This window comes from Xenopus laevis, chromosome 5L (genome assembly GCF_017654675.1).
Source record: "Xenopus laevis strain J_2021 chromosome 5L, Xenopus_laevis_v10.1, whole genome shotgun sequence".
Classification (NCBI taxonomy): Eukaryota; Metazoa; Chordata; class Amphibia; order Anura; family Pipidae; genus Xenopus; species Xenopus laevis.
Genome location: NC_054379.1, coordinates 115,986,584 through 116,047,531, shown reverse-complemented (window position 1 = coordinate 116,047,531; position 60,948 = coordinate 115,986,584). Strand labels below are relative to the sequence as shown.

General features: G+C 37.8%; 2 protein-coding genes across 2 annotated transcripts in view; one reads left to right on the top strand and one right to left on the bottom strand.

Annotated features, from left to right (window-relative positions):
- Nucleotides 1-7,661: 7,661 nt before the first annotated feature.
- On the bottom strand, nucleotides 7,662-31,067 carry zmat3.L (zinc finger matrin-type 3 L homeolog). Its single transcript, NM_001096320.1, is given in 7 exon segments — nucleotides 7,662-7,844; nucleotides 14,571-14,786; nucleotides 17,438-17,535; nucleotides 19,071-19,237; nucleotides 21,121-21,237; nucleotides 24,798-25,169; nucleotides 31,010-31,067. Coding segments are annotated over 5 exon segments (789 nt in total). The 5' UTR covers nucleotides 24,996-25,169; nucleotides 31,010-31,067; the 3' UTR covers nucleotides 7,662-7,844; nucleotides 14,571-14,577.
- A 14,676-nt stretch (nucleotides 31,068-45,743) lies between these two features.
- pik3ca.L (phosphatidylinositol-4,5-bisphosphate 3-kinase catalytic subunit alpha L homeolog) overlaps nucleotides 45,744-60,948 on the top strand; it is a 39,977-nt gene continuing 24,772 nt past the window's right edge. The window contains exons 1-2 of the mRNA XM_041563324.1: nucleotides 45,744-45,911; nucleotides 56,830-57,264. Of these exons, the coding sequence (XP_041419258.1) occupies nucleotides 56,913-57,264 (352 nt within the window). The 5' untranslated portion in view covers nucleotides 45,744-45,911; nucleotides 56,830-56,912. The remainder of the gene's footprint in view (nucleotides 45,912-56,829; nucleotides 57,265-60,948) is intronic.

Genomic DNA, 60,948 nt, shown 5'->3' with positions numbered 1-60,948 from the left:
CTCATCAGGGATCCTCTTTATCTAATAGCCACCAAAGCCATTAGTACCCAAACCCTATACTTAGAGATACAGCATTAAGCATATACAGGTGGCAAGGAAAAGATCGTCAATAAGACAGATTTTTACCTACCCTCCATGCCACTTGCTATAATCCACTTCTGACACCAGATTGTTGGGGTAACCGGCTATGGACGCCCAGGGGTCCCTAAGACAGCGCGTCCGTACGTTCCTCAGATCCGGGAGCTTGTACAGAGAGATACTAGCAAGCAGTGAGACTCATAACAAGTTCAGTTTATTGGTAGTGTTACAACAGCTTATACTGAGTACAAAGACAAAGAACATTTTTACATATAGGAAGCATATGATCTGTAGCATAGGAGTAAGACATCTTGTGACAGGATACATATCTTATCAATAAGTAGTAACAGTTGCAGAAAAGAAACAACATGTTATGCTCAGAACAGCACGTACATTAATTGTGTAGCATTGTGTAACATAAAGGTAACCCTTCAGTCCCCAGATTGTGAAGAAGCCTTCCAGACTCACGGAGGCCCCGGTCCTCACTTATGCAGACCCTCAGAAACTGTATGTCCTGCATGTTGATGCCAGTTATGAAGGACTGGGGGGCATCCTTCACCAGGAATACCCAGGAGGATTGACGCTGGTTGCATATGTCAGCAGAAGTCTTAACCCAGCTGAAAATAATTAACTGGTTCACAAATTAGAGTTCCTGGCGTTGAAATGGGTAGTTACTGAAAGATTGCATGACTATCTCTATGGGGTTACGTTTGAAGTGAGGATAGACAATAACCCGTTAACTTATATCTTAACCACTGCTAAGTTGGATGCAGCCGGGCATCGGTGGTTGGCCGTCCTATCCAATTATCAGTTCTCTCTGAAGTACAAGCCACGTCCTAAAAATGTGGTTGCTGATGAGCTATCTAGACGTCCTGGCCTACCCCCTTATCTGGAAGAGGATGAATGGGAAGAGATTTCCAGCTTATCGGTGGCTGCTCACTGTGCTATGGCTGCTATGCAGAATGGTCAAATAGCTTTTTACGAATTGCGGTTAGTGGATTCCCTGGGGGGGGGGAAGAAGACTGCATTCAGTCCATGTATGCTTACCCTACAGCGTTTTGAGTACCAGAGAGTTTTCAACTGAGCACTGGTGATATGATTCGGGAACAAAAGAGAGACCCGGTGGGACGTCATGTCATAAAGGCTGTCGCTAGGAGAAATCCTGAGCGTATGAGAAAGACTATACCTAAGGAAAGTCGGATATATCTGAAGGAATGGGAAAAGTTGAAGTTTATTGATGGAAGCCTCAACAGGATTCAGCTGTTTCATGACCATCTGGAAAGGAGGCAGTTGGTGCTACCCCAAACCTACTGGTGAACTGTTTTGAGGAGCTTTCATGACCAACATTGCCATTTGGGGGTGGAAAAGACTAATGGTCTGATACGTGGTCGGTTTTTCTGGCTGCCACTGTGGCTACGGTATTATGGGAGAAGTTCTTTGTTCATTATGGTTTACTCAATTGGCTTCACTCTGATCAGGGACGAGTCTTCAGAGGTCGGTTGATCAAGGAACTGATAGACCTATTGAATGTGGCTAATGTGCTGGGTACCCTTTCGACCTTTGCTATTTTAAATTTTAATTTGTCGTAGTGAGTTTTTTTTTGTTCTAGTCTAACGAATTTTTTTGTCTCATTTGTGGTTCCACACCACATAGCTCATATACACAATTGTGGTGTCAGTTTATTATAGCGCTACACTGGTATTGATACAATATTGATCCGGATATTTGCTGTGAGTTTAGTGAAATGTACACTGCAATTAGGCTACCATTTTCCCTGATATTTGTCCTGTATAACTCATGTGGTACAATAATTATCCCATACAGTATTTTGTTAGTAATATACATGAAATTGCCAATTAATTTGTCCTGTCTGAATTTATCCTACAACGTTTTCTGTGTTGGGTTAATGCATGGTATTGGCAATTCACCATTGGTTCACCATTAATTTAACTATATGTAACAGAATGGCCAAATCTAATCAAATTTTCAAGTGATCTTCATTTTTTATTTTTTGTAGTTTTTTTTTAAAAAAACATTTGCCTTCTACTTCTGACTCTGCAGCTTTTAAATGGGGTCCCAGACCCCATCTAAAAAACAAATGTTCTGTAAGGGTACACATTTATTGTTATTACTGTTTTTTATTACTTCTCTTTCTATTCAGTCCCTCTCCTATTCATATTTTTACTCAAAACAATACATGGCTGCTAGGGTAGTTTGGGCCCTAGCAACCAGATTACTAGAATTGCAAACGGGAGAATAAAATACGAAATAACTAAAAAATCTCAAATAATAAAAAATGAAAACCAACTGCAAACTGCCTCAGAATATCACTATTTACATCATACTAAAAGTTAATTTAAAGGTAAACAACTCCTTTACATATGAATGCATTCTAACCCTAATGTTCCTGCTTCTCATTAGATATAATGTGTCACATCAGTACCCACTGCTTGCTTACTGTCTGTGTATCCACTGGATCCTTTAAATCAGCTGGAGTTAGGCAATCATTTAGACCAGTGCTTTCCAAACCCCCCCACCCCCTTGTGTGCCCCCACATGAAAGTCTGTCTGATGTGTCTGTTTACCATGTGTAAGATTGTGTGTTACAATAACCTGGGTGAAGGCTGGCTGCAGTGGTTGCAGAAGAGGCAGGAGGGTCCCACGATGTTGAAGGAGTCCATCTTCCGCAGAATCTGGTGAATAGGGGCTGTGTGGGGGGAATCGCAGCAGCAGGCACATGCTACACATGCGCCTGCTGCTGCCTATGGGGCCACTGCCCGATCGCACCCGAGGCCCGCTCATTTCCCCCTCCTGCTCATTGCCTAGGGGCACAGGAATGAGCATTAAGTGCAGGACCGGCTTTGTTAGCCACTCCGCTTCCCAGGGAGAAATGCTGCAGAACGTAGAATCTACATTCTGTGGCATTTCAGCACCCTTAGCCACAGAACATAGATTCTATGTTCTGTGGCATTTTAAATTCAGGCTTTTTGTTGCTCCAGTGTATATTTGTTTTTTTGCAACAGACATTAAATGAGATCACATTATGGTCACTATTGCCCAGGGGTTCAATAAATGTTCTGGGTCATTAGAGATAACTAGATCCAGCAAAGCATTTTGTCTAGTTGGCTACTCAACAACCTGTGCCACAAAATTGTCATGTAACAGGTTTGCTGGACTCTCTACAATTAGTGAAGAGCTCCACCCATAAGGCTTCTGTCCCATAAGTTTCCAACAACACCTCCTCCTTTATATTAGCTTTTAAAACAATTGCCCCTGTCCCTCCCAAACAAAGTATAGTCACTGATATTAATTGCCCAGTCATGCGACTCATTCAGCCACGTTTCGGCCACACCAATCATATCTTACTTCCTCTCCAGCACCAGCACCTCCAGCTCTCCCATTTTACCAGTCAGACTCCTTGCATTTGCAAACATACATTTAATACTGGTAACATATTGCATATTTGACATGAGGTCCTCCCTATCCTTATCAGTACCTCCAACGATACCTCTGCCCCCATGTTCCCTTCCTTTGACCACTACCTCATCTAACCTGTTTCCACAGAATCCTTTAATGCACCCTCCCCACATAAGCCATCTTCTCCCCCAAAAATCTGCACCATCATCATTGAGGTGCAGCCCATCCCTGAAAAAATACATTTAATACTAGGGAAAGTGCAAAACAATAATTTACCCTCCATAGGTCCTGCCACAAAGCAATATGCTTTTATTACCCATAATGCACCTTGCCATCACCATAGGCACAAATCTTTTTCTAATTCTGAATCCACATGTAATGACTTAGATGGTAATTTTCTAGCTAAAAACTGGCTGGTATCAGTGGAGATAGGAGGTTTCCATTCATGTAAATGTAAGACGGGTAGGGAGGTGTGGGGCTCTTCCCTGGAAATATGCTGCCAAAAAAACAAGTGGTTTAGCTTCAAATCAGTATCTACATTTTTTATTTATCAGTAGTCTGAGTCAATGCCATATGGTGAGTGGGCAAGTACAGTAAAATTACCTCTTGTAATTTGTATTGATGTACTGTATACACCCATTTACTATATATTGCTGCAGAATATGTTGGCGATTTAGAAATACATGTAAATAATCCTATATGTATAGGATACATATATCGATTTTTTCACACTCATTAAAAGTACTCTATAGCTTGCCAAGAGCACATGGCGTATTAGCTTATGGAATGGTCCTTAGCCTACATACAGAGTTTCCTTTGTCATGAAGCCTTTTTTAAAAACAAAGGTAAAAATCAGGGCAGTTGTGCATTGGTATAAACTTGCCGATTCTAAATATACTGTAGTTGTCTTGCTTCTTCCTTCTCAGCTGGGGGGGCAAAAATTAGCAATCAGTCCATCCAGTCATTCTTCAACAGAAAGGAGGTTTTGTGCTAACTCATGTGGTTACGAGGGCTGTGATACCATAGATCTGTTGTGTCATTTATGTTAAACCCACAGAACCATCAATATTCACATTACACATCTTTGGAAAGAATCGATTAATGAGATGTGAGGCCCCTAGGCTACTCTTTCCACAGGCCTTCCAGCAGCCAGGTGCTATGCTGGTTTGGAAGTATAAGTTTAATATGGAGTGGGCCTCTACAGCCTCTGAAGCCAGTGTTGTCACTGACATGCTCCCAGTGTTGGCCCAGGGCCCACCGGGCCACAGCCTCAGGGGCCCCCCACACCATCCTCCGGGCCCCCAGCCGCAAAGTCAATCTTCCGGCAAACCACCTCCCCTCACTCCTCCCACGCGCATGCCTGCACATACCTTTTGCTATGACCCGGCGCCCCCCCCATGCGCACGTTGCGTGCATACCATTTGCTGCCACAGGGTCTGGGAGGAAGGGCAGGGAGCGCGTCTGACTCTGGGCCAGCCAGGCCCCGCATGGGGAGCTAAGGAGAAAGTACAGGGAGCAGATCTGGGCCGGCGGGGCCCAAAAGAGCTAGGAGCCCACAGGGTTTTTTCCCGGTGTCCCGCCAGCCCAGTCTGACCCTGCATGCTCCAAACTAGATGTGCCTTAGAGAGCTTGGGCTCACACGCCATACAGACATGCATAAGCCTTGCCTTCCACTTGCCTAATCTTCTTGTAGCAAGCAAGTACTGACTGCATAACACCTGACTGGACTCAGTCCCAACATAGTGCAGATAAAAAGAAAATAAAAATATTAATTGAAAAAGCTAGGTGGGACTCTGAACACTTTGTGCCCATTGGCTAAAGTTTAGGACAGCCTATTGATTAATTTACCCCCGAGAATCAGAACCATTCAAGACTTTAGTTTGATGGAATTGCCATTTAATAAATAAATGTTGCCTCTTTTTAAAGAGATACTGTCATGGGAAAAAAAATATTTTTCAAAATGAATCAGTTAATAGTGCTGCTCCAGCAGAATTCTGCACTGAATCCGTTTCTCAAAAGAGCAAACTGATTTTTTTATATTCAATTTTGAAATCTGACATGGGGCTAGACATTTTGTCAATTTCCCAGCTGCCCCAAGTCATGTGACTTGTGCTCTAATAAACTTCAATCACTCTTTACTGCTGTACTGCAAGTTGGAGTGATATCATCCCCCTCCCTTTCCCCCCCAGCAGCCAAACAAAAGAACAATGGGAAGGTAACCAGATAGCAGCTCCCTGGTGGATCTAAGAACAGCACTCAATAGTAAAAACCCATGTCCCACTGAGACACATTCAGTTACATTGAGAAGAAAAAACAGCAGCCTGCCAGAAAGCATTTCTCTCCTAAAGTGCAGGCACAAGTCACATGACATGGGGCAGCTGGGAAATTGACAAAATGTCTAGCCCCATGTCAGATTTCAAATTGAATTTAAAAAAAATCTGTTTGCTCTTTTGAGAAATGGATTTTAGTGCAGAATTCTGCTGGAGTAGCACTATTAACTGATGCGTTTTGAAAAAAACATGTTTTCCGATGACAGGATCCCTTTAAGCAAATATTGTTTAGAACTACATGGCTCCTCGGCAGATTCAATATTAATCGGCAAACTAAGTTAATATCCATAATAGAAAATGGATCCATAATGCATGCTAGTTTTATGGAGCAGTCAACTCATACAGTCTGCCATTGCCTCATAAATTCATGATAACCCCCAAATGATGTTGGAAATGTATTGATCACTAATCCCCTTGAAACCATGTTGGGTTCCATATATTGTTTAGACCATTGTTGGTAACCACACATTTTTTTGTTTGTTTTGTTTACACATTGAATATCTGTAGCTACTGTGGGTCAAGATATACAATTAAGAATATGCTTCGGCACGTCCTTTTACAAAGTGGAACAGAAAAGTGTTTCATTGAGGTCACAAACCAGGCAAAGTCTCGGGCCTTCTCTTGGCTTTTATCAAGCCTTTCAAGTGTGTTTCCCTTTATCAGGTTTGATAAAGCTCAAGAAATTACCCAAAATGTTGCCAGGTCTTAATAAAACACTTTTTTACCCACTTTGCAAAAGGACGCGCCACAGCATATTCTTTCTTCTATGACAACTTTCCCCTGGCTAGGGTTGAGCTGCTTGAGCATCCACCCAAAAAGGATATTAAATGATGGCTGCTGCACTCTTAAAGGAGAAGGAAAGCTACGGAGGCATTTTATTGCCAATAGATTAGCTGCAGTAGTGCAAGCTAGAATGCTATATTTATTCTGTAGAATGTTTTACCATACCTGAGTAAAAAGCTCTAGAAACTCTGTTTGTTTAGGATAGGAGCTGCAGTATTAACATGGTGTGACATCACTTCCTGCCTGAGTCTCTCCCTGCTCTGGGCTCAGATTACAGTAGAGAAGGGAGGGGGTGGGGAAGAGGAGCAAACTGAGCATGCTCTTGCCCAGGGCAATGAGGTTTAAGCTGAAGGCAGGAAGTCTGATACAGAAGCCCATGTGTACACAATAGAAGGAAAGAAATGCTGTGTTTCTTTTGACAGGGGACTCAGAGCAGCACTACTTTGGTGGTTTACTGGTATATTTAGATGGACCTTTCTGATAAGGCTTACTTAGTTTTAACCTTTCCTTCTCCTTTAAATATTGAGAATTGTGTGTGAGGACAGATTTTCCCCATCTTCTCTGATATCAAGACATGTATGAGCTTTCACAATATGTTGCAAAAACTGCATTAGCCAAATCAAAGTAGTAAAATAATAGTAATACTAATGAATAATATAATTATATCATAGTGATTAGAAACTGATGGGAACACATAGAATATACCTAAGGAGGTAATGTAATAAAAGTGGCAACATTTTCTACTAAAACCTATAGCAAATGAGCAGGTAGCATTAACTGGTATGTTGCTTGAATTACCCTGTATATATAATGGCAATGAATTACAAGGCAAGGTAGTTTGTCTCATAATAACATGCCTCTTTAAAACAATTTATGACATGTGAGTGGTAAATAAATAGTTAGAATACATTCAACAGATGGGTCCGTTGCCGTTAGCAAGCAAGATAATGTGGGAAATACAAAATGTAACAGTCAATGCCAGAATTTATCCAGCAGGCCTGTTTAAAACAGACAATAAAATCATTATGATGGTTTAGAAATAAAGTTAGAATGATGAGGCTAGAAAGTACTTTTTAATAGGAAATACCTTCTGCTGCAGCTTGTACAAATGTTTGGTCCTCTGCATTGAACAAATGTCCTTCCTTACTGATCACAGCAAAAGCCTTTCGGAAATTACAGCATCAATGGCCCTATATAGTCCTTGTCCAGAAGAGTGTTCAGGGAACAAAGGCACCACCTAAATATTTTGGAAAATGAATGTACAGGACAGTGCGTGAGTGAATGCTTATAGTTACATAGTTCAAGACAAAGTCCATCAAGTTCAACCCCTCCAAATGAAAACCCAGCATCCAGCATCCATACACACACCCTCCCTACTTTTAATTAAATTCTATATACCCTTACCTATACTAACTATAGAGTTTAGTATCACAATAGCCTTTGATATTATGTCTGTCCAAAAAATCATCCAAGCCATTCTTAAAGGCATTAACTGAATCAGCCATCACAACATCAGCCGGCAGTGCATTCCACAACCTCACTGTCCTGACTGTGAAGAACCCCCTACGTTGCTTCAAATGAAAGTTCTTTTCTTCTAGTCTAGAGGGGTGGCCTCTGGTACGGCGATCCACTTTATGGGTAAAAAGGTCCCCTGCTATTTGTCTATAATGTCCTCTAATGTACTTGTATAGTGGTGCTTTATTGGTTGGCTGACCTGTTTTACTGAGTGCATCTTTCCTTATGCTACTTATACATTTTAGCCAAGCAAACATGTAGCTGATATTTGCTAGAAAAATTAATTGGCTTCTTATATACAAAGGGAAAAATTATGAAACTGGTGTGGATTAGGACAGTGCTGACTTTGAAGATGTGTTCCTGAATTACTCATAAGAAAGATAAACACATCTAATGACTTACCGGTACTTGTTTTTCTCTCCACCATTCTGGTGTGCTAGTGCCTATGCGTTTTCTTTTTGCACAGCTTATGTTGACTCTTGTTTTCAAAGATGTTGGGGCTCATTTACAAATGGGTGCAAAAAAACATCAATGCAATTACCCTTGTTTTTCCTCAATACAATATTTATACCAGAATTCCTGCTAAGTGCACCTGACAAGAGCACATGTAAAAGGTTATATGTATTGGTAGGTGCAAGATATGCTAACTAGGTATAAAGTTTGAAGCAATAGTTCCCCAATAGTAAGTATGCCCTTTGGGGCAGTAGAGATAAAAAAAAAAAAAAAAAAAGAGTTCTAATTTAATTTTGGATTTGTGCAAAAAAAATGTAAGGAATTACCATAAATTGATTCTGGTCAGCTTCATTTGCAATTTTTTTAGAGAGACCAATAGGCATATAAAATACATGAAAGTCGACATTGCAGATATCATTTAGCGGTTATTTAACTCTGTTTAAACTCTCTGTAAACTGGTATATTCTAAGGCGGATAAACACCATTTACCTAGATTTCAATAAGAGACTTTAGCAGTGAGAAACAACTCCCTTAGTTCTTGGGCTGTAGAATATATTGGTACTTTATAAACAAACAATTCTAAAGGCTTGAGAGTGACCAAAAGAGTTAGATACAGCAGGGGAGATTGTGCTGCCAATTCCAACATGGCAAGGAAATCCTTCTATACCCTGGCAAGATGCACCTTGCAGCCAATGTGCTCTGACCTTGCATCTAATAGAGATCGCAGCATTTTTCCCAAACTGACAAGTACAGAATTCCACAGCAGTTGTAAGTGGCATGGACCTGCATCACCCTATCTGGTTTAATTTCTTTTTCCTGTATTAAATTTGTAAATGAGTCCTTGACTGTCAATTATTCAAGACATAAGAGGCAATTTACAACAGCAACTGCAGTAGTAAATGCACAACCATATATTCACAATAACTGCATATAAGTGGGAGCTGCCGTATTACTGGTTTGTTATATTATTGTAAAGTGCTGTGTAACTTGCTGTAACTACATAAATAACCAATGACTGCTTAGCTTGGTTAAGGTACTCTCTATAGACAAGGTAACATAAATAAGCTTGTATACCTCCGTTTATATTTAGGCTGGCGGCAAACATGCATATCCTCCGGCAGTTTTAATTCCCAATCTACCACTGCCAGTTTCCAGGGGCTGAACGGCACCAGTTCTAGAATTAGAACATTTCCATTTCAATTGAGATGGAAGTGGAGATGGTAGGCACTTAGAAATTACTCCTAGAACTAGAAACATTACAGAGAAGTAACATACCATAGCAAGTGCCCAATCACACAGGTCTTATGGCAACTAAAAACATTTAAACCAATCCAATACGATGGTTATGCCAACATTATTAGAGAGTTAATTGAGAAAGAAATTTTTGCATATGATAATATTACATATTTCAGAGTTGGTTTTGCAGATAATATACCCCATGCCTTTATTTTGCTGTACATTTAATAGATAATAAAGCGGATGAAAAATCTACTTATTAGCAGAGTATATATTCAGCTGAAGATTTACCAGCCATCAAGGTAGTACAAGAAATTATATTTCAGTCTGGTTTTCAATGGTTTGCTCTGAGCGCAGAAACGATTGTGTTGAATTGCAGGTTAAAGTATTACAACAATAATATTATAATGAACTATAATCTACTTTCCAATATCTTTTCTATCCCAAGAAGCATTATAAGTATCAGGTTACTCAGTAGAAATGAACGATTTCCATAGTACAGTTTCTCAATTATGTGAGATTGCAGAGCCATTTATTTTTCAGGAGTTCAATTGAAACAATAATTCAGAGGGTGCGCAGTTCATTTGCCTGATAAATCCTTGTGACAGGTCAGAAACACATACTGGCACTCAGCGTGGTGAAGAACAGAAAAGGTTTTATAGGCAAACAGTAACATGTTGAACTAATAAATATAAGGTACATCAACGCTATTTAGCTTTTTTAAGTTTCTTTGTTTTTACAATTTTGCAAAATACATGGCAATTACAATAAACGAACAATAGGGCTTTAAAAGAACAGAAAAAAAACATTCAATATAAAAAAAAATACAAACCAGAACATGCTAAAATATAAAACAGGAGAAACAGATTTAACATGAGCTAATGATATGTCTTACAGGGGGTAATCCTATTGTAAATTGTTTTCCTTTCTCACCTAGAATAAAATACAGACAGTCCACGGGCCCAGAGTGAGTGAAACAAGAGGCAATCACCACAGACATTTCTAAAGGGGCACTACTTGAATGAGGCAATTTATATCCAATGAAAATTTTAAACAGCATTTCCAGATTTCATTCCATTTCCTACAGAACTCCTAGTATACTATGTATACTTATCCCCCATCTACCTAATACTTCCTTCTTAAAATAATGTCTGCATCAGTGGTTACCATGGCAATATCAAACCACACTGGACTCAGGGGAAGGAAGACACCTACATCTAACATGTCTCCAGCATGAACCAGCACACAAATAAAGGCAAAACAAGCTTGCGAAGATTGTGAACCATATATATATAGCATCAACGATATAAAGGGTTTGTTTCCTTTTCCATGTCCATTGGATGGAACAAGGCTGAATTGTCATACGAAGCAGCAATTGCCCCAGTCAGTCAATAACGGATGGTTTGTACCACCCTCTACTCCTCCTCAGAACAGTGTAGCTCTTAGTACTGATTAGTACCAACAAAGGCTTGTTATTTTTTTTTTTATTATTACTGGCAAAATATGTAGGCAACTGATATTGTGGCTTCTTCACTAAAAAGAGAACAGCATGGAAAGTTTATATGCAGTTGCCCTAAGCTTGCTCTTTGCCTTAGGTAAAAGTCACAAGGCCAAAAAGAGAGTAATGTTCCTTTATGAATGTGTAACAATTATAATATACTGCAGTCAAGTCAAGATATAAATCAAACAAAACAAATGTTTAAAACCAACCCCTTTGATTTAAAGGAAAAGTGCATTAAAAAATAAAATAAAAAAAACAGGGGTTCCCAGCCAGTGACTTTCCATATGTGAAGGGTAAAAGGGAACCTTGTTATTTGCAAGGCAACTGGAAACCCCTTTTTTAAATTAACTGAAATAAATTGCCACTATGCTACTTATCATGAAGGGAATTCCGATTTAAAGCAGAGAAACACTACATGCTGGAATAAGCTGAATTTATGATGCAGGGCAGAAATATCAAACGATATCGCTACTGTGGGCTCTGCAAACACAAAGTTTCAAATATTTCTGCATGGATAAAGATAAAGCAGGATTTTATCGATACAAAATAAATGTTCCAGAAAAACTACGGAAAACTATACTTTCTTTCAAAATCATGGACACGGAGTTGTTTTGGGATATAAAAAATATATAAATGAATGTCTGACACTTTCATTCTCAAATATAACCTATTCTGTCATTGATATACAGTATTTATATCCTGAAATATATTTTGTAGCAATACAGAAATTCACCAAACTTGGAATTGACGGAAAACAAGCAGCTTTTATTTAAACTAATAAAGTCATTGCCCGTTGGCCAATCGTGGATTTTTTTTGTTAGTCTAAATATATAAATAAATGCCCCATGTGCATCTTTGATTGCCCAATGGACACTGCATTTGCTAGTTTCTATTGTACTAAAACTCCCAGAACCCACTGGGACAGAACTATCAAGGCCTGCCAACAGCATTGCTGCTTTACATACTGGAATCTTAGTTATACAACGTAGTATGGGGTGATGTAGAAGGCACCACTTTGGTGCAAGGTACTCAAATGCCCTCTTTACCCAACCCTAAAATAATTCCTTGTTCCATGCATTTGTTGTTCAATTGCAGCAAACTATACTTTGGGCTACAGACAAGAGGCCAGTGTTGACCTCGGACTCCATAGAATGCTGTCAATTCTCTCACAGCAAGACTTGTAGTTTTCCCCGGAAGACATGTAATAATGAGCTGTGCCAGGAGGCATTTTATGTGGGTATGGTCATATCTATGTATATGTTTACCGCACTCCACAATTCTCCTTCCTATCGCTGGGTGCAAATTTGCATCAACTGTTTTAATATACATGAAGAATAAGCAGGTTAGGACATTGATGAATACATAGCTAACACAGGAAGAAAAACCATCTTTTACTGCCTTTGAGAAGCAGCGAGATAATCTGTAAGATTCAACTAGCAGAAAAGTTTTGAGGCCAATGACCTAAAATGGAGAAGCAGCCACATTTTTCATCTAATGCCCTAAATCAAAATATACAACACTGGAGTAAAAATGATGTCCCTTGTAAAATTACTGGCCAAGGTCCCATACATATTATCCCTTCAGCTACAGAAGGAACATTTAGCTCTTCTCGCAGCAAAGGAATAGAGTGCAATTAGAAAAAAAGTATACACATATAATAACTATCTACATTTCATTGCACATTTGTTAAATGCCCATTCATTAACAATGAAAAAAATATTGGTTGTATACAGTGCAGTATATTAGCAAACACAGTATTGGGTTCTTGAGCTTTTTCAGTTTTATACGCCAATATACATCACAGTTGCATGCTTTAAACTGTTGGTTTCTTCCAATGCCTACATTTCAGAAGTTCATGTAAACTATGACAAAGGTAAGTCTCCTCAGTATATATCCATAGAAATATTCAAGCGTTCTTGAATTCTTTGGGATGGCAGCTCATTTATGCACAATAGGTTTTGCTTCTCTTTAAGTCAACTAATGTACAACACACAGATCATTGTAAATAAAGTAAAAGCATTAATTCTATTTTGATTGTGTTTCATATGCTGCGTTAACTAAAACACAAAGGAAAAAAAAAAAAAACATTCTAAAATTATATTCAAGGAATGTAAAATATTTCAGATGATGTACTTTATGGAAAGGAACCATGCCTTTATCATAGATTATGGGGCAGGTTTATTGTGGATTGTACTTGGGAATCCAGAAGAAATCCCAGTGATGTCATCCATTTTTATTATTTAACACAGGAAACGTCAGAACCATTTTAACAAATTGACCCCCTTACCAAAGCTGATAGATCTGCCAATTTATCTGAATGTGTTTGTCTGTTTTGGGAAGTCAAACACATGCATTTCCTATGGTGGTCAGTATACTGTACTGCTCTGCATACTTACCTATCCTAGTTGTTAATAGCTGATGCAAATTCCATGCATCAACACAATTAATTCAGACAATTATTTATAAAGTGTCTCCATAATGAAGTATCTTATTCCTCAGTGACTTCTTATAATTTAAAAGCAGACAGTAAAGTGTCTAATATAAAATATACTAGATGTATTTTAACATTACATGTGAAATGCTTCAACTGTAAGACTGGAACTACTATCTTACAGTTTCAATATCTGCCTTCCCTAAGCTAAAATGTACCTAAAGTAGTCACCTAGGGCTCCCATAAAAAAGGAAATTGGGAAGCAAAACAAGCTAATTATTATTAAAATGATAAAATATGATTACTCACATACACATTTATCAGTTAAATCAAAGAAAGCCCTTTAATCCTGTGAAGTCTCAGAAATGTATAAAGACCTGGAGATCTGTGCCCTTTGTGGTCATGGGACTATTTTGTAACCTCTACTGACCTAATAGTTGGGGTGTTAGCTCTTATGCTATGTTTTTTTTTTATCATGAGTTGGTTTTATCTTATAAGAGCTGAACATAGAGACCTACATAAAATATGTAGAACTGAAGAACACCTCTTTTGCAGAATATGATTTTGCGAGTTCACTGTTCTCACAGCTAAATTCTTATAGATTCTCAATTTTTGCCTACCAGCATTTGTAAAAATGGCTTGGAAACATAAAAGTAATGCCACGCAAGTATATTGTAATGATGTATCTGTAACTAACCACAACTTCCAGGACACAGCAAATCCATAGGCATATTACAGGTACCTCCAGTTGCAATATCCTCATAGAGCTAAGGGTTTAAACACAAGCTAAAAACTAACAAAATTAAATAAACATAGTTGGCACAGACCATTTTACTACATGTAACCCAAGTTCTCCATTTCACTGCGGTATCGCTGCTCAGAGACTTTGCTTTTGTGCTGCTTTGTCTCTAGGTGTTGCCGAAACTCCAGTTCTTCACTGGCTCCTGCGTTGCACATTGAACAGTAAAACTGCCCACTGGGAGTGACACACATGGCTAGGTCTCTGGGAATTCTCTGTCGAGAACGAGGATTGAAATATGGACCTAAAATGACAAAAAATTTTGTAATAGTGGACTGTAAAAAAACAGCCATTTATTTATATATATATATATATATATATATATATATATATATATATATAATATATATATAATATATATATATATATATATATATATATATATATATATATATATATATATATATATATATATATATATAACATATAGAACTATGAAGAAAACTATCTGGGTGCATACAGTTTCAAAGCTGTACGTCAGGGATCCCCAACCTTGTGAACCCGTGAGCAACATTCAGATGAAAAAGGAGTTGGGGAGCAACACTAGCATGAAAAATGTTCTTGGGGTGCCAAATAAGTGCTGTGATTGGCCATTTAGTAGCATCTATGTGGATTGTCAACCTACTTTGAGGATCTGTTTAGTAGTACACATGGTTTTTATGCAACTAAAACTTGCCTCCAAGCCTAGAATTCAAAAATAATCTCCTGCTTTGAGGCCACTGGGAGCAACATTCTAGCGGTTGGAGAGCAACATGTTGCTCACGAGCTACTGGTTGGGGATCACTGCTGTACGTGCTTCTTCACTAGATCTTAATAAAGGAAATAGAACACAGAACTAGTCTGTACTTGTGATACAATTTCAGCTACAGAGCAATAAACCTGTCTGAGAATGTTATTAATAGAGCACCGATAGGCGAGAAAAATAAAACTAAGCAGGTGAAACTTGGCCTTTAGTATGAAAGATGTTAGGGAGACATTAGGAGCTGCTTTCCTAAATTTTACAGGATTCATGCCATCAATGTGTAAAGCTCATCCCATTGTTCATTTTGCTTCCCATTTCTACCTGTTTCAGTCTCCATCCCTGCCCTCATCTCAAACAGTTAGTATATTGGCTGTATTATTATTTATTTAAATAGCATTTACATGTTGCACAGCATTTTACAGTGAAGCTAACAAGCACACTATGGTGAGTTAATTTTATCAAGAGTGAATTATACCGCCTGTATTTTCTTGGAAAGTGGGAGAAATGAGACAACCCAGAGGTAAAGCTAGGCAGATATAGGAATCCTTGCAGATATTGGCTGACATCAAACCTAGTATACTAGAGTCATTTGCTTGTTTGCAATACTGCCATACGGCAGTGCAAAATATAACAGACATTTACTCCTGGTGGAAGAGATGACTAACAACCATAGATAGAGAGCGTTGATCGCGTCGGATCAACGCTGCCACACCATGCAACAATTCTATCTCTTGCCTTATTTTTGCCGCATGTGACAATTCGCATGCGTTTTGTCGCAGCGCTTCGGTTCGCGACAAAATCGCTCGTGGAGTCCTACCCTCAAAGCCCAAAACATAACTACAAACATTTTTACCCTACTTCTTTAGCTAAGCTTTTACCCATCAAGAACAGCACAACAGAATCCCTGAAGCATTAAAAAATGAGCCTTATAAAATATTCACTTTTATAAACATTTATAGTCACAAGTATTTCTGCAATTTTGAATACAATATAATGTTAAGGAATGGAAGACAAAGAAAAGCCAGATATTCCATACAATTCAAAACTAAATAAAGGCAAGATGAACAAATTTAATTTTCTCACAGCTGCAGCCTCTACATTTACAAAAGAATAGAGAAAACCAATTTCACAGTGTCTGTGCAATAACCATTCAACAATGCGTGTTACTGTTCCAAAAAAACACTTCTCAATAAAAGCGTGCCACTGGAGTTTCTCTGTTTTATACTAGCATGGAGATTGTTCAAGCTGGGCTACATTTGGCATTCTATTCTATAATGTAATGATGTTGATAAGCCATTTAAATGTAAATATTTACCATAAAACTACACTTTTTACTGAGATTATCAAGAACTACAGCAGCTATTTTTAAATGTAGGATGTGCACTAGGATGAAAAATAACTCTAAGACAGTTGGGGGCCTATTCACAATGGGTCGAATATTGAGGGTTAATTAACCCTCGATATTCGACTAGAAATTAAAATCCTTCGACTTCGAATATCGAAGTCGAAGGATTTAGCGCAGATAATTCGATAATTCCTTCGATCGAACGATAAAATCCTTCGAATCGAACGATTCGAAGGATTTTAATCCAACGATCGAAGGTATATCCTTCGATCAAAAAAAGTTAACCAAGCCTATGGGGACCTTCCCCATAGGCTAACATTGACTTCGGTAGCTTTTAGATGGCAAACTAGGGGGTCGAAGTTTTTTTTTAAAGAGACAGTACTTTGACTATCGAATGGTCGAAAAGTCGAACGATTTTTACTTCGAATAGTTCGATTCGAAGTCGTAGTCGTAGTTGAAGGTCGAAGTAGCCCATTCGATGGTCGAAGTAGCCGAAAAAATACTTTGAAATTCAAAGTTTTTTACCTTCGAATCCTTCACTTGAAGTAAGTGAATCGGCCCCTAGGTGTATATTTGGCAGATGCAAGAAGATTAGGCAAATGTTTTAATTAGAGCAAGAATGGTTTAGGACACCCTTAAATGTCTACATTTAATAGGACCTGAAAAGAATAAAGATGTGTGGAAGCTAGAATTCAGAAAATCTATATTGTGCAAGCTTCTGGTAGAACTTTATAATACTATTAATATTTGAATGCATTTACTATTTTAATATTTGACACAGTAATTATAAACCATATAGTTAAGGTACCTGTATTGTTCTGAACCGCGCAGGCATTTCTTCGCATTGCCATCACCTTATGCTCATTCCCTTCCTTTCGAGTTTTTCTCTTACATTCAGTTGAATCCCTTAATTCAGAGAAGAAAAAATAACATGAACAATTCAGACACCTCACATATATTTTTAAGTAAATCTGGTCTGTAAAGAACTCTGACCAGAGAAATGTCAGATGATTCTTCTCTGATCGATACTAAAGCTGTATTTGGGTTAGGTGCTGCCTTAGGCACCAGACCTTCGCCTGCCCCCTTCCCTCAGTGATTAGCGTGTGTGCAGAGGGTAATGTGCATGCACCTATGGCAGCAGAGACTGGTAAAACTGCAAATATCTTAAAAACTAGCAAATAAATAATTCATGTAAACTCAGACAAGCATTCTGCAAAGGGTCAATTTCCATTAAGAAAGGGTTACACTAAGAATAATGCAGATTGACTTTTCAGTATAAAGCAATACAATGGAAAACAAAAAATAAGCGTATTGTAAACTTTAAAATGAATGCACCCTATTTTAAAGGAATTGTTCAGTGTAAAAATAAAAACTGGGTAAATAGATAGCCTGTGCAAAATAAAACATGTTTCTAATATAGTTAGTTAGCCATAAATGTAATGTATAAAGGCTGGAGTGATTTCATGTATAACAAGTCAGTCAGAGCACTACTTCCTGCTTTTCAGCTCTCTTGGTTTACACTGACTGGTTGCCCTGGCTACCAGGCAGTAACCAATCAGAGACTTGAGGGGGGGCCACATGGGTCATATCTGTTGCTTTTGAATCTGAGCTGGATGCTGAGGATCAATTGCAAACTCACTGAACAGAAATGTACCATGTGGCCCCCCTTCAAGTCGCTGACTAACTCAGAGTTATAGAGCTGAAAAGCAGGAAGTTGGATTCTGGCTGTTTTATTAGACATCTGTTCACTCCAGCCTTTATATATTACATTTTTGGCTAACTAACTATATTAGAAACATTTTTTATTTTGCAAAGCCTATCTATTTACCCAGTTTTTATTTTCACACTGAACTATTCCTTTAATAGCAGTTTGTAGCTACAATGCACATTACATTTTCAGAAGCAAAAACATTCACAAATGAATGTACAAAACCTCTGCTGTTTAAGACTAAATTACACTACTAATGCACAGACAGCCCAGTGGTTGGTTTGTGTGTTGGTTTGTGTGTTATTATTTTAACTAGCAATTGTGATTAACAAGCAGTTGATTGCTGATCATTTTAAGGGGCCACACAAGCAAAACTGTCATAGTCTAATGTCCAAATGAGCAGATTATTGGCATATGTTTCATGCTCAAATAGCTGATGATCTCCTTATGTAAATGTATAAGAAAGAGTGCAAGGAAATCCAAATAGCTGTATAAACACGTGACTTTACCTACCAAAGTGACTTTATCCATAATCTATTTTTTGTTTAGCTTATAATGGTTAGTAACTATAATAAGAAGAAACCTTACTTAAAAAGCAATTTATAAACAAGACAAGCATTAAAAACAAGCAAAAAGAAACATGCGGTCTCTCCAATCGCTCAGACATACAAACAAAATTTTGCTTGATCAATAGCATTGTTGAGTGATGTCACTTGGATAATCTTGTACCTACATAAAACAGTTTGCAGGCGTTTCGGCTAGGCGTAATCTTTTTGCATGGTTCTTTCCTTGGTAGTGAGCTTGGGCTACAACTGGGGAGCTGAAAGAAGCATCACACAATTTGCAGTAATCATTCTCAGTGGCAAGAATTACACGCCCACATGCTTTTGTGGAGGATGTCTGAAAGGGAAGACAACAGCATTTTTAAAAAGAGGATCATACATATAAATCTGATGATAAACACTAGCAACTAACACCATTAATGTTTCATCGTCGTGTTATTGTCCAGACCCCAAAAGGCAAATTATAATACACCGGTTGCCCATATTGTCCTTATGAGCTAAATATACGACAGAAGAATGTACATGTATGGCACAAACAATAACTCCATAAAGAGGCCAAATGGCAACAATACATCAGCAAGATCATCTGTGGCAGTTTACTGTCATGGAAAAACATGTTTTTTCCAGAACACATCAGTTAATAGTGCTGCTCCAGCAAAATTCTGCACTGAAATCCATTTCTCAAAAGAGCAAACAGATTTTTTTGTATTCAATTTTGAAATTTGACATGGGACTAGACATTTTGTCAGTTTCCCAGCTGCCCCACTCATGAGACTTTCTGGCAGGCTGTTATTTCTCCTACTTAATGTAACTGAATCAGTCTCAGTGGGACTTGGCTTTTACTATTTAGTGCTGTTTTTTGATCTTCCAGGGAGCCGTTATCTTGTGTTAGTGCTATCTCGTTACCTTCCCATTGTTCTGTTGTTAGGCTCCCGGGGGGGGGGGGGGAGGTAGGGGGTGATATCACTCCAACTTGCAGTACAGCAGTAAAGAGTGATTGAAGTTTATCAGAGCACAAGTCACATGACTGGGGCAGCTGGGAAATTGACAATATGTCTAGCCCTATGTCAAATTTCAAAATTGAATACAACAAAATCTGTTTGCTCTTTTGAAAATTGGATTTTAGTGCAGAATTCTGCTGGAGCAGCACTATTAACTGATGTGTTTTGAAAAAAAAACATGTTTTCCCATGACAGTATCCCTTTAAGTTAACTTTTAGTATTAACCATAGCAAATTTTCAACTGAATTATTTATCTACCACTTTCCAGCTTTCAGATTGTGCTACAGATCCTGGCAGCAAAAAAATATTATTGTCTGTGCAGCTACAATTTGAATTCAAATGTAAACTGCCCCTTTAATTACATGACATATATAAAAAGACGTCATCAGTTGTGTCACCATGTTTTGATTGGTTTCTTCACTGTTCAGGATAAACATGGGTTTGTATATAAAAAGCTGCAATAGTATTGGCTTGGGGGGCTAGGGGTAGGGGAAAGTCTAAAGGCCAGCTGGGCAAGGCTATGGAATGATGCGGCATTCTCTTAAGGTACTCCTGGAAGCTGAAGCTAAAATTAAAATTGTGGCTGTCACTCATCTCCACCTGAATTTTAAGGATGGAAATATGCATTCCCAAAATGTGTGAGCAAAAGAGCAAGAAAGTTAAAATGACATGAAAGAAATTAAATAAGTAATGCATTATTAATAGAGAATTCAAATTTAAAAAAAAAATATATATATATAGAAATATTTTTTTTTCTCATTATATTTGCCCTGATCTTTTGCCCTGATGAATGGATTGAAATGTGTTTGCAATCCTTCCTTGATTATTTTGTTATCCTTTATGTAGATGCGGTTTGCTTTTTCAACTTGTTGTTAAACTATCGGGTGTTGACTCTCTAAATACTTGAAGCAAAAAGGCCAAGACAGAGAAGTGAGCTCAGCAACAAAAATCTTCATGGCTAATGTCAAGTACCATGAATAATGAAGATCAAACAACAGTCATTTAGGCAACTCCTAAAGGGTCAAGTGAGAATCATCCCCACAAGGCTAATCTCACATAGGGATTCTCTGCCAACTGTAAATCCACACGTGCGTACCCATGAGTAGAAGCCCAGAAAATTTGTGAAAATATTTTGAGGCCTTTCCAACAATGCTTGATAAGTGTAAATGTTTCTTTTTATTTCTGGTCAATGACTGCAACAATTATGTTAAATTCTTACATTCAATGACGATACGGCTTGGGGCGAAATCATCTCCACGGTTTGACTCATTCTTGATGATGCAGGACAGCTACTCGATGCACAGTAATTGCGAAGCTTCTTGTTATGATTTTTGCCCTAGAACATAAATATAAATGGATAGGCAAGGACTGAAAGAATTTGAAATGAGAGGGCAGGTTATGGACAATATAATATTTTGGTTACACTGGAATCTTGCACTGCTTTTGTACGTAGAATGAAAAACAGTTAATGAGACTGTAATACTGGAATATACGGCAAAGACGGTTGAGGCTAAAAAATGGATGATCACAAATACTAGTCTTTTAATTTAACAACTCCAGTTTTACATATGATGCCACCACTGCTAGAGCAATGATAGCACCATATTCCTTATAACAGGTTACTTCTTGCGACATTCTGTTAGTTTTGTTTGAAATGTTAGTTTAGCTCACAGTGACAAGGCATCCTGCTGAGGTCTCTGTCCTCTCTAGTGAGCCTAGTTGGATCGGGAACATGACATTCTGTTCTTTACTGGCCATTCACATTTATCAACTCTGGCAAGAGGCACTGTCCTCTGATAAATAATGGCTTTTGCCTGTAAAAGCTGACCACCTATACCCATATCTCTGGAGATCTGAAATTTTTAATTTTACCATAGAATCCCAGGGCAGAAAAACAGTTATTAAAACCTATTAAAAAGGTATGTAATATTTTTAATCCACTCTGAGAGTTATGTAATAAAAAGTGAAATGTATGCAACAGGTCAACTCGCATATAGCAACCAGTAAGCAGGTAACATTTACTGGTTACCTGTTTAAAAAATCTTATTGGTTGCTATGGATTAATTTACCTGGGCAGACATTTGCATTTTGTTTTACATATGGGAGGTCTCAGTTTTCTTGCTGTGTCTCCTGAGCTGTCACAATGATGTTAGAGTGAGGGCATGAATGCCACTCTGCAAGAAAAAAAAAATTGACTGAATGGGAAAAAACAGAGCAATAATATATTTCAGTATTATAGCTAATGATGACATTTAAATGAATCAATTGTTCCCCAAAATTAACACAGCTGCTATATTTGTCACTAATCTAAAAAGATGTGGAGTAGCTGTGATGCCACAACTTATACATTTTTTATTTATTTTTACAAATTTTATTGAGTAAGCTAGTTTCAATCCAGTTGTATTAAAGGAGAACTAAACCCCTGCAATGTTAAATCCCCACTGGCCCTCACTTCAAAAAGATTACCGAAGAGAATATGGCTCTCGTGAGCTCCGCTGCAGTCTCTCAGCATGTGCGGTCACTATTTCAAGAGGGGACATAATTCTGGGGTAATTCTGGACTTAACATCGCGGGGGGTTTCACGGGGTTTAGTTTCCTTTAAGGAAGCTTACACAGCTTTTATTGGCATTCGTGTAAATGGCCCTCTGCATTATAGGGATAGTTTGTTACATTGTTTTCAGAAAGTACACCAAAAATACTTTTTACAATTGATTTCCGTGTTTAAATTGACAGTTTTTCTAAAAGTTTGGATCACCTTTAATTAACTTTCAGTATTTTATAGAATGCCTTTTTCTTCAGACTCTTTCCAACTTTCAAATGGGGGTTCACTGACCCCATCTAAAAAGCAAATGCTCATAAAGCTACACATTTATGGTTACTGCTAATTTGTATTAGTCATCTTTCTTTTCAGGTTCTCTCCTATTCTTATTCTAGTCTCTCATTCACATCAGTGCATATTTGCTAGGGCAGTTTGTACCGCAGCAACCAAACTGCTGACGTTGCAAACTGGAGAGTTTCTGAATAAAAAGCTTAATAGCAAAAAATTAAAACCAATTGCAAATTGTCGCAGAATATCACTCTCTACATCATAATAAAAGATAGTTCAAAACTTAAAATTTGATTTTTCTCTCTCTCTCTCTGGTGTTTCTGGTAGCTCAGTAATCCACGGGCAGTCTCTATTACAATTTGCTACATTACTTGATTCTTATCTTTGGCTCTGCTGAACATAAAGTCAGATGTTAAAATTAATACAAGAGTTACTCAACAGGACCAAAGAAACGTATTAAGAAATGTATTAAATTAGAGCAGTTTTCATAATCTGTGGACCCCCCCTCTTAACTTTAAGTAGAAGCCAACTCTAAAACTGTAGGGGCACTAATTTGCAAGACATCCCTCTATGACTCCAACTGCATGCCTGGTCTTTGGAGGCTGCAAGTTTAAAAACTCGTAAACCCCGTTTCTCTAAATTGAGCATCACTGGCACATCTTGCAAGCACATGACAAGTTTTACAGCTGACCTTCCCATTCAAAAGTATGTTTATAAATATACCTCTAAGTGTATAATTTCCAAAGACGCTTACAAAACAGAATATTTGGGTTTTCAGATAAACAGCTGTGGTTGCAGTTTGTGCGATCTCAGCAAAATATACTCCGTAAAGTGTAAAGTGTGTCACTGTTATTACTAGTTGGAAATTGTGATTAACTCTTCCAGTGGTACAATATTATATAATACATGATTTTTTTTAGCCGAGACTTACTCAGTTGAGTATTTCTGGATTTAAAAAGAGTAACTTTGAAACCCAAGGTAAAATCATTGCTTCTTAATTGCTATTTTCTTATTGTCTCTGCCATTCTTTATTTTTATTAGAACTACAGCTGCTAATTCTTCCTGAATTGATTCAAAGGAGAGAAAAAATGTCTCTGGCATAAATGCATTATATATCTATATATATCTATATATATCTATATATATCTATATATATCTATATATATCTATATATATCTATATATCTATCTCTATCTCTCTCTCTCTCTCTCTCTCTCTCTCTCTCTCTCTCTCTCTCTCTCTATCTCTATCTCTATCTCTATCTATATCTATATCTATATATATATATATATATATAGAGATAGAGATATAGATATAGATATATAAATACAAGAGGTCCTTTGCACTCAACCCATTATCAATATATTTAAGACAGAGACATTTTGTGCATACTGCTACTGAAAAATGCCTTACCCTTTAAACAAAACAAGGATTGTTTGTCCATATATTGCAATATATTTAAGATGGCCAACTACGTCAAAGTCATCCCATATCTGGCCAGTCCTATGCTCAATTTTCATCTGATTCATTAAGAATTCTATTGCTTCATTATACATTTTACAAAGGGACTAAGTTTTACCTGCAACTTACTTGCTGCTTTCAAAGTAAAACTCCCAAACTTGGCTGCCCTTTTATTAGACACCAGTGGGATCACCTGACTATAGCTGGGAAGGGTGGGAGCTACAACCTGGAGCTGGTCACTGCTCCTGTATAACTATAACAAACAAGGGAAAGTTGTGCTCACCACTAATTAGGTGGGGTGTAATGAGACCTCTTGTATTTGTCTATATGTATTTTGTGGTCACAGCCTCATTGCAACCCCGCCTAATGGTTTTAAAAATTAGTGGTGAGCACAACTTTACCTTGTTTGTTTGTGTGTATATATATATATATATATATATATATATATATATATATATATATATATATATATATATATATATATATATATATATATATATATATATATATTCCTCATTATTTAGAAATGGCTATTATCACATTCCACAACGTTGAAAAACATGGAACAGCTCAGAAAATAAAAAAACATTTTTCCTCCTTTGCCTCACCTGATAGTGAGCTTGAGCCTGCTGTGCAGAGTTTAGAGTGACATTACACAGCTTACAAGACAGAGGCTTACAAAGATCTTCCAACGAGGGATCTTGTTCCAAGACCTTTGCGAGTTCTTCATCCTGGGTAACTTCTAAGGAAGCTGAATGGGAAGCATTAACAGGACTCCTCTGAGACTGAATGGCAATAGGGATCATGTTTTGCCTTTTGCCTATTCACAAGGAAGAAGGACAAGCAGTGCACTCTGGATGAGATGGAGGGCTGGCATGTTGCAGCACAGTCATTTGCCAAGAAAGTTTCTGGAAGTTTGACACTAAAACAAGAATAGATCAGGTGGCTGCAAATGTTTTGAGCTGCGAACACGATCTGACCTACAAATAAAACATGAAAAAAAGGTTTTAAATACTTTTAATTTCAAACAGCAAAAAATGCACTACTCCAGCTGAATGATTAGTGGACAGGGAAAGAATATTCTTTTGGAACAGTGCACTGCTTAGACTAATGGCCCACAAAATGTACTGACTGTACTGTTGGAAATGGGAAGTGCCATCAGTAGTCCATCAACTAGAGTAGGTGACTGTCACACAAATGTACGACACACAGAAACAGCAAAACAGAAAACAATAGTTATTAGGGATGCACCAAATCCAGGATTCGGTTCGGGAATCAGCCAGGACTTGGCCTAATCCTTGTGCCTAGCTAAACTGAATCGGAATCTTAATTTGCATATGTAAATTATGGGTGGGTAGGGATATGCAAATTAGTATTTGGATTTGGTTCGTTATTCAGCCAATCTTTCACCAAGGATTCAGCTGAATCCCAGACAGTGGATTCGGTGCATCCCTAATAGTTATTAGAATAAACACAAAAAATAAATGCACAGATTTCTACTATGGAAGAAGAGGAAGAAGGAAGGAAATTGACCCTAAGATCAGAGAGAAATTGGTACGTTCCCAAGGCACTGCATGAATACATTGTAGGAGCTTTTTACACCCAGCAAAAGCCAACAGAAGATATGAAGGGGCAGATTTAAGTACTGTAATTTACTAGTGACACCAATCCAAATTTTAGTATTCATTTACAGACTTGTAAAAGTCTTATCAAAACTACCTAGTCTAGGTATCGCTACGGCAGATCCCAATTGCTTTAGAGGCTGTCAACTAATTGGTTCCATGTACCATATATGGTGGACGTGCCCTAGGGTGGTTAGATTTTGGATCAGGATCCATACTATCATATTCTCTGTTTTCAACATCAATGTGAGAAGAGACCCAATAATAGCACTGTTGAATGGTAAATGTGAAGGTTTCTCTAAGATACAACACAAACTTTTAACGTGTATATTTCTAGCTGCCAAACAAACCATCGCTAAGGCGTGGAAAGCTGGATCTATTCCTATACTAGTCTTTAAACGTAAAATAGATTGGATTATGGTGAATGAAAAATTAGCTAGTTTTCTCAACAATACCCATGATAAATTTCTAAGGATTTGGCAGCCCTGGTTGGAATATAGACGCAGTGATCCCAATGTTTGTCAGCTCCTTTCCATCTGACTTTCCCTCTATCACTCTATCTTTCTTTTGAGGTATATTGATATTCCTGTGACTTATTTCGCAATTTATCAGTCTCTCCCATGCATTCTAATAAATAGGTGGCTGTTTGATTTGATTTCACTGTTTCATAGTTGTGTAAAGATTAAAATTTGATAACCAATGCAACATAACAGACTCATATTGTCTCATGATAATTTTGTAACAATTTTATTTTGTCTATTCAATGTTGACATCTTACGTTGTACCAATGTGCACTGATATTTTACTCATGTCCGCTTTCGAATGTCTGCACTGCTTATGATAACCTGTCACAATTTTGATACGTGTATATTGCATTTGTTTGTGACACAATAAAAATATTGTTGAAAAAAAAAAAACTACCTAGTCTAATTTAGCACCTATAGTAGTAAATCAGCTGCAAAGTGCAGCAGATGCTTAAGAGGTATTTTGGTTGTGTAGTGCTGTTAGACAGCCAATGACTGGAATTAAATGTATAAGCTACCAATCTGCCTCCTCCAAAACAGAAGCTTGTTGGATATTGTAATATACTGACGAATAACATATTGCAGATTAATAAATCCTGTCTGCATTGGCTAGTTGATATGGTCCTGTCTCAACTGGTCTGCACAGCCCACAATATGATCCAGTCAATGGACCAGTGGATACATTTCAACCAGCACATGGCCAAATCAGGCAAAGCCTCAGACCCTATGACAGCCTCATGGGCTTTAATTATATATGGCTAGCTTCAGACTGAACTAGAATAACATTACTGTAGGAAAGCAGATATGTTAATTTGTAGAGGTATATGATCCATTATACTATAAGAGTCTATTTTAAACTTTTTTTTTTAAAAGGATTTACCTTTACTCTGTAAAAGTAAAACAGTACTGTGTACTTAATGGTAACTAAGCTGCAGGAATAAATATTGATTTATCTTATTGAGTTTATGTAAAGGGTTTGTGCACATTTGAATCAACCTTTAGTATGATGTACAGAGTGATATTCTGAGAAAATTTGCAATTGGTTTTCATCTTTTATTATTTGTGGTGTTTGAGTTATTTAGCTTTTTATTCAGCAGCTTTCCAGTCTGCAATTGCAACAATCTGGTTGCTAGGTTCCCAATTACCCTAGCAACCATGCACTGATTTAAATAAGAGGATTGATATGAATTGGAGAGGGCCTGAACAGAAAGAGAAGTAATAAAAAGCAGCAATAACAATAAATTTGTAGCCTTACAGAGTATTTGTTTTTTTATATAGGGTCAGTGACCTCCATTTGAAAGCTTTATCTTCACCAAACAGTTTGTTATTTGCAGACAAACATTGCAAATAAACATTTAAAAGAGAACCACGAACTCCCCTCCACAGACCAGTCAAAAACCACAAAATAAAAATTTGCCTAGTAAAAGAAAACATAATTCTAAGCAACTTTCCATTCCAATATACATTTACTAAAACTTTCCAGTTTTTGTTACTTTGTAATGTAATAGTGTGGTATTACCAGTTCACAATACCTACAGTATCTGCTAATGTTCAATACCCAGACACCTAGTCCTTTGCTAACTTTCAAACACTGAACTCTTTAGTTAGCTGAACAGTTTCCTTAGAGATACTCTCCCCAGCTACCATGATTTTCAGGAAATAATGCTTTGCTTTGATGGTGTACAGAGATGTACAGTTCAGTAAATACAGAGCACTTTTATCCTGGGTTAATTAAGGGCTGTAGCAAAGAACTCCTGAGGAAGGGCATGAAACCTGACCGACGAGGTAATAAACAGATTTATTTTAAAATCTGAGTGAAGAACTTAGAGCCATAACACAAGCAACTTCACGGAGCACAACAAATTCTTGTGTATAAAATAATAATGTACACTACCCTTTTTAAGGATGTCAGAAAACATTGTTTTCCATGAACTGCATTAAAGAACTTTCAGTCTTCTAATACATTGTACATTAGCTACATGCCTTCCTTAAACCTTAATACAGTCAAGGAACTCCTTGATGACTTCCAAAATTGTTATATCATACATTATTCTCATATATGGTCATAGAACTCCTTGGTGACTTCTAATATTACATTTTACAGCAGAAGAAAAATTATTCACATAAAAATATATGGAAGTAATGCTTGTTCCATAACCATAACAATTTTGTAAAGGTCCTTATACAACAGATGGTACCTTTATTTTTTTATAAGGTATATCCTGGTTATATTAGTGCAGGCATGTTGTCCAGAAAGCATTATCCAGAAATCTCAGAATTACATAAAGGCCATCTCTCATAGACTCCACTTTATCAATATAATCCAAATTTTTAAAAATGTAATGATAGAACAGTACATTGTACTTGATCCAAACTAAGATATATTTAATCCTTATTCAAAGCAAAATCAGCCTATTTAGTGTTTAAATGTTATTCTAGTAGACTTAAGGTATCCAAATTACAGAAAGATCCATTATTCAGAAAACCCCAGTTCCAGAGCATTCTGGATAATAGGTTCTATACCTGTTTAAAAATATAGTTTTGCCATGTTTCATGTTTAGAACATATGCCTCAAACTTGTAGATGTGAGAACCTATGCAGTACCAGAATATAAATGTGTAACAATATCAGAACCGGAGAGGATAGAGTGATGTTCTTGGGAATTTGTAGTGGGGATTTATTTTGCATTCCTTTACACGGTGCAGAGACAAAACGCTAAAAGGGCTTTGGTTGTGTTTGAACCCTTTGACACAATGGGGAATGTCAGGAAAGGGAGAAGGTCTTTCCATGCAGCACATTTAAAAATTAATCAGACTTCCCACAAATATAGTAATACAGCCACTGAGAATAAAAGGCACAGCTGTGAAAACAGTTCAGTATAATGCATACAGCATCAGTTGTAAACACAGTAATTGAATAAATATAGCCTTAAGCCTTAATGTTAAACCATTTGTGAAAAAAGCATGAGAACAGTAACAACAGCCGAATAACAGCGTGAAAATGAAGTGAGCATTGCACAGAGGAAAAGTACAAGAGTAGCCACTGGGATTTTGCACTGTTTTATACAATTGTGGGGTAAACTTACCAGTCAAAACAAGGGTCATGGTGCACATGCCCCAGAACATCAGCTTATATGAGTTTAAAGTATACGTTATTTCAGAAACAGCAAGATGGCATAAAATGGAACCATAACAAAATAAATGAAGCAGGTAAAATGGCTTTATTTAAATAGAAAACAGCTCAAAAAGCAAGCCTTACACATTTCTTTTATTGTGTCTTAGAGGGCACTTAATCATAGGCTACAATGGTTGTGATGGTCCAGTTTTGTGCCATCTTGCTGTTTATGAAAACTGGGGCTTTGTACCCAGAAGAGTTTAGGTCATATTTTTCGAAAGGTGAAAAAAAAAAACAGAACTTGAAATCTCTCTCTATTTACGGTTGCACCATTTTAAGGGTATCACAGGGTAAAACATAATTTTGACTCTTTGATAAGCCCCTTAAATGTGAATATTCTAATCTTACAAACTGTTACAAGTTCTATTTTCACCTTTTGATAAATATGCCCCTTTGATCTATGCCTTATTTTTTAGCGGCTGAAAAGAAGTGACACTTGTAAGAGCTGGCCTATAAGCAATCCAGGACAGCTATAGGCTAATGCACCAGGAAAACTAGAGAGCTCTTTATACATACAGATAAAATGAACAAGGGTTTACATAATGACTTGAGATGGGCCGTCAATTGGGGAAGATTGACTTCTGTTAAAGGAACAGTTCAGTGTAAAAATAAAAACTGTGTAAATAGATAGGCTGTGCAAAATAAAAAATGTTTCTACTATAGTTAGCCAAAAATGTAATGTATAAAAAGGCTGGAGTGATTGGATGTCTAACATAATAATCAGAACACTACTTCCTGTTTTCAGCTCTATAACTCTGAGTCAGTCAGCGACTTTGAGGGGGGGGGGTCACATGGGACATATCTGTTCAGTGAGTTTGCAATTGATCCTCAGCATTCAGCTCAGATTAGAAAGCAACAGATATGACCCACGTGCCCCCCCTCAAGTCTCTGATTGGTTACTGACTGGTAACCAATCAGTGGAAATCAAGAGAGCTGTAAAGCAGTAAGTAGTGTTCTGGCTATTATGTTAGACATCCAGTCACTCCAGCCTTTATACATTATATTTTTGGCTAACTAACTATATTAGAAACATTTTTTAATTTTGCACAGCTTATCTATTTACCCAGTTTTCATTTTTACACCGAACAATTCCATTAATATTGACACATTTTCTCTAAAAGCAGACATAACGATGAATTCCAGTTTTGAAACTTGTAAGAATAGTTGGTGGATGTAGCTACCGCTAAAATAATTTCCTGTAACTCTTGGCTTTCTAGAAGGAATTATTCCATAATATTTTTACCTAGGGTTGCTGGAAGGTGCTTGGAGTTGAGAATCTTGGCAAGCATACAGCTATGGTCTGCTAAACCAACCCCACCTGACCCTGCCTACTAACCCCACCTGACCCTGCCTGCTAACCCCACCTTCTAATCCAAGTATCCAACATGGCACAGCATTTAAACCCAACATGACAGCCTTCAACCAAACATGACCCAACCTTTCAACCTAACATGATAACCCAACCAGCCCCTACCTGGAATAAATCAGAATCGTGCATACCGCCCAACAGTCCCGCTTCTTGCGGGACAGTCCTCCGATCCGGACACCAGCATCCCCGCAGTCCTGAATCTCTACTTAAACGTCCCGCAGCGGCACAAATGTCCAGCTGTTTGGCTCCTGCCTGACAGCTTATCCCGACTCCACAAGTTCTCGCGAGAGTGTGGCGTCACGACTATACGTATATAAACGCAGGACGCGTCACGTACCAGCTTTGAGTGGAGTGAGAATCTGGAACGGGATACTTTAGCACTAGCTTCAAGCAACAAGGGGAAGTCTGTGGTGGGCATAGTTTTTTTCCTGCTCACAGCTACTAGAAGAAAGAGAAATAAGCTTAATTTTCTTTGTGTTTTCCAACAATACCACCACCATCAGTGCCTCTTAATATTTAATCAAAAGTACAAGTCATGTTTTTGACTGTTGCAGTTTCCAGGCATTTCGTTTCATAAAATCACTTTTCTGCAGAACATGTAGTCCCCCCTCTTGTCACAATAAATACAGTACACTGGGTCAGTGCAAGATGGAACTGAAAGACTGCAGCTTATTTGTGTAGCACATACAGTATTGGTAAATGTATCCACTTACTAGCTGTGAAACAGACTCTGCCAAAGGAATGCAAAGAGGTTTCCTCACCTGATAAGCATTCAATTCCACCATGGGCCTGTTGATTGACTCCTTAAGTGGGTTGGGTCCCCCCACAGAGTGCCTAGAGTCCCCTCTCAATTCCATCTTGGATGCCTAATATAAACATGTCAATTGTGATATCTGGTAGATGGACCCCATCTGTAGCCCATCACCCTAGCAGCCCTAACTGGATACCAGCATGCCTACTAACAAAACCTAGATCAGCCAAAGGTTGCAGGTGCACTCCTGGTCTCTCAATATCATGCACGGTGCTTGGGCATAGGAGGACGGCACCTCAACCATTCAGACCAAACAAAATACTCCAGCACACGTTTTTCTGCTTAAGGGTTAATACCCGTGTTTAATGTCAAGCCAAAAAAGGTTACAACGTTTCAGGGGCGTACCCCTTCGTCAGGTGCATAACCTCGCCACCTGACGAAGGGGTACGCCCCCGAAACGTTGTAACCTTTTTTTGGCTTGACAATAAACACGGGTATTAACCCTTAAGCAGAAAAACGTGTGCTGGAGTATTTCGTTTGGTACCAACAAAATCCCAGGTTTCGCACACAAGCAGATTTGTTAGTTTTTATTCTGCTTTTATCCAAGAATATACGATCCCTGGCATGGTGCCAGACTAAGCAGGAGACGGTTTTATACAAAACAAGTAGAAATTTAGGAAATAAACAGTGTAATCTATCTATGTCTCTATAATACTAATTAATTACCATTGGGAAACTGCCCAGGGGTCAATTCCCCCCATATGGGCGGGGGGATCTCTCTGGCACAGAACTCATTCTAGTGAGCCACACAATTTCTTGCAACAGTTGCATGGTGAGCTGAGAAGACATACATTGACAGAAATGCTGTAATAGCGCCACCATGTGATGCAACCATAGTCCTAACAAGCTGTCCAAATCCCATCTACACAGCTAGTTCGAGCATCTTGCATAATTCTGCACAATTTAGTATCATCTGCAAATATAGAAACAGCTTTTAATGCCCATCTAGGGGTCATTAATAAACAAGGTGAAAAGCAAAGAATCAAGTGAGTTAACTAAAGTATCTTATCCCTTAATACACTTTCAAAAAGCTTTCTTAACACTGAAGTCTGATTAACTGGCCTATAGTTTTCAGGCAGAGAACAAGTTACATTAGCAATTCACCAATCTCTCGGCACCATGCCAGTCCTCAATGATTTCTGAAAAATTAAGTCCTTAGCTTTGGCTGGTGTAGTGTGTTATCCCATGTCTGCCTGTGTTTCCAATACATTCTGCACCTGCTGTCAGAACGTTTCATAGCAAGTGCTTGTCACCCCATCCAGGTGCCCTCCTGGTCTGCCCAAAAGGTGTCCGGTGGCAATGGTGTATCCGACCGTATACCATTTTTATGTTTTCAGATGGGCAAGGGAGGTAGCATTTAGCATAGTGTCAGTTAAAAGGGGAACTTTCTGTTACATTTTTATTGTTGCAATAGTTCCCCTTTAATAATTACAAGCCTTCTCATTTTTTTTATCCAATGCAGGGGTGTACATTTCTTTAAATGGAGGAACTCTGGGTAAATTAGAGTATACTGTAGCTCACCATTATAGATTGTAGGTGGATTCTCCTGCAGGGGTGTCCTGTGTCCACACCCCAAAATGACACAGTCATGTATAATAGCAGGATGCATTCCATTAATTTTTACTTTATTAATAAATTGGAACTAATCAATTTAATACGAAATGTTATTTAATTTATTCTATATAATCTCTACAATAATTGAGGATTGGTTAACACTGCACTTTAGAACCTATTAAATTTTCTACTAAGCATATTAGGTATTAATTCATATTTTAATTAGAATAAGCTATTTTCATTGGTTTGTCAAATAAGTCTATAGGCTGTATCACAGACCAGCCAATTAGAAGTACCTAGACCTAGGCATAGATTTTTGGCCTCATACAGTGGTGTTGCACAAATCACCAACCACTGGTATTCTCTCTAATAAAATCAAACATTACAAACTGGACAGCTGATGAATAAAATGTTAAATAAATCAAAAAATTGTTAATTGTCTCAGAATAGCACTCTATATAATCGATCCATCCATCTATATAATCCATCATTACATTCAAAACAAAAGTAGCTAAGGATAAGCTCTATTTTCTAGATTTTGACTTTATTACCATATAGAAACAGAAGGGGAAATTTTTAAGAGCAAGGGTAATAGCATCTGGAGGGTTATGATCGAGCAAGCCAGAAATAAAGATCTAGGTTCATAGAGAAAGTCTATGCCTCACACCACCTTGATAACAGGGTACAGGAAGTGAAACAGTTGTCAAGAAATTCTCTAGCAAAAGAAGTCAAGGTGACACAGACAAATCGGATTTCATTTGTAAGCCTCTATGGAAAGAACTATTATTTTAAAATATTGGCCCATTTTACAATTTTGTAGAGCCATATTTGCAACTAAGTTCCTTTATTCTGCTATAAAAGAATTATTTGTGAACTCCCACAGAAAAGTAGACAATAATCTTTATTCTATAGTGTATCTAAGTTAGGGACTTTCCCATGCCTCAATTGCGTGTGTTGTTCTTATGTCAATAAGAGACAGAATTACCATGAAATGAAACACTTTACTACCTATGACAACAACTCAGTAGTCTACTTACTTAAATGCCCCAATGGTGATTCACACATCACTGCTTGTCTGGTTACCACTATCCTGTATTCTGCCAGGTTATGTTGTGAGGACAGATTCTATTAGTGCCTCCAAGAGTGGCTTGGACAAGCATAAACTCCAAGGCAATTGCAAACTCAAGAGCTAAAGTTCATTTAGTATATGTATTGGTTTGTATAGTGAATGATGACCTTTATCATGATAACAATTCCAATCCTGACCACCATCTAAACAGCCCCAGTCCCCTTTTGGCACCAAACCTATGTTGATGACTTCATAAATATCAAAGTTAATATTAAAGGGATCCCGTCATCGGAAAACATGTTTATTTCAAAATGCACCAGTTAATAGTGCTACTCCAGCAGGCGTCTGCACTGAAATCCATTTCTCAAAAGAGCAAACAGATTTTTTTTATATTAAATTTTGAAATCTGACATGGGGCTAGACATTTTGTCAATTTCCCAGCTGCCCCTGGTCATGTGACTTGTGCCTGCACTTTAGGAGAGAAATGCTTTCTGGCAGGCTGCTGTTTTTCCTTCTCAATGTAACTGAATGTGTCTCAGTGAGACATGGGTTTTTACTATTGAGCTTAGATCTGCCAGGCAGCTATTATATTGTGTTAGAGAGCTGTTATCTGGTTACCTACCCATTGTTCTTTTGTTTGGCTGCTGGGGGGGAGGGGTGATATCACTCCAACTTGCAGTACAGCAGTAAAGAGTGATTAAAGTTTATCAGAGCACATGTCACATGACTTGGGGCAGCTGGGAAATTGACAATATGTCTAGCCCCATAACAGATTTCAAAATTGAATATAAAAATCTGTTTGCTCTTTTGAGAAATGGATTTCAGTGCAGAATTCTGCTGGTTCAGCACTATTAACTGATTCATTTTGAAAAAATTGTTTTTCCCATGACAGTATCCCTTTAAGGAGCAGATTTATCAAGGGTCGAAGTAAAAATGAGAATTTTCGAGTTTTTTAAGGCCAAAACTGTAAAATTTGACTAGGGAATTGTTAAAATTCGATTCGAGCTTTTTGATTTTCGAGATTAATCATACACTGGCCATTTAAGAACTCAAATTCGACTTTTCGTCACCTTAAACCTGCCGAATTGCTGTTTTAGCCTATGAAAGATGTCCTGGGATAAATTTTGAGTTGTTTGTAGCCTTCCTGACATTCAAGTTTTTTTCTGAGAAAAAACTGAATTGAATTGGATTCAAATTTGATTCGAGTTTGCAGGTTGATCCCATTCACCCGAGTTTCAAAAAATTTGTTTTTTTTTTAATAAATTGCAATTGGTAGAATTTAAACTTCCTGGGAATTTTAAATAACTCCCATGAAATCGAAATTTGACCCTTGATAAAGCTGCCTCTAAATGAGCAAAAAAAAACATAAATGACATCCCAATAAAAAATGTGCATTATGTGAACCTCTGAAACATCTGTGAAAACATAAAACTATGTTACATGTTACAAGGACCTGGCAATGCAGAGCATGAATACATGTTTACCAATGACGGGAAGACCAACGCAACCAAGTGTGCCTTGTTCATCAGTCATCACTACTCACCACCTTCCAATGCATCTGGTGTGTCTTAGGATTTTGATAGTGTCCAATGATAAATACTGGAATTGTGCCATAGTACCTGTTTTGCATGAAGAAAATGCCATATTCACAGTCGTACAGACACTAGTAAACCCTTAAAGGGGACCCGTCACCCAAAAAAATTATTCATAATCCTATTTTATCACATCAGTCAAGCAAAATGAAATTTAATTATACTATATAAATTATTTGAATCTTGTTTCCTTCAGTCTGGGAATTTATAATTGTAGAAAGCCGGCAGGAGCCTTTTTGTGGACACTGTTATTAAGGCAAGCGTAGCATCATCTCAGAATCTTGTTTGTGCACCAGAATGGGGGACCTGATGTCCATCCGCATGCACTGGCTACACGATTAAAAGGAGAAGAGAACGGGAGAGCAGTGACATATAGGAAGTGCTGAGTGGAAATCTATGCCCTAAGAAATGCCCAGGGCATAGAGGAGGGGCAGACAATATTTAATTGACAGCTGAGATATTTAAATCAGCTTACAACAGCTATGAATGCTTTAATAAAAAATAGAAATTGGATTTCATGTTTTATTTAAAAAGGACTTTTATTATACAGTTGTTTGTGTGTGGATGACAGGTGCACTTTAAAGTAAAGCTGTCCATAGATGCAAAGATCTGATCCTCGATTCGTGCGTTTTTCGGACCATGTGTGGAGAGTCCCGACATTTTTTGTCCCACAGAGATTGGTCGTTTGGTCGATCAGCCAGGTTAAAAGATTTCTGTCGGCTGGCGATAATTTCTCTGCATATATTGCCGATAGGACGATTTTCAGTGGGAGACTTTTACTACTTTATTTGATCGGAATAGTTAGTGGCAGGTCGGGAGATGGGGAAGTCCAATCATTCGAGGATTCAAACGATTGGATCTTTGCATCTATGGCCAGCTTAATGCTGCTCTGAGTCCTCTGTCAAAGGAAACACCACATTTCTTTCCTTTTATTGTGTACACATGGGCTTCTGTATCAGACTTCCTGTTTTCAGCTTAAACCTCCAGCACTTGGGCTTGAGCATGCTCAGTAGGGATGCACCGAATCCAGGATTCGGTTTGGGATTTAGCCAGGATTTGGCCGTTTTCGGCAGGATTCTGATTCGGCCGAATTCTTCTGCACGGCCGAACCAAAACCGAATCCTAATTTGCATATGCAAATTAAAGGCAGGGAGGGAAATCACGAAGGATTTGGGGGTTCGGCCAAATCCAAAATAGTGGATTCGTGCATCCCTAATGCTCAGTTTGCTCCTTTCCTTCCTTCCTCCCTCCTCCATTCCCTACTGTAATTTGAGCTAAGAGCGAACAGGGAGAGAATCAGACAGGAACTGATGTCACAGCAAGCTGATATGGCAGCTGCTACCCTAAACAAACAGAAACAGTGTCTAGAGCTGTTTACTCAGGTATGGAAAAGCATTCTAAATGATAAAAATGGCGTTCTAGCTTGCACTGTTGTGGCTAATCTATTGACAATAAACTGCTTTGGTAGCTTTCCTTCTCCATTAAATGGTCTGATGATTAACTACAGTAACTACAAACAGGCCTCTTTTCTTATCTCCTTATCAGCACCTTTCTGCTCTCCTCCTGTATACATTGTAAAACTTTCTCCTTTTATCAACATCTGCCTGCTGTTTCCTCATAATCTCCTCAAGACCTTGCATATGGTTTTACATTTTCTCCATGTTTAGATTAGTTACTATTTGCCTCCCAGCTCTACTGCGCCACAGTAGAAATTAACCCTCTATGTTACTTTGTTCTACACTATACTATACACTATAAGAGCCTCATTAGTTGTGATTTTATTCATACTGCTTTATTCTACTGTATGTTTACCCTGACAATATATATTACTCATCTTGATGCTTTCTTTAGGCACATTTTACATATATTCCACAGATTTTATATATAATATAGATTTTATTATTTATATACACACACATATATATTTGAATATATATAAAATCTAGAGTCCAGTACAGCATGTGAAAACCCAAGGAAAAGCAACTGTCTAGATTCTAGATAACAGTTCAGACAGAAAATATCAGCGCAATCCTACTATACTAATGCCTGTGCCAAGTTGTTTTGCAAGCATTCAAGTTTTAGGTTCTGTTCTGAGCAAAGTTTTATTGCCTGATAAATTGGCTCTGGGTGGGGAATAGTTGATATGCTATGCAGGCAACAAATTCTTCTCAGAATCTCTCAATTCCCAGTAGTCTCATTAAATGACTCATTCTAGCACATTTTCTCACTTAAGAGAACATTTTAGTCATGAACTAATTACATATTCTTATCAGATGGCTGTCAGTTTCAAATGTTTGTAAAATCAAATAAAAGAAAATGTCTACTTGATGCTTTGATGTAGAATCACATAACATATACTGGTACATACACATCAAAGGACAAACTAGTAATTCATCAACTTCTTTATTTTATCAAGCTGCACATGAAATACTACACTCAAACTAATTTGGGATGAAAATATAACGTGTTTTGATCTATGCACTCATACCAAGAAATCTCTAGAACAGGGGTCAGCAACCTTTACTATCAAAAGAGCCATTTTGCCCCTCTCCCACTAAAGAAAAATAGTCTGGAGCCGCAAAACATAACACAGCTTATAAACTTTTTTAACCTTTTTTTAATTTTAACTGTTACAACAACAGAATACAACAAACAGAAGTGCATTGTGTATATGCAGGGCTACTTTGAAATAAATTAAACACTGAATAGCCCTTTTAAATGCTAGTGTTCTCATCTGTTTAATGTGACTTCTGTTTCTGAAGCTCCATGCTGATCGCTTGTCTTGAGTGTGTGATGAATCATCTTGCTGTGGCTCAGTCTTGCCACTCCTGGGATGTCTATACAGCCCTCGCACCTGCTGGCAGCTTCTTGAGTGTGCTTACCGCGGTCGCACACTCAAGAAGCCGCCAGCAGGTGCGAGGGCTGTAAATACGACCTGACAGGCAAAGCCGCAAGACTGAGTCGCAGCAAGCAGGATGAAGAGCCGCATGAGGCTCTGTAGCCGCAGGTTCCCTACCCCTGCTCTAGAAGCTAGTGAGCTACAGTAAGTAAATGATGCATTAGTATAAAGTCCACCACTTTTCTGAGATTTTTAAAGACAAAAAAAAGGTCATATGCATTGCAATATGGTTTTAGCATTGCAAAACTTAAAAAGATGGTTACATTTTAGTATGTTATAGAATGGCCAATTCTAAGCAACTTTTCAATTGAACTTCTTCTGATTCAAATGTGAGTCCCTGAACCCATCTAAAGAGAAAATCCCCTGTAAGGCTATAATTTTATAGTTATACCTACTTTTTATTACTCACCTTTCTATCCAGGCCCTCTCCTATTCATATTAATTTGAACCCTAGCAACCTGATTGCTGAAAATGCAAACTGGAGATCTGCTGAATAAAAAGCTAAATAACTCAAAAACCACAAATAATAAATTATGAAAACCATATGCAAATTGTTTCAAATTATCACTCCCTACATCATACTAAAAGTTAACTCAAAAGTGAACATCATACTAAAAGTTAACTCAAAGTTGAACAACCCTTTTAAACAGAAAATTAGGTTTACTTGTCATATAAGATGATGCTACAGGGCAGATTATTACATTTGGATGCTAACTGCGCTTGTGTCAGATCTGCTATGTAATGAGAATATTAATTAATTAATAATTAGTATTGTGACTTTTATTTTGTATACATAAAGTATAATTTGACTCAGGCCTTAAACAGCAGCACAGAGCATATGCTGTGAATCAGCAAAGAGAAGACAGGGAGCTTTAGGGGAGTATATTCAGAAGTACAGATCCTCACTGCTAAAGAACTGCGGTGGCATTCAGCGGAAACAGAACCCCAAAACATAATGTGTATCATTTCTACCCTACTTGCACTAATAATATGTTCCATTCTGGGCCAGATAATCTAAGTCAATATAGAAAAAAGGTATAAAAAAGCATTAAGCTAGTGTTACATGGTGAATTGTCTCAATTAGTAATAACAGGAATAACTCAAATGAATAACAAAATCATTATAAAAAAGCATTAAGCTAGTGTTACATGGTGAATTGTCTCAATTAGTAATAACAGGAATAACTCAAATGAATAACAAAATCATTAAGGGGCAGATTTATTAAGGGTCGATTTGAAAATTTGAATTCATATTTTTTTATGGTCAAAACTCTAAAATTCGAATTGAAAATTATCCAAATTCGATTCGAGTTTTAATTCGAGTTTTAATTCGAATTTTGAGATTTTTCATACTCTGGCCTTTAAGAATTCGAATTCAACTATTTGCCACCTTAAACCTGCCGAGTTCATGTATAAGTCAATGGGAGAGGTCCATGGACCAATTTAGACATTTTAGTAGCCTTCCTGACCTTTGAGTTTTTTTCAGAGAAAAAACATGGATCGAGTTTGAGTATATTCAAATCTAATACAGTTGTAAATAAATGTGCCTCCCAGTCTAGTCTCACATAGTGTGTTTTATTATGTAGTGATAAAAGGAATATTGAAAATATTAAGGCAAATATCACATGATGTGTCCTCTATGCCGTTATAATATGCAGCTGGAGAAACTGCAGTCTGTTGCCTTCTGTGAATTTCCATACTTTGACATTTTCGTGGTAATGCTGTGCTTGTCACCATTTGTAAACATGTGGCAGAAGCCAGTAAATTGTATTTTAATTGTATTTTGGACTACCCAATTTTACTAACAGATACAAGAAGACAATATACCTAATTTTTATCAATCTAAACATACACATATCTTTATACTGTATATCTATATATATAGAAATGTGTTTGTCAGTTTTTTTTTTTATTGATACAAATGTAATATATTTTCTGTTTAATTTGTTGAATTAACAGAAAGTAGAATTGCATGGACTGGCATCTGTTACCCTTTACATTAGCTAGCTATTAGGGATTATCCAACATGTTATATTGAAGCCCTCCTTTTTGTGGGTAACCATGGATGAAGTGTCACTCTATCATCAGGGTGTAGCAGAAGGTATCCAATTTTGGTTGGAGGATGTAGGATTATATTGTGACTTTCAAAATTAATATTTGATACAGGCTTTAAGTTTTTTGCTCAATACGTATTATTTCATGTCCCATTACACCTTATTTCTTGCTAATAATAGTCATCATAGGAGTGTTTTGAGGGGGGGCCCTTGTGGGGTAGAGTTCTTTAATTCCCAAGATATGGCTTGTATGGCTATGGCTATGTATTTGGGGATATCAAAACTGACAATGAAAGGGGTGTTTTTCGGCTTTTGACCACTTAATATGCCAAAAATTTATTGCAAATTGGTGCTACCGATCAATCTAGTCATGATCTCAACAAAGGATTTATCCTAGTTATTACTATTTATTTCAAGGGTGGTCCCTTGAGATTTTGGATACTTTTGAGACAGGATCCAGTTTTAACAGCTCTTAAGGATGGAAGCCTATTTAAATTATATTTAAATTGAACACTATTTCACCTATAGGTCTAAATAGAGAATGGGAATTAAATTGTTTTGTCAGTATTTTAGGTTTATGCATCTTATGGAATTGGTGCTTTTGGGAGATTCATCAATGTACATATGTTTATTACATCCATATTAATTCCACAAACAGTTTAGACTCAAAGGGGGAAAGTAATAAAAGTCACAAAGAGCAAAACAATTTGCGCCATTAAGAATAAAAATCCACATCTCGCAATGTAATATTGTTCCTTAAACTGCATTGCGAATTTAAATTGCGCATTCCGAATTTTAATTGCGCACTCTTAAGAAGTGCTTGAAGGTATCATAATGTTTTGGAGCAAACATAAAAACTTTTTCAGTAAGAAGTTTTAGTACATTTACTGCGCATTGGTGCAAACTATAAAGATAGCAAACGGTCTTTCACTGTGGGACGTGGTCGATAAACAGTTTCCGGGTTAAAGCTATATTAAATTCGTTCAAAGCAAAATTTGTTTACGCAAGGTCATAACATTCCGCAATGCGAATAGTTATTCCGTTATCGACTTTTATTACATTCCCCCGTAAATTTATGTGAATGTAGGATATTGGCAAAGACTTAATTTATTTATTGGTTTAATGTACTGATTAATGGGTAATGCTCAGCAATGACTAAATAATATATATACATATATATATATATATATATATATATATATATATATATATATATATATATATATGTTGTATATGTTGTTAAATAATGTACTGGTTACTTTGATCATTGTATTGTTTTAAGTAGTTTTAATAAATGTGAGTTGTCTGCAGGGGGTGCTATGGCTTCTAAGGAAGTGACTTGGCATAGTCATGAAAAGCATAAAAACTTTTCTCTCTCCCTGCCCAACTATGTGTACATGTTTTTTTAAAGGATTAAATCAATTTTATTTTACTTCAACGAGATGGGGCAGACCGCTCTATGTTTGCCTGGTGTAGTGATTCAAAGTTCAGTGTTTCAATTAGTAGCAAGTAGGATTGCCATGATTTCGATAAAAAAAATCACCACTTTTAGGGGGTTATTTAAGTCCGAATTTATCTCAATATTTTCTGCTACAAACTCCAATCAAATCCGCTTGGGTTTTTACACTTATTTATTATTACATTTTCCTGAAAATTTGCTTTGCAGGAAAAAATCAGATTTTCACGTTTTTTTCCGATTTTTCCATATGATTTTCAAAAATTGTTCGGAATTTTCACCAGAAAACTTCGAGGTATTGCACAGAATCCAGCAACCTCGACAGGTCTGAGATGCCGGATTTTCAAATTCGGACTTCATCCTTGGGGTTTAATAAATTCCGAAAAATTTGTGATTTTCTAAAAGTCCCATTTTATTAAAAAAAATTCACGATTTTTTTTGTGATTTTTGCTTTTGGAGTTTAGTAAATAACCCCCTTAATTTACCATTTTGATGGTGCCAACAAAGTGCATTGCAGCTTCTCTGCTGCTAGAGATCAGTCAAGTTACTACAAATTAAAAAAAAGCCTATGTTGCTGTAATTGGTATCCAGTTTCCATACTTCTCAGGTTCACGGGAACCAAGTAAAATAATAAAACAATACAAAAAGCTGAGAAAATTACAAAAGTGATTGTCACCAATTGCCTTGTCCCTAAATTGTGGAACATGTGGTACTTGTTTGCAAAACCACTATATATTACTGTAGGTCAGTTTTACCTATTATCCTAAATTAGCACTTTTTTGTCCTAACCTTAAATTATTAAAACTCTGGTCATACTTGTCACATAAAACACTGGGATCCTCTTATACTTTTGGTCAATTTCACCCATTATCTTCTCCTAAATTAGACCACATGTTGTCCCTAAATTGTAAAAAATATTCTATATATGTATAACTTTATATGTAAAGCGCGACTAGGATACACAGTGCTGTACCCAAAAAAAAATGTTTTACAAAAAGATTGGTGGCAGGGGCCTATAGAATATTAAAATAATACATTGGTGGCCAGGGGATTAAAAAAAAAATACACAAACTGGTGTTCAGTAGAATTGAACTCATGGCTTCAGTACTTCAACTTCGCCTCCTTTCGTGACTTCGGGTCTTTGCGCCGCTTCAGGACTTCGGCTGTTTTCGTGACTTCGGGTCTTTTCGGCGCTTCGTGACTTCGGGTCTTTTCAGCGCTTCGTGACTTCGGGTCTTTCCGTGACTTCGGGTCTTTTCGGCGGATCGGCTTCGGCTTTTCGGCACTTCCGCATTCAGCAACGCAGAGGGAGGACGTACGGCTCGGGCGCTCGTAAGGGGGGCCCGGATCTTCAAAAAATGCAGCGCTGCCGGGCCCCCCTTCATGCCCGGGCCCGGTACACTTGTCCCCCCTGTCCCCCCCTGATGGTGGCCCTGCCGCCCAGTGCCACACATATGAGCGTGCGAGTAACTGCTCGAGCGCACTGTGTTGGGACAGTCTCTGGCTACAGAAAAAGAAAGCTCAGAGTGCAGATCTGGGCTGGAGGGGCCACAAGAGCCTGGGGCCCACCGGGTTTTTTCCCAGTGTCCCGCCAGCCCCGTCAGACCCTGTCTGTCGGCAACAGTGGGCACTTTTGGGAACCAGGAACTTTCTGCTACAGAACTGACAAGAAACCTGCCCAATGTGATGTTAGGATCAGAGTAAATAACGAGTAAAGGATTACTTTTGGTTAATTTTACCCAACCTCACTTGGACACCCTGATGCCACTGTTAATATAAAAAGAACCTAATAACTCAAGACTATATTTGTCCAGTTTCACCAGTATTGTCTTCTCCTAAATTGTGATATATCTGGCCCTTTTTCCACAAAATGCACTGAAAGCCTTTTGAATAGAAAAAACTAAAAAGACTATTTAATTTGACGTGGCTCTAGCACAAAAAATAAATCTTCCTTTCTGGTCAAATTGGGAGAAAATGTTATTTTTTTAATTCCCTTGCACAAGCCAGGGAGCTCTTCACAGAGATATAAAAGACCTGTACTTTTGGCTAATAGTCAATATAGTATTGAAATACTGGTGGTGTCGGTAGCAGTCGTGTAACTGTTACCAGCCGGGCATGGGTGCAGGATGCGAACTTGCCCCTATCCTTTGGACACACATGCAAAAAATCCCCTGCTCAGCAGACCCCATGGAGGGTGCAAGCCTGGGTGCAATAGCACCCCCTGAAATTATGCAATCAGGCACAAGTAGAAGCTGTAAGCACAAAAAATTACTTGGGAGCAGAGACTGCAGATACAAGGCTGTTGCAGAGACTGCAGTAGCAGATACCAGGCTGTTGCAGAGACTGCAGTAGCAGATACCAGGCTGTTACAGAGAACCACTGGAGGAAAAAAAACAAAGTAGGGTTTTCTGCCTCTGTATAAATTCTAATGAGCAGAGAAAAACAATAAATTCCTTAGATAAGGTCAAAATTGGGAAGTAAGCTCTGATAGCAATAGACACGGCTGGCAACCACAACGAAAAATAGTCTTTTTTTTCCCCTTGACAAAAGTAGGAGTTGCGTATACAAAAACAAGCATTGTTAACAAATACTCACAGACAGCCATACCCATCACGGATTTCAACGTGTTGCTATGTTCTATACTAAATACACTCCGTCATTGTTCGTCTCTACCATAAAGGGGTGGTTCACATTTAAATTAACTTTTAGTATTATGTAAGAGTGATATTGGTTCTCATTTTTTATTATTTGTGGTTTTTGAGTTATTTCTCATTTTTATTCAGCAGCTCTCCAGTTTGCAGTTTCAGCAATCTAGTTGCTAGGGTCCAATTTACCCTAGCAACTATGCAATGATTTCAATAAGAGACTGGAATGAGAACAGGCAAGGCCTGAATAGAAAGATGAGTGATAAAAAGTACCAACAACAATACATTTGTAGCTAGGGTTGTCACTAGCATTGCCACCTGGCTGGGGATGATGACTGATCCCAATGTTATCACTTGGGAAAAAAGATAAATATATAGGAAGGCCGTTATTTTTTCCCAGAAAAGGTGGCAACCCTAGTTGCCACCTGGCCGGTAAAAATGATGGTTGATCCCAATGGTATTAATAGAGAATAAAGATAATTTTGTAGGAAGGCTGGTATTTTATTCCAGAAAAGGTGGCAACCCTATTTGTAGACTTATATACCCTATTTGTAGACTTATTTGTTTTTTTAGATTGGGTCAGTGACCCCAGGTTTGAAAGCTAGAAAGAGTCAGAAGAAATAGCCAAACAACTAAAAAGATATTAAAAATAAATAATAAGGACCAATTGAAAAGTTGCTTAGAATTCGCCATTCTATAGCATACTAAAAGTTAACTTAAAGGTGAACCACCCCTTTAAGGCGGCAACGTGCCGCGTCACTGCGTTTATATGCGTGAAGTCGTGACGCCGCTTATCGCGGGATGAGACTTGTGGCGTCCGGACTAGCTGTCAGGCAGGAGCCAAAGAGCTGCACATTAAAGGCGTTGCGGGACGTTTCAGCAGCGATACGGGACTGCGGGGTTTGTTTAGAAAATCGGGACTGTCCCGCGAAAAGCGGGGCTGCTGGGCGGCGGGTGAGTCAATGTAGTTTTGCATAAGAATATGTTCAGTGTCCATTGCCTTTTATCAGCAGCGTCAAACTTATTGGTTTTCAGCTGTTGTTGATCTGGAAATTCCAGCACCACCTTATGAGGAGTCGGCTGTTTGGGTTGCCACGGGTTTCCCTCTTCCCAGACTCCAGTCTAGTTCTGCCATTGGGGTGTTATCTTATCCTGTTGCAGCCGGCAGTGTTGTACATCTGCTCCGTGGTGCCTGGGCTTTAGTCTTTACACTTCTGTACAACTGGCAGCCTGCCCACTGATATACCATTAAACTCGATATTGTTTCCATGTGACACGTGCTTGTCACTAAACCAATTACTGAGTGTCCATAGAGCATGTGGGCTTTCTACTGGCCCTACTGAAAGCAGTGAATTATGCTACAACTCTCACTGTGTTTTTATGTGTATGGAACAGTACTATTCAGCAATCAGCTCATGGTTCTTAGAAATCCTCTTGCTGTCATCTTCCTGCCAGTATTCTTGTCATGAACTATGTCATCTCTTCCAAACTACAGCTATTAAGAGGCAAGTTTAACAGCAGCTGTGGAACAAAGCGCCTCTTGCAACTTTGAGTCACACTTGGGCTTCGCTCAGTTGTGTTTCATAGTGTTTGCCAGCTGTCGCTGTCTCCTTTTCTTCCTCTAACATTTACCCGTCTCCTCTCGCATGTTGGCACATGATTTAGCATTAGCACATTTGTTTTGTATGTATAATGCTATATAGTGTTACACGAGCACTGTACAGTTTTACCAAGTAGTTCATGAGAAACTGACATTAAAATATGAATGTACATTAAAAGTTACCTATAGGTCATGTTGATCGATTTTTGCCGAGAGGTTAATTTTTGTAAGGAATTGTTTAGTTGAAGTTTCTAAGCCTGACTTTTGCCAACCCGAGTGTCCCATCTCAGCCTGTCAGAGTTTCTAATGCTAACGGACCTCTGCTGCACAAATATGGCAGCCCCCTCATACAGGAACATGGGGCATCAGACAGGTAATGTAAAAGCATTGTGCAAATACTTTATGGCAAATTTATAAGTAGCTTTTAAAGGCAATAGTATGATAGATGTAAAAAAAAGAGTTTAATTTCTGTTGTCACTATCTCTTTAAGTACACAGAACAAGCCTAATAAGAAAAACAAATAGCTAACAAGAATAGTAATAATTATAAACTTACAGATATTAAGTGCCATATGCTAAAAGACAATGTAGGTCTCCCTTGAAATGTATAATATAAGACTAAGTGTATAGTTAACGTACAGACACAAGAGAAAGGTTCACAGAGATTTGGGCATGGCCCTTAGGTGTCAGGACTGGACCAGTCAATGTATGTTCTAGTGCCCCAAAATGTAGGATCTGCCTTTCTTTTTAAAAGGATTGAGTGGATTTCAGGGATAGAATTTATAGTGAAAGAGCTGCAAGGTTGAAAGGCTTTAGACAAGATGTGGCAGTGGGTGTGGATGGTGTAAGTAGACGGTGGTTTGGAATAAAGGAGACAGCCAGGAACATACAGAGATACAAATAAAGAAATGTTGTATGGAGCAGAGGAGTTAAGGATGTTTAATGTTAGCAGAAGGATTTTATATGCAACCGTGATAGTTCTTTACCTGTGGATGAACAGGTTTCCTTTTTCCTTCAGGAGGATTCTAGTAGCAGACATTAAAGGGTTGTTTTTTTTTCCCACAAAAGATTCGAGTTTTTCTAGGGTATTTTTCAGTCAAAACTCAAAAAAAAAAAAAATAGCTTGAATCCGAAAATACACCATATAAAACCTGGCGGGCATGTAGAAGTCATGAACCATTGAAGATGTTTGTAGCCTTTGTGATGTTTGCGTTTTTTTCATTGAGTTTCGCTCAAAAACAATTCGTGGTTTTCACCCCGACTACATTGATTGGAGTTTTTTACATTCATGTATTTTTTTTTAAATTCAAAACCATTCAAGTTGCGGCTTGATTGGAGGTCTAAAAAAAGCTCACAAAGCTCTAAAATTCAACCTTTGATAAATAACCGCCCCTAAGATTGATTGCAGGGGAGAGAGGTGGAACTCTGGGAGACCAGTTATTAGGAGATTGCAGTAGTCCGAACAGTGTAGGATAAGTGTGGATTAGTGTTTTCTCTGTTGCTTGTGAAAGGAAATGTATTTTGTCAATATTGCATAGGAAATAGCAGCGGGTTTTATCAGTTGCATTAATATGATTACTGAAGGAAAGGACTGGTCCATGATAACTCCCCTGCAGTATGCTGAAAAACAAGTATTAATTGTCATACCATCAATAGTAATGGTTTATGTGGGAAGACTGTGAGCACAGTTTTAGCTAGGTTTAGTTTCAGGTGGTGTTGGTTCATCCATGAGAAAATCGATAGGCAGTTATCAGGGTCTGAGTGTGAGAGGATATTGATGGCGGTAGCTAGTAGTGATGTGCGGCCGACCCAATACCCGTGCGGGTTCGGGCCGACCTCGCACTCTTCCTCGCCACTGTCAAATGCCGACTTCCGGGTTTGTCTTTTATAAATGCTGAGCCTGCTTGTCCCGCCCCTTTTGTGACATCATCAGAGGGTTGGGTCTATTAAAGCAACGCGGAAGTCAGGTGCGGGCCAAGGGAGGGCGGGTTTTATCAGTCTTGACCCGCACATCACTAGTGCCTACCTATATTTAAATGTCGTCTGCATATATGTGATATTGCAACATGGTTTCTAGGCTGCATGTGTACTTTTATTTGTTGGTGACCCCTATTCTTATCTTATGTAATAATGGTAGGTCTAACCAAAACATTTCTCAACCCTACAAGTTGTTTGTATGACAACAGAAGGAAAGTGGCTGTTGTATCAGTGGGTAAATAAGGTAGAGGTCAGCAGGAATATGAACTGTGATTGCATTTTTATGATCACTGAAAATTATACCACAGACCTACATACATACATAGTACATATTCAGTGTTTTATTTGAATATACTGCATAGCTTGCTATGCTCACCGAATACATTGTTAAATTCATGTTTTTAGTACTGGGATTTTCAGCCCACAATACACGTTGAAAATTGTCCGAAACAGTTTGCTTCCAAAAGCAACTTATGCAGGTGAACCCAAGTAGATTGCAAATTCATTGCTCTAACAAGGGGTCTATACAATTCACCTTACTTACATACTGAAATCCATTTTTTGATCTGTAGGTATAAAGTACTAAGCTAAAGTTTAATGGTACAAACCCACTGTTAATATTGTTGATCAATTTATTGGTGTTTAGTCTTGACTTGATCTATTCCTACTAATGTTTAGAAAGAGATCTGACCTCAAACTAAAACTTTTGCTTTCCCGGCACTGGGCTTCTTTTGTTCCCTGCTATTGCGTTGGGATTAGTGGTCTGGCAGGAATTCAGTAGGAGCAAGACTGACTCACTGCAAAAATAGCGTGCTTGTTTGTTATCCTGGACATTGCTCGTTTCACTCCTTGTATGCTGCATACATTACTTTAGATATGAGTTTGAAATGTGAGCCATGAAACTGCAAGCCAATCCCTGAATTCTAGCCCTGTTCATATCATCTATTTATATTGCTCAAGTTATGTACAAATGTTACTGTGTTGTATCCGTACAAATAATTTACATCACGGGCTACAGAGTGAATAGAAAATGAGCAGCCCCAGTACATATTCTATCTGAAACAATTGGTTCATGTTCATCCTGCTTCCTTTTTTTTTTTTTTTTATTACATTTTTGTTTTTAGCTATTGAATACTTTTTTTTTAATGGAATCTTATTTTAGAACTGATCACTTCCCTCACTTGTTTTGTTCTCGTTGTAGGTGTATGGCTTCCCCTTGCCATGCTTCCCTTCCTGTAATAAAGGAAACACAGTGAAATTAGGATGTGGGATGGATTTAGGACAACAGCAGTCTCACGTTAACAGTCTTTCTAGTGATTTCTACAGACTGTTAATTTACTTTCCATGATTAACGTTAACTAAATTATTCCTGTTCTATTTTGGCTCATACCATCTGCAGTCAGATACATTATAGTAGCTTACATTTATTTAAATGCATCCAAAGGTTTTTGTTTTCTGGGGTTACATATTCTTTTATGTGTCTGTATCTTGCAGATCTTCATGGGGTGTGTTTTTTTTCCAACTCTCATTTGCTATTGCAAGGGCAAAGTACATTATTACAATGTATGCAACACTGAGGGGGTTATTTATCAAAAATCACATTTAATGAGTAATGTGATTTTTTTTAAAATTTAATACATTTGATTTTATTCACAATTCGAATGGTATGAAAAAATTTGAACGGCTAAAATTAGAACTGTTTCCAGGGTCATGGTGTGATAAATCTCGTATTCAAATTCAAGTTGGTGGTTTTAAATTAGAATTTGTGAATTATGACCAAAAAAAAATTGGATTTACCATTCAACCCTTAGTAAAACTGCCCCTGAGTTTGTATTGACACAATTCACACAGATGTTTGCATCCATACATGCTCCTCCACTATATGTAGTGAGCTCCAATGCTCCCGTCCAACCTGAACTAAATTGTGGGTGATTTCTTTCCACTCGTTGGTCCCCTGTTCTATTTGTAATTTAGTATTTGTGCAAGTGCATAAATTTTAAGTATTTAAAGGGGACCCGTCACCCAAAGAAATTATTCAAAATCCTATTTTATCACATTAGTCAAGCAAAATTACACTATATAAATTATTTGAATCTTGTGTCCTTCAGTCTGGGATTTCAAAATTATAGCAAGCAGGCAGCAACCATTTTGTGGACAGTGTTATTAAGGCAAGCCTTGTGTCATCTCAGAATCTTGTTTGTGCACCAGAATGGGGGACCCAATGTCCATTTCCATGCCCTGGATACACAATTAAATGGTTAAGAGAACGGGGGAATGTGTGGAGAGCTGTGACATCTAGGAAGTGCTGAATGGAAAGTGAAAGTAATTGTCTGCCCCGCCTCTATGCCATTGGCATAGAGGAGGGGCAGACAATATTTGATTGACAGCGGAGATTTTCAAATGAGCTTACAGCAGCTATGAATGCTTTAATTAAAAAAATAGAAATTGGATTTCATGTTTAATTTGAAAAGGACTTTTATTATACAGATTTTTGTGTCTGGGTGACAGGTCCACTTTAAGGCAAGCATGCACAAACCCAAATTCTATAATTTCAGCAAAAATAACCAAAGCTTGCCATAATTTGCATGTATATTATTTCAAAGGAAAGAGAAAATTGAAAGAACTGGCTCTCACTGTTGCACCATCCCATATATGACTTCCGAAATAGTTAGAAGTATGAAAGTTAAAACATAACTTTTAATCTACAATTAAAATAGATGTCCAGACGAAAATTATTAAAAGAACAGCTAGAAGCAGGACGTTGATTGACTGATATAGGAGGGTTGTCGCGATTGAGGTTAAGCGAGCCTTTTAATCCCAGCAGACTAGCTACTGGTAAATATTAGTACTACCACCAATTGTGAGTACAAACCCGCGGTTTAATAGGCAGTTTCCAACCCCTTCACCCTCATAGCACACCTCCCATTGTCAAATAACATTCGAGTAGTGCCTTGTTAAAGGTGCTCAGTATTCTGCCCAAGGCTCAGCTTCAGGCCCACGGATCAATCCAGCCCATCCAACCCCTTCACCCTCGTTAGACACCCTCCCGATCCGTTTAACCAATAAAGCCCCTATCACACGTCCTGCCTAACTGCAGCTAAAAAATATGCGCCTGACGCGCGTTTCACCCGCCAAGTGCGGGCTTTGTCAAAGGCATATGCGAGACTGTCGTTGCACTCCTATAAATAGCTGCGGAGCAGCCGTTACAAATTCAAATGGACCAATCAGTATGCGCAGCGTCACAATGGAGAGCATCCGGCCAATGCCGTCTTCTCCCTGCCGTTCTGTGTGAGGTCGCTCTGGAGAGAATTTCCTATAGAGCGATACTGACGTAACCATTTGTAGCATTGAAACAAAGTTTCCATAATGACACCTGGCTGCCAAAGTATCCAAATACTAGTAAATTGATATATCACCATCTGAAATGAAAACTTATTAACACATACTGTTCACTCATAATGGGTTTGGGTTACAATCTTGGTAATAATGATAATGGGTGTTAACCCTTTTATCGCTAGATTAGTAGCAGTTCTGCTCTTAGAAAATTCTAAAGTACAAGATAATAAATTTACACTTATCCTGACAAGTAAGTCTGGACCTAGGTGTAATGATCAAATAATTGAGGCCCTTAAGTGACCACATCCCTAAGAGAGATTGTGATAGAAGTTACTATAAAGTTTTCTTGATATATTATATGCAGACAAAATGTTAAGCATATTAATTCTATTGCTTATATTATTGATTATATAAATGTATTCATTGTAATACTAGCATTTAGACCGGAGGGACTTAGTGCGTTCATTAAGAAGATCCACTCACTTTCTTTGGATAGGAGAGCTGTTTCCAGATCCCCCCCCCTAATACCCAGAGATACTCTGGATAGCCCCATTGCTTTAAGGCCCATGCTGGAGTGATCATGATTTTCAAAGAAATGACGGCTGACCGGTGATAGTTTCTTGTCAGCTTTGAGAAGGTCCACTGCATTCTCAATACTATGAATATGCTCCATAAGTCTCTTCTTAAACGCTCTATTTGTCTTGCCTATGTATATTTTATTACAGGGGCAAGTTAACATGTAAATAATGTTATCTGTATTGCATGTGAAATTGTGTGTAATTCGATGCTTCTTACCAAACCTGTCCACGACATAACTCCGATTGTGCATATATTTACATGCCCTACATTTGCCACATGCCATGGTACCATATATTGTGGTTTGTTGTTGTTTACCGAAATGGCTTCTGACCAGGCGATCTCTTAGATTAGGTGCCCGTCGGCAACACGTTAGTGGCCGAGGACCCATCATTGTAGACAGGATTGGGTCTGTATGTAATATATGCCAGTGTTTTCTCAATATTGAGTCGATAGCTGGCCATTGCTTGCAAAAAGTCCCTATAAATCTGATGGGTTGTTCAGAATTATGTGATTGTCGCTGCCGTGCTTCCAATAATGTATTTCTGGGAGTCTGGAGAGCTCTCGAATAAGCTTTACGGATCACATTACGTGAATATCCCCTGTGGACTAGTCGTTCCGTCAGTTCCATGGCTCTGTTCTTAAAGAGTTGTAGATCTGAACAGTTACGACGTAGGCGGAGGAATTCACCAATAGGAATTCCTCTCTTTGTTGCCAACGGATGATAACTCTGAAAATGGAGTATGGAGTTGGTTGCAGTGGCTTTACGAAACAAATCAGTACCAATGGTACCATCATCTTTGATAAGAATGGTAATATCAAGAAAATCAAGACTCATCTCACTTATAGTGTGTGTGAGTTTGATGTTAAGATTGTTGGTATTCAAGCTTTCAAGAAAAACCTTCAGTAGCTCCTTGGTACCATTCCAAAAGAATACCAGGTCATCGATATAGCGAAACCAATATGAGATAAATTGGGTATATTGTGCCATCTGATCTCCGAATACCCAGTTGGCCTCCCACCAACCCATGAAAAGGTTTGCATATGTTGGAGCGAAGGCTGCACCCATTGCAACTCCTCTAACTTGTAGGTAAAATTTATCGTTGAAAACAAAGAAATTATGGTTTAGACAAAAATCTGTCAAGTCAGCCATAAAGTCAATGTACTGTTGGTCCCAATCACTCTCCGTTTCCATGAAGTATCGTATGGCTCTTATACCCTGTTTATGAGAGATGGAGGAATATAGAGATTCTACATCGCAACCCACTAAAAATGTGCCACTATCGACCTTAACCTCTGCTAATTTCTGTAATAGGTCACCAGTGTCCTTAATGTATGAGGGAAGTGAAACTACAAATTTGCGAAGTTTCATATCAATATATTGGCTAGCCTTTTCGCATATGTTGCCATTCCCAGACACGATTGGACGACCTGGAGGTTTCTTTAGATTCTTGTGAATTTTAGGTAGCATGTAGAACGTAGGAGTGACGGAAAAATTGTTCTGTAGTGCCCTTGATTCACTGACAGTGATAAGACCTGTTTGGAACCCATCTTTGATTAAATTATTGTAAGTCAGCCTGAAACGTGTAGTTGGGTCATTAGATAATTTGTGATAACATGATGTATCATTCAATTGTTTTAACGCTTCCGTTAAATACATAACCCTGGGCCATAAAACTATGTTACCTCCTTTATCAGAAGGCTTAATGATTACATCGTTCCAGGACGATATTTCCTGTAGGGCAAGTTTCTCCTGTATATTGAGATTGTCATGTCCCTGACTGGGTATATTCAAGAGATCCCTCATGACTAATTCCCCAAAAGTGATTACTGCAGAGCTTATATTTCTAGGAGGCATGAATTTACTCTTGGGTTTCAACGTTTTTTGAGAATCCGTTTGTTCAATCAATAAGTCATTCAGATCTGTCAGAGCTTGATCGAATGATATTTGCTCCGTAGTAAGGTTAGGAATAACATGTGTGAGGTCATGTGGGTTCATTGGATCAGGTATGGCCATTAAAGGATTTACTAAACTCTGCTCATTCGGTACAGTGTCATGATGAAAATGTTTTTTGAGCAATAATTTACGACAAAAAAGAAAGAGATCTTTATATAGAATGAAGGGATTTATATCATAACTTGGATAGAAAGACAGACCCCTCTTTAAAACATGTTTTTGATTGTCAGAGAGGACATGATCACTGAGATTGATAATATTCAGCGTCTCTGTGTTTTCTTCCCTCTCTTCCGATCCCATTCCCAGTGATTCTGGCGCCGATAGGCCCATTTGTCTCTGTTTCGTAACTCTCTTCCCCCCTCTTCTGACCCTCTTCTGTTGTCTAACCCTAAAAAAGGTACTGTAGTGTTTGTATTCGTGGGGTTAGTGACACTGTCATCATCAGATCTCTCTGATCTAGATAAGTCACTTTGGGATGTATTTCTACTGGTGACCCTACGTCCCCATTTAAACACCGTGCCCATGGAATAATCAGTTGTATCTCTCACATACTTCTGTTTCTTTCTATCAATGATTTCTTGTGCAACCCGGTCTATTTCTGTGTTAATTCTGGACATTCTTGAAATATATACTTCATTTTGTAGTGTTCGGATAACTGTTTCTCAATATCATTGATCTTTCTAGTCAGATCAGATACTACTTGTTGCTCGTGTTCGCGAGTCAGAGTGAGTAATTGCATAGAACATTTGTGTAAGGTCTCCTCCCACCTTTTCCTGAAACTTTCATCACGAATTTCAAAGGTGGGAAGGATCCTTATGCGCAGTCCCCTAGGGATAATATTATCCTCTATATATTTATTAAATGTCGAAACCGACCACCAGGCTTTAGTCAGCTTGATCTGTTGCTGCTGGTATTCGGATAATAACAATTTCCAATCCCCATCTGCGGAGGAGCCACTGCTACCCATTTCAGTTTGAAAAACATCAGATAGCTGGGTTGACCATTTCTCAAAACGCGATTGGAGATTAACAATTGGGGCTGCCATGATTCTTTACTCACTAAAATTGAGAAGATGTGTGCTACACCCAGACTTTCCAAAAAGATATAGGAAAGAATAAATTACGAGAAAAAAATGTGTGGTGTTGGGGAGCACCAACCATCAGGTACAGTATATGGTGTGCAAAGCCAAATAGTAATAGTATACAAAGGAAAGAGAAAATTGAAAGAACTGGCTCTCACTGTTGCACCATCCCATATATGACTTCCGAAATAGTTAGAAGTATGAAAAATGTATATTATTTCACCACACGCTAGTTGGGGATAAACATTGTGGCGTGGGTGAAAACATGGAGATTTGTATCCAACAGATCTACTTGATATTGGTATTTGGTAGCAGATTACTCAAGAAATTGTAAAGGCAATGGCATAAGGTTTTTGTTGCAGTTGCAAAACATTGGAAAATATCTGCTGTAGGAAATACTAAGAATTGTGTTTGTTAAAAGACTCGCATCAAGTACAGGGTTGCCACCTTTTTTTGGAAAAAAAATACCGGCCTTCCTATACTGTATATTAACATTTTTTCCCTATTAACATTGGGGTCAAGTATCATTTTTGCTAGTTAGGCCAGTAAAATACTTGGCAGGTGGCAGCCCTAGTCACGTATTGACCCAAAAAGGCATAAAAAAGCATCTTTGAATGATTATGCAATTTGAGTGTTTTAGCAGACCCTGTTCTCAGTATCCCTTATGGTAAGTATTTTGTAACTACGACAAAAGAAACGCTGCTGTTGGCCTGCATTTTCAAGTGATTGTCATTCTCTCAGTATTCATGGAAATAGATTTTTATTCAGTTTTCCACTTTTTCACAGAGGAACCATCACTTACTGGGTGCCTTTGGAGAAAGAAATCACTTGTGACAGTTGTGCTTTTCCTCAGTTGTCTGAGCTACTTTGCATTAATTGCTATGTGTGTCCCTCTGCTTTTGTTAAAATAATGCATTAAGGCTTAATATTTTCTCTATATGTCTTGTTCCATTACTAAACATTATATAATTGGCTGCCTTATTTTTTTATTTGTAGGAGGACAAAGCAAATATACAATAATTGTGAAACTAAATAGGGAAAAATCTGTGATTGAAATGTTCCAAAATCTAAATTATAGTGCTGCACATGCAAAAATCTGTAAGTTTTTATCTTGTTAATGTCTTGCCTGGATAGTGAATGTCTCAAATCTGGTTTATTCTTACACACCATTAGAACATAAGACAAAGGTAGGTATGCATTGAATCCGCTATTTAGGGATTCAGACGAATCCTGTATCTTTCATGGAGGATTCAGCCGAATCCTGAACGAATCCAAAAAAATGTTCTGAAAATCTGTGCAAGATTTATTTCTTATATCTGAACGCATTTCCTTTCTTTTTTTTTTAGGTTCCACATGTACATATACAAGAATAATGAATTTTTATGACATCTAAAACCTTTTTCGAGAGGGAAATCACAGTTTCATAATCATGCCGCCCAGACCTTCCTCCGGTGAGCTATGGGGTATTCATTTGATGCCCCCAAGAATTCTAGTGGAATGTTTATTACCAAATGGAATGGTGGTGGTTTTAGAATGTCTTCGTGAAGCGACCCTTGTAAATATCAAACATGAGCTCTTTAAAGAGGCCCGAAAGTACCCTCTTTACCATCTACTCCAAGATGAGTCCTCTTATATTTTTGTGAGTGTAACACAGGATGCTGAAAGAGAAGAATTTTTTGACGAGACCCGCCGCCTTTGTGATCTTCGACTGTTCCAACCTTTCTTGAAAGTAGTTGAGCCTGTAGGAAACCGAGAAGAGAAAATCCTTAATCGAGAAATTGGTAAGAACACTGGCTATTAATTAAAGACGCTAGATTGGTCATTTTCCTCCATATGCCTTGTAAAACACAGATTGGATGCTAGTCTACATTTAGCGTGTGACATTTGGTGGTTGTGAGTCTACTAGTAATGTAAGATTTAGGGCAATGAGACAGTTCTCAGCTACAAATAATGACAAATAGCACCACGTGTGATTGCCCTTAGATGCTTCATGCTTCTGTTTAGTCAATGTTGAAACCTTAACTGAAAAACAAGCACATAACATAAGCCTGCATAGTCATGTTTTATAGGAAAGCTGGCCCACCTTCAAAATTGTCTGTCATCCCCCCCCCCCCTTAGTTTGACTCATCTATGATCTGGGATACATAAAAATGACTTTGCTTCCTCAAGAGAAAATCCTAGCAAATGATCTTTGTTAAAGAGATAAAGCTGATCTAAAACAGTGAACAAAAAAACCCAGTATCAACTTGCACTTCCTTGTTCATTGGCTTGTAAGAGAAATGGGTCAAACTAAACTTGTGTCAAAGTAAACAAATTTGAGGCTTTTGCTCAGTTGTTGTTCTTGCTGTGTTTTAAATATAGAGGTTTACAAATGGGTTTCATTTGCATTCTGCAACACCTGTACAGTCCCAATAGAAAAGAATAAGGAGAGTTATGGTGTAATTTGTACAAAAAGTCCACCACACAGAAATGCTGATCTTAAAGTTATCTTTATGTTGTGCTGTTAGTTGTTTTTTTTTTTTTTTTTTTAAATACTGTCATTTTACCTTATTGTGAGCTTTACTGGCACACTTTGCCTTGGTTTCAGACAAGGGAGGGGCTTTGGGGGAAAAAAATATTGTCAATATTGTTTGCCATAATTATAGATGTATGTTCATTGGGTAAGGCAAGGGCTGTAAGACCAATAATATCAATGTTAAATAAACTGTTACTATTTTATTGCTGACAAGTGAAATGTATATCTTCCAAGTATGTTTACATGTTTTCTCCCCACTTGTAATTGTGGCAAATCCAAAGGAATTGCATAGCGCTGTTGTTGCTAGTTATACTAAATTGATTGGTCTGTCATATGTCTAATATGGGCCTCCATGTTTTTCTTAAGTTAGCCAGATCATCCCTTTCCATTTCATACATATTTTGTATGGCCAATTAGCTATTCATTTAGATGTGTGCTGCACTATTTTTTTTAGGTTGAAATTTAGTTAGTATCCACTTAAAAGACCAGGAAATAATCCCTTCATGTTTATGAAATATAACTAATATAGGACTGATTCTACATAGCACAGAAGACACCAGGCCTGAGAGATAGTCAAGCCTATGTGCTGCATAGATTTTAGCATAGCCCCAATTATTGTACTGTTCCTAGTTAAAGAAGTGGTTTACCTTTAAAGGAAGAAAAGACTGAGCAGTGCCAAGAGAAACTATTCGGAAGGTCCAAGGAGAGCTTTTTGCAGCAAGTACCATTCAAGTGGTTTTACGCACAACTGACTGCGGAGAAATTGCAGGGACCGCAACTCTGCTTTCAGGTGTAAATGAGACCTAATATGTTAAGTAAAGTTTTCTTTAAAGCATAGATAGTTGTCACCTTGCCCATTTGATATCTAATGCTTGGAGTTTCAAGGATATTTGGACACCTATGCAGCACTGCAGTCTTCATTTTTGAAAATAGACACAATATAATTAGCAGTCCTAATAAAAGCCTGAAGTAAGATAGTAACCATTTATTTTCTTTTTTTATTTACATAACACTACCAGGACTAGGTTCAGGACTGACTGCATTCCCTAGATTTCCTTTTCCTAAAAAAGTTCCCCACCCATGCACAATGGCGCAACCTGGCTGGAACCAACAATATATTTGTCCCATAAATTCACCAACAAAGCAAGATAAAAATCTACAAGAGCTATTAAGATAATAAAGAAACATCTTGGATATATTTATGTTAGACATGTTAATTTTTGTGCTAGTATCCAGTACATTGCACATCCTGCTATACCTTCATTTATACACGGAGAGAGAGTATTGCAGTGTATGTTATAGCGCCTCTCAGAGATGAAGTTGTTAAAGGTAAGGAATGCATGTCCGGTTTAAATAAACCACATTGGTTACTTTTAATCTACTGTCTGTCTGCACTGCAGAATGATGTTTCTGACTCTGAGGTTATTTATCAAAGGTAGAATTTTAGAGTTATATGAGCTTTTTTTGACCTCTAATGAACTCACAACTTGAATGGTTTCCAATTTAAGACAAAACTCGAATGGGGAAAAAAGTGAATTGGTGTGTTCAGGTTAACAACTGGCGAGAAAAAAACGAATCACTCAAATTGATCGAGTTTCGGGCAAAACACACCAAAAAAACCTCAAACATCATGAAGGCTGTTAACATCTTCAAGTGGTTCAAGGGATCTCCTACAATACCTTGACAGGTTTTAGATGGTGTATTTTCGACTTAAAACCTCAAATTTTTCATGGAAAACATACTTTGCAAACTATACCCACAAAATGAATATTTAAGCAACAGTTTATATCATATTAAGTGACATTAAAGAATCTTACCAAACTGTTATATAAGTAAATATTGCCCTTATCTCTTGCCTTGAACCACCATTTGGTGATGGTTTGTGTGCTGCCTCAGATCATCTGACCAGAAATTCTGCAGCTCTAACTGTAACAGAAAGAAGTGTGGAAGCAAAAGACACAACTCTGTCTGTTAATTGGCTCATGACCTAATATGTATGGTTTGTTTTGTTTGGTTTCTGTGCACCGTGAATCCTACGATCCCAGAGGGTGGCCTTTATTTTTTTAAAATGGCAGTTTTCTATTTAGAATTACCCAAAGGCACATACTACTAAAAAAGTATATTATGAAAATTGTTTATTTAGATGAACTGTCTATTTGTATTCGTTGAAGGCAGGAGAAAGGGTTTCTGGCAGCAGCATCATGATGCTGCCTGCAAAAAAAAATAATATATTTTTTTAATAGTAAAACATTTCTTATCACTATTTTATGCTGAACATATGTTACCTACTTAATGAAACTCACTTTGAATTATTTTGATGCATCAGTTATTACTGATTCCACAGGCCTTCCCAAATCTAAGACGCATCTAGATTCAGGGCAAACCATACACCCCAGAATTTACTTTTTCAAAGGTCTTCCCTTGCTGGCACAAACTGGCTGGAAGAGGAAGAGCTGTATCATTGAAGTACACCAAAAAAATCGGAAGAATCAACCTAAAATAAAAATAATGTGTGTAACATTTTCCAGCACTGTATTTCATGCTGACATTGCATATCATTTCAGTCACTTTAAATTATTCAACATATAATCTTTTGTCTTGCTTATTTCAGAAGCAATACATTTATTTCATACTCCTTAAACTTGAAAGTAGTTTTAAAAATTTGAGGCAGCATCATAAGCTTGACACTGAATTAGTTCTAGATTATGTAGGTGAAAGACCAGACCCCTTTGTCTGCATCTTTGTTCTTCAGTACATCTGGAGCTTTTTGTGCAATAACTTTGGATAATGCTTCAAAGACAAAACACTTTTCTATTGATGCAGCAATTGCTGTCAAAATTGAGTTTTGTCTGTAGACAATACACAGGAGAAAACAGAAATGTACATGCATATATATCTGATGCATCCACTGCTTTTAAGTGTCAGTATCTCTAAAGACCATGATATATAA